The sequence below is a fragment of the Patella vulgata genome, chromosome 4 (assembly GCF_932274485.2).
Source record: "Patella vulgata chromosome 4, xgPatVulg1.2, whole genome shotgun sequence".
Taxonomy (NCBI): domain Eukaryota; kingdom Metazoa; phylum Mollusca; class Gastropoda; family Patellidae; genus Patella; species Patella vulgata.
The window spans coordinates 64,179,463-64,240,410 of record NC_065882.2 but is presented as its reverse complement, the minus strand read 5'-3'; the positions used below and the strand labels follow the sequence as shown (position 1 = coordinate 64,240,410).

The 60,948-nt window shown below is 36.1% G+C and overlaps 2 protein-coding genes across 3 annotated transcripts; one reads left to right on the top strand and one right to left on the bottom strand.

Moving 5' to 3' along the window:
• The first annotated feature begins 520 nt into the window (after positions 1-520).
• Positions 521-9,277, top strand: LOC126818755 (uncharacterized). Its single transcript, XM_050546304.2, has 7 exons — positions 521-706; positions 2,038-2,221; positions 2,643-2,839; positions 3,284-3,493; positions 3,759-4,037; positions 4,384-4,496; positions 4,858-9,277. The coding sequence occupies exons 1-7, from the start codon at positions 625-627 to the stop codon at positions 7,483-7,485; spliced, it is 3,693 nt and encodes a 1,230-aa protein (XP_050402261.1). The 5' UTR covers positions 521-624; the 3' UTR covers positions 7,486-9,277.
• Positions 9,278-10,410: 1,133 nt separating this feature from the next.
• On the bottom strand, positions 10,411-22,969 carry LOC126818759 (BSD domain-containing protein 1). Of its 2 annotated transcripts, none has more exons than XM_050546308.1 (9): positions 22,934-22,969; positions 20,810-20,876; positions 20,137-20,253; positions 19,813-19,968; positions 19,067-19,237; positions 18,274-18,412; positions 16,761-17,747; positions 12,715-12,848; positions 10,411-10,953 (listed from the first exon to the last, which is right to left on the bottom strand). In XM_050546308.1, exons 1-9 carry the CDS (start codon positions 22,942-22,944, stop codon positions 10,927-10,929), a joined length of 1,809 nt encoding a protein of 602 aa, XP_050402265.1. In that variant the 5' UTR covers positions 22,945-22,969; the 3' UTR covers positions 10,411-10,926. The 2 variants fall into 2 exon arrangements, with proteins under 2 accessions (XP_050402265.1, XP_050402266.1); XM_050546309.2 differs by having other exon boundaries at positions 12,715-12,827.
• Positions 22,970-60,948: the final 37,979 nt, after the last annotated feature.

Here is a 60,948-nt window from a genome sequence, read left to right as displayed (position 1 = left end):
TCCGCTGCGGTTTCCTCCCACAGTCCCACTGCTAAAGACCCCTATGCGCAAGCGTATTATTGAAATAAAATTAAACCATACGTAACATTACGTTAGTCCCGAAATGACCTAGTTTGTGTCGAGTGGACGTTAAATCCCATCTCTCTCTCTCTCTCTCTAGCTCTCTGTATATTATAATTACGAGCACATCTTTTTAAAAATGCTTGAAAATATTGAATTGGGTTAGATTTAGGAGTCGGAGATACAAATATTGTCATATTCAACAAATGGCGTCAACTCATGTTGTTTTGTTGATAAAGTAACGTGATTTTTAGCTGATTTTTTTTTTATTGTTTTCTGTAAATCCAGCCGCCGGCAATCAATCGGTGTTAATTTGCACACCTTTAATAACAGGTCAAGATGACCGTAATTTGTTTACATTACGACAGCGCCACCTACTACAGGTGCTTCGGTGTAGATTGTCCAGACTTACGCTTTAACTGAATGGTACAAAAGACTGGATAATCTGGACGACATCTAATTCAAAATGGAAGAAGACGAATGAAATCAACTCCGCCAATTTCAAACTAACAGACGGCATGATAAAATGAATCCCCAATAGATGTACACAAAGATCAGATCGCCATGAAACCAAAGAAATTTACTTGCTACGACCTTTTCGTAAACCTGATTTCGTTGATTACATTTTTATTAGACATCGGCACAGGTGAGTTTCGTTTTACTTAGTGAAATTTCTTTTGTTTATATGACCCTGTGCTGTTCATCAGCCTGTTGTGGAAGATTATAGTTTCATACATAATATATTTTAAAATTAAAAATAACTTGGGAGTAATATTAGTATCTGGCCAATTTTTGTTTATGCTACCTGACCAAAGTGATTACTTAGGCTACTATTTGGACAGATTGCATTTTTTTTTTTTTTTTTTTTTTTAAAAGCAATAAATTTGTAGACAAATTGGCTATATTATATAGTATAGTGCTGCCAACCTTAAAATGTACCTGTTGAGTTTTAAATTACTGGAAATACTTTTCTTTTTATCAGTCATGTGATTGGGAAGCCAAAGTTATGCTATATAACATTATAACTCAGCATGTATATAATTAGGCTATAATGATTATTAATTATAATTGTAATGTATTTTATAAAAGTTCAAAATTAAGGTAGCCTACACTATATAGTAGGCCTACTGCATTTATGGTCGGCATGCGTTTATGGTCAAGAGCTTGATTTAATTTTAATTAACCCTAACCTTAATTGTGACTTCGTTTCTTCAATTGTTGTTTTTATTGAAAAAGATAATAGTAGTCTGAGATTTAATAACAATGGTTTCACTTCACTGATTATTATCACAATATTGTGTCAAACCTTTACGTCTGTGTTTACACTGTGTACAATAAGGTTAATTGGTGACAGCTTAATTTCTAATGTGTCCACTCCATTATGGATGACATACATGTATAAATTGTATCATGTGTTGTCCACTCGCTATATTGAAAAGTAAGGAAGGAAAAAGGATATTTAGCACAGTCTCAATTAACAACCCTTTTATACAGATCTGGAAATAATAGTACAACTCTTTGTACCCAACAAAGAGACACACACTATTGAAACAAGGTTGGGGTCGGGTAATCGAATGATCTAACACATATGCTTCAGATCATAAGGTCTGTCATTGAATCAAGTGGATTAGTTTTAATTTCCTGCTTGTACATGTATGTGACAAAGAGTAGGGTCATCTGTCTAACCTTGTGGGTTTTCTTCAGGCCCTCAGCCTTCCTCCAACTGATAAAAACCTATACATATGTGTAAACAGGTTATTGAAATAAAATTAATGTTTAATGGCATAGTTTGCATCAAGTGGACAATTAATCCCTGTTTATCTTTCTCTGTTGAGCCAAGTAAATCGTTTATTCTCATTGACCTTGTGTTATTACATTATGCATTGTTATACATGTATGTGATCAGATCGAAAATCATGGACAATATCTTGTTAGAGCAGAAGCAAATAAATAATGTTTTATTTTTGTTATTTTCAGATGTCTTGGTAGTTGTTGAGTTCTATGAGGGTGGTCATATAGTATGGGGAAGTTTATCGATTGTATTCATCTGTTTGCCAGCTATTGTTATGCAGTTTTTTAGCATTAAGTGGTACCACAATGATGGAAAACTGACAATTTGTACATTTTTACCTCATTTATTACTAGTTGGACCAGTTTTCAGGTAAATATTTCTCATTCCAATATAAAAAAAAAGATCCATATTTCAAATATATTTCGAGATCCACACTATTTATTAAATTTAAGGGTGGCATATAGTGATTATACACATTAAAAAACACAACACCATTTCTATAGAAAACAGTCACTAGTTTATACACACATAGCACGTTTCAACACATATTCTCTTATCGTTTTCAAGCACAAATAAAATGTTACTCACCTAAAAAAGAACTACCAAGAACAGTCTGATTTTGACTAGAACACATCTGCAGACGATATACACAGAAAAAATAAATCTGTGGGCTTATGTTTGGTAGTTTATTGTTGGGTACAAAATTGACATGCTATTGAGAAACATCAGTATTTTCTCATTTGAGTGGAATTATAAGATTATTAGTCAGAGATTTTGATGATTTTTCCAGGTATTTGGGTGTTATTAAAGTTGGATTAAGAGCCAGACAGAAAGCTGGTGATGTTTGTAGAGACACCTCTATAGCCTTTTCACAACAAAATGACATCAGTATATTGAGACTGATTGAAGCCTTTATGGAATCGGCACCACAACTTGGACTTCAGCTATATATTGTTCTTACTACTCTGCATATTGATTGGCTAACTGGTGAGTACAGGTAGAATAATTTTTATAACAATAAAGCCATTGTCACTGTAGGTTAATTATAAATGCAACGCAAACTGGAAGCATCTTCCGGGTGGTAGTGGTATAGAGTGTCACGCTACGATCTCTAGCTGGACAGTCATCCGGCTTACGGTCATGGTTTTGATCCCTGGTGTGAGTGTATGTAGCTTGGAGATAGGGGCTCCTTCTCAACCTCGTGGGTTCACTCCGGGTACTCCGGTTTCCTCCCACAGGAAGACCCCTTCGCGTGGGCTAAGATAATGAAAATGAAAAAAATATGACAACTTATCTGCGATATCACCCTCTGTGGAAGAAGAAGAACGAAGCGTCTTAATTCGTTAACAAAGTAGTGGTAACACAATCTGAATTTTTTGTTGTCTCAATATTGTATAGTAATGTGTTATTTAATTTTCTTTTTTCAAAAAGGTGTTTCAATTGCTAGTTCTCTGATTTCTCTGTCCTGGGCTGTAACGGCATATACTGATGCTCTTCGACTGGCTTACCAGACTGGATATTCTAGAAGATGGTTTGGACTAATTATTCACTCGTTATGGCATACCTGTATGGCCTCAGCTAGAATAATGGCCCTTGTTTTATTTTCGGTTGTATTTAAAGGATGGATTTTTTTAGTGGCTGGTAAGTGTTAATATTGGCACAATTTAGGACTCCTTGATTCCTTTTTGATTCACCATATTGTTAACTGCAATTATCAAAAATGTGGATCATAAGAATATACACTCTTTTACTGATTTATATAAAAGTGTATTCATGTGACAGTGTGGTTTTAGCATTTAAAAAGTATAAAAGTTGGCTGAACATGTCCTAGGTTCAGATTGAGGTAGACTACAGCATAAATTGTTTTCAATTCAGCCATTAATATCACCCTTGTTTAATTTTTCAGGTACACATTGGTTGGTGATGACAATTATTATTTCGGTGCAAGGCACAGATTTTGGTGATGGGTGCTTTGAGACTTCCATGTTTCGATTAGTAGCTGGTTTCATCCACATATTTTGTTTTTTAAATGTTAAAGATGGTCGTACCAGGCGTAGGATCACAGCATTTTACTTTCTCATATTGCTGGAGAATTCTGCTCTCTGGACATTATGGTTCATTTATACCGATTTACCGGAGTTAGTTACTGTTACTGCTTGTATTGTTTTTGGTGCTTTTATATTAGGTGAGTTAACCTCTTGACCTACAAGTATATACTTGTCATTTTTAGTTTAACAACAAGTGTAATATACCTATAAGCTTAAAGATTGTTCGCGACAAAAAAGTATAAACAACCTCTACTACTTATGGGCAAATTTGAACAACTATATAGCCTCTTTCTTAAAGCGAATATGAATACAAAATAGTTCAGAAAAATTTATGGTGTATCGATACATGTATCTTCAATTTCTGACCAAATATCATTATGGTCTGTCAGATTTTACATTGGCAATTTCCTTCCAATAATTTACTTTTTTTTTTACATTTACCAGTTTTTCAAGAATAAGACTTTATTTGTATTTATTTTACAGGATTAGTATTTTTAATGATATATTATCGATTTCTCCATCCATCTGGTGAAGTTCATCTGTTTAATGCTAAACCTACAGTCTATGAACCTACTATCATGCCATCAACAACTCCGGTAAGTTGATTTTATGACTATTTTAGCAACACAAAAAAGAAAACTTCTGGGAATAAAACTTTAATTTTACAGTAATTGCAAGAGGGAACCTCACCAGAAAATAACACTGAAAATACTGGAAAAGCATACACTAACTCACAAAGCATAACACAAACTCACAAGGCATAAAGCAATGTTATCATCAGTGATACAAGAACAATGAAATCAAGTGTATCTTATAAAGCAACTGCCAGTAAGTGTCTACTCAAAATCTTGACGACAACTTAATAGGCAATAGATTTGTCTTATAATTTTTTATAATTTTCAGCACTCAAAAACCCTTTTTCCAGATGACTAATTTTGATACATTTTTATTTTGTAGAAACGAGAAAGAAGGGAAATATTCAACACGTCTGATTCTATTTTGGACTACAATCAATCATGTAACGCCGTCATTGATCTCAGTCGAAACTCTCCTGCAGATGCTAGAGGCCCATTTGTTCATTCTGCAGCCAACACGCCCTGTCCTCAAAATGCTACAGACCGTAATTTAATGGCTATTTGGGAATCAAGCTCCCGTTCAGCTACAGTTCCTGATGGTATTGTTGATGGTAACCAGATGATAAGAACACAGTCAAATACATCATGTGCCACTGATGATATTATCTATCAAAAACCGACTTCCCAGCATAAAGATGCAGATTATAGTATTGTATTTAATGAAGGCACCGATGGCTTAATGTTTCGAATCAGGTCTCAGAAGGATTTACGGGAGGGTGATTGTAGCCCATATTCCGTCACAAGTCTTTCTGTTCTGAACTCGAAGGCAGGGTCATTATCACCATTAGATGTTCATAAACTGTGGGAAGAGTCCAAGAGAAGAATGTTGGATTCGCCCCTTTCAAGTCCTTCATCGACCTCCACCATCAACAAATCTTTATTTGGAAATCCTGACGGAATCCGAAGGATGAGCAGGAGTAGTAGTTCCTCCACAACGTCCTCAAAATTTTTTGATGATAATAATATAACTGTACGAGAAGCCATGCCTCCTCAAGACGAACCAGCTTTATATCATTGCAGATCTTCTCCAGTTGTCATAAAGTCTGATCATTCTAGATATGTACCAGATACCTCAACAATATCCATACCCACAGGATCTGTGTTAAAACTTCTGAAACCACCGAACAATTCCACTCAGATTAGAAACAGTCATCCAGAATATCGTCCACAAGGTAAATATACTCATGGCTCCATTTATTCTATTCCTGAATCGGCATTGAATCCCAATACACAAAATTATTTGGATGAACACTTATACGAATATATTAATCGGAAACATGTTTCTTTTTCAAAAAACTTAGAAGTAGCACCTGAATATTCAAGGTTTGATTATCCAGTACTAAATGTCCAGCCTTCAATTATGAAAAGCAGAAGTAGCTACGAATCGAAGCACACAAGTCCATATGGATCCAGCAATTTAACTAGTGCAAGTCCATTAAGTCCTCATCCAAACAGTCCTGTGTCCAACATTTCAAGTTCAAACAGTTTAGAGGAACCTACATATGTCAACAGTAGTGTTTTGTCTGGTAATTCATGTTGTAGTCCTAACTTTCCGTTTATTGATGAGAGCTGTTCTGAAGCTGGCAGTACCGCTTCGTCCATCAAACCACCTTGTACTCCTAAAACCTGTTATATGTCGGCCGTCACTCAACTGGCTGACAATGAGGTGGCTGAAACCTTCAAAATCGGCACTGAGAAGAATGAAAACCAGAGTGAAATGAACCAATACCAGGATTATTCTGAAAATAATCTTGAGCACAATAATTTGGTAAGAAGTGAAGATGGGCCAGATTCAAGAATCCAAAAAGGATGTCCTCCACCATATGCTATTGCTTGTCAAAGAAGTAAAACACTTTCATCAAGCAGTGAGAGCAGTTGTCAAGAACCAAATACTGTAGCTGTAATGCTCAATAAGGGATTCAATCCATCATGCTTTCCCATTTCATCTTCAAGGCCAACAGATTTTGCCTGGAGATTGGATTATCTGAATATCGAACCATCGCCGTCTCTCAGTTTGAATTCTCAGACTCCACAAAATACCATAATGCAGAAACAACGAACAAAATACCCCAGCAAACTTAACGTCTCAGACCCTGGTTCCACCCCACTCAAGTTACAAAATTTTGATGAATCTCCATGTAAATTTGGTCGAAATATTGATCTATTTAAAAAAGGAGACTGGGCTTCTGATGAATTTGTTCAGTCTTCTCAACAAACTCGTTCCAGAAAACCCAGAGTTGATAATTTCAAGATAACAGTGCTTAAAGAATCACCCTCGTCACATAATCGTTTAGATATGTCAGACGGAGAAACTAAGGGAAATAACTATGTTGATCCTAAAGGACTCTCTCCACCCCTGAAATCCAGTTCTTTACATTCTTCTTTAGCAAGGAAGCGGTCGATTTCTCGTCGAAACAGCCAGCGAAAAAATGATGAAAACCGTGGACATTATGTTAAGGCACAACCTGCAGCATCAAAATTTTCAGGTATTAAGAGACATAGTGATTACGTTCAATATAGCAAGACGGCAAAAGACAGGCAAAATGGTCAACCACTTCGTCAACGCAAGCATAGCGGCAGTAACGGGAACAATGAGAATGTAAATGATGTGTACATGGATGCTAATCAAGATATTCGAGGATCTATTCGACAGCCATTTAAATCTTTAGAAAATAGCCCTGGATTTTCCCCCACAGATTTTAGAAAGCCAATTCATAAAACTCCAATTTCCAGGTTTAATGTTACTCCAAAGAAAACAAGTAGTCTAAATGTTATATCAGATTTTGTTGTGCATGAAAAACCAATCCAAAAATGGGCACACGCTAATTTGAATAAATTAACACCAGATGGAAAATCAAAAAATTCCCGTCAAAAATCTTCATATGCACATGCGCCAAATTCTTCACAAAATCTGTTGTCTAAATCTCGCTCTATGGAACATTTGTACTAAACAAGTTATTTTTTTTATTACTCAATTCATTTTTTATGGATTAATGTTTATCATTTTTATGTCCAGAATTTTATCTGTTTATTTATCATATATATTAAAAGAGATTGTAGAGTATTTTGTGGTATTTGACAGTTTCAATATTTTATTATTTTAATTTTATGTCATTATTGAGTACCTTTCAAAATTTTGTAGTATTAGAGAGTTTTAATGTATTTCTTTAACTTGTAGGTATTTTTTGGTTAATTTTTAAAATAAAAAATTCTTCTTTCATTTTTATTGTATCATTCATCAACTAATTTCATTGTCTTATTTGATATCAAATTGTAAATATTGTTTTTCAATTTTTAGTGCATGTTTTCTAATTGTTTTATATTATGCCTGTCATTTTTGTTAGTACATCACAAAATTGTAAGCAAAAATTATGAATATTGCAATTTTAGAAAAATTGGTCCCAAATGACTGCGCGTATATAATAATTTATTATTTAGTAAGCAAAAATTATGAATATTGCAATTTTAGAAAAATTGGTCCCAAATGACTGCGCGTATATAATAATTTATTATTTAGTTTGTTTTCATTTATAATTTAGTTTGTTTTCATTTATAATAGGGCTCTCGTTTTTTATCTATTCTGCGATGAAATTGACTGGCAGAATAATTTACCTGTCACTCAATTTATTTGCCATAAAGAATTTACCCTAAAACACAAATTACAGTTAAATGTATAGCTTTTATATCTAAACACTTATACTCAATTTCTAAACTAAGATAACAATAAAAAAAAATGAACATATTCTGGAAAAAAAAGTCTTACAAACCTGAAATTAATGATATGTTCAAACAATGAGCAAAATTTTAAAGTGAGAGCCTTAGCTAATTTATCTTGAAGTAATACTGTTTTACTGTGCTAGTCATTTTGAAAATGTATTTTTATGTTGAAGGTTGTGTCATGTATGTAGTCATTCCAACTAAAAGTATTAGAGAGATATAACTGAAATGTTATGATTTCATTAGCTATGTGAATGCATTATTATTTCTAGTACATGTACACTAGATTTTTTAATATGGTTTCTTTTTGTTACATTTTTTTTTATTGTATACCTTATTTTGGTATCCTTGTTATTAGCTGTATTCAACTGTATGAACGGAGCTTATAAATTGTGAAGCCACAATTGCACACTGTCCACCAAGAGCAGTTTTCTTCTGACACTGCAGTATAGACTAGTGAGGAATTCTTGTGTGACAATGAAAGTTTACCTCAAAGGGTATTGCATACAGGCGGCTTTTTTCCCCACATCCCGTGTAAGTCATCTGCAGAGGATGAAGATTGTTGACAAACTTTCAAATTCATCATATCTTTGTAAATATTGAATAGACTTGAACCATTTTGGTGCTGGTATTAACAGTACTCTCAGAGATTCAATTTTCTAAATTCTGTAGTTTGCAATGAATTTAAAATCCCTCAGATGATCAACCGCTTAAATAAATGTTGTCTGTGGTCCATTTTAACATAACCATGTGTTATTATACTGTTCAAAATCATCAGTGTTAATTACAAATTCTATTTTCAGTATTTATGGTAAATCTTCTAAAAAATGTTATATTTTTTTTTGCTGATCTCATTTTTATAAAGCTTTATAATTTTTTGGGTTTAATTTTACTTTTAGAATCCTGCCAATTTTATTTATTGCACATATAAAGAGAATGTGCTTGCTTGCATGCTTAAATGTTTGTAGGTTATATAGAAAATGTAGTTACCTAGACTAATATTAGATTTACAAAAGAAAATAAAATTGTAGAGGAACACAAATTAGTTGAAATTTACTACTTTTGCATATATCAATCACAGTTGTGTAGAGGCAATTCAAAGATTTGACATCCTAGATTAGATTAAAGGAGTCAAATACCCTTCTACACAGAATTATCCACTGAAATACAGGTATTAAAAAATCTGTAACCAGTACATAGTTAATTTTATGTAAAATTATATTTATAATTATGATTAAAATTATAGATATTTTAAAGACTGACCCAGATAATGGCAAATAAATGCCATTAGAAAACCCAATGGATTCACATTTTAAGAACATTCGCACCGGACTGAATTAACGATAAGATATAGTCTCCCCCACACAAACTTTATTGTTGACTCAATTTATATTAATTTTAGCCGCTAGTGTGTCCACAAGATTTTTCAAAGTGATCAGGGGCGTTAACTCTGGAATAGTTGAAAATGAATAGGATTCTTTGTCTCATGACCTGAAACACTATAAGTCAATCAGCTATTAACTTTAGCCTCAAGAGCTTCTACAAAATTTTTCAAAGAGGTCAAGGGCTATAATTCTGGCAGTAACTATTGAAAACAGTTGAAAATCAATAGGATTCTTTGTCTCATGACCTTAAACAGTGCGTATAAATTTAAAGTCAATCCGATGTTAACTTTAGCCCCTAGAGTGTCCACAAGATATTTCAAAGTGATCCATGGCCAACACTCTGGCATTAATTATTGAAAATCGCTGCAAATCAATAGGCTTCTTCATCTCATGACCTTAAATACTGTATAAATTTAAAGTCAATCGGATGTTAACTTGAGCCTCTAGAGCGTCCACAAGCAATTGTGGGCGCCAGACAGATGGGGGTGACAACGGACGGGGGCGACGACAATATACGACCAGGACCATTTCAATGTGGGCATATAAAAAATGTAGAAAGAAGTTTTAGTAGACTATAAACACAAATCGTTGAAATGGTGTCTTTGAAGAAAACCTGTCTGGAGGAAATGAGATTAAAAGTCTAGTATTTTAATTGTAAGTAAATTTTTCATTCCTATGCCTACCTGTATCCTCACCTACTTTAAGACAAAAGGAAGTATGTTACCATTTCTATACCCTAGCCAGGATACATTTATCAATAAAAAGAACAATGATTTGTTTACATGAACCCTTTCTCTTTAATTCAGATATATTACATCCGAAACATATACAGGTAAAATTCCATTTAATATACACATACATGTCATTATACACTTTACAAAGAATATTATAAGAAAATATGTGCTAGTATGAAAATAAAGAATTGGCTTGTCTAAATACTAGTATTTTTCTGTATACTTTAAGTGTCTGAAGTAAATAAAATAGTTCAAGTCATATGAAGACCAACCCATGTCTAACCAAATTCTAACTACCGGACATGTTAATGATTAAAATAAAGACTAAAAGAGTTCTATATTCTTACCAAGACATTTCTAGTAAAATTAATATAAATCTTAGATGACTCAAATTAAGAACCGGTCCCAGATTTAAATACAATAAGTCTAATATATAAACAATGAAAGACATAAGCAGAATATATTTAATCTGTACATATTATTTACATGTAAAATTACAATAGATGCTGAATGTACCACTTGAGTCAACTATTATTACATAGTATTGAAACCATTTTATTCCCAATTCTCCCAATCATCATCCTGAAACAAGAAATACAATTATACTTTGATTTAAAGGTCACCGGAAAAGCATCAATTTTTTTTTAAAATAATGCAAGTAATTATGTCAACATATCCTTTCCATAAGTATAACCCGAGCCCGAACGTCAATAATACCTGCAACAGGTAAATTTCAACATTAGTAATTTTCGCCGTTCTCCGTCGGTAGTCGGAACTTTCCGTTAATAAGCAATCCGTGACGTCATTTTAGTCCTTCTGCACATAGAAATATAGACAAGAATATGAGCAGAAGGACTAAAATGACGTCAAATTTACGGAAAGTTACGACTACCCACGGAGAATGGCGGAAATTGCTAACGTTGAAATTTACCTGTTGCAGGTAATATTGACATTCGGGTTCGTGTTATACTTATGGAAAGGATATGTTGACATAATTACTTGCATTATTTAAAAAAATTATGAACCTTTTCCGGTGACCTTTAATCACCCTGATCCACAGTGAATATTCGCTAGGCCACGACAATCACTGATAAGGATGACATTGATGCGACTTAATGAGCCACAAATATTAACTTTTTTCCTTCTATAAATTAAATTCTAAAAGAAATTTTTTATGCATTAGGAAAATAAATAAAGACGTTTGAAGTATTTGTAGGTAAAAATTATTTCCTATTTTAGTTTGAAGTATTTGTAGGTAAAAATTATTTCCTATTTTAGTTTAAATGGGTATTAAAATGAGTAAAAGACGCCATTCTGCTCGAATCAGTAACGTCTTATGTAAATAATGCAAACGCCATTGAGCCAATGATTGACGCCGTGTAATATGATGTCATGTGTTGAAGGCAGTCATCTTTTACAGAGATATTAGAAAACTTTTGTAATACTCTGTAAAACAGATTGTGATTTAATATGAACTGTAAACTTCTACTGAAAACAAAATAGCAAACTGCAATATTAGCATCTACAGATTTTAAATACAGTATATGTTAGAAACTGTTCAACACATTCCTACCATAATTTTAACGTATAAATCTTTGCTAACCATTTATAATGCAAGCATCAAATTAATGAAAACTGTGATGCACTGACTGCTTTTTCTATTTTCTGATCTTGTGGCAATCAGTTCTTCTTACGACCAGTCGGTCTCAAACTGACATCATTCACAAGGAGTCATGGTGCCTCAGTGAGTATGGCTAAATCTATTTTTTAAGGCCAGCACAATTGTTGTCAAGGTCGTTGAAATGTAAATAAGGTTAGGGCATGTGATGTTGCCAAGACTGTAGGTTAGGTTTAGTGTAAGCATTGGGGCTAGGTCCAGGTTTGGGGTTAGGGTTGGGAATAGCGATAGCCCTGTTTACATCTTGTGGTGACCTATGACGAAAAATTGAGCTGGCCTTATCATTTAGCACTAACCCAGTGAGTATGGTTCATTTCCTGCGTTGGCAGAGAAGATTTTCCTGCCTGGTTTCACCCCTATCAGTGGTGCAGGTATAGGGGCTTACAAGGAAAAAGTCTCACTCATGCTGGGTAGGAAGAAAAATGTAGATCTACGTAATAGTATGTCTCAATGATGCATGCCCACCTTTAACAGTCTGGTTGGCGCAGAATGTTACACATGGTTACATGTACGTATCAACTATAGCAAATTATATTTGGAATCTGTTGCACAAATTCTATTACATGTAAAATCTTTGGCTCCTGATTGTCTTGTCAACACCCTACAATTCATTCTTGAGAAGTTGTCACATGTAAAAATAATTAATATTTGTTTTATTTCATTACCTCCAAGTCCAGATTATCTCCCATCTTTTTAGCCAGTTCTTCGGCAGCTTTTAAGTCTTCTTCAGTGACATCCAAGTCAAAATCTTTATCCCAGTCTTCCTCATTACTCAGATCTGGAACCAATCGTAGGTAATCTAATTAAATAGATACAGTACATGCACCACCGATAGGATAGAATAAATAAAGCAGAGTAGTAAGTTTGTTAACAGCTCATTAGTTCATGCATTAACAACAAAACATCTGACATATATATAGGGCTACATGTAAGAAGACAGATGTAGAAAATAAAACCATTCTCAGATGTTAGTAAAGCACTATGATGTAAACATTAATAAAGCACTATGATCTAAATGTTAATAAAACGCTATGATCTTATTGATAAAAAAGCACTATGATCTAAATGTTAATAAAACACTATGATGTAATCGTTAATAAAGTACAATGATCTAAATGTTGATACAGCACTATGATATATAAAATAAAACATAAAATTATTGCACTAGAATCTGAGCAGGTCTAAAAAGAAATGAATTAAGGCTGGAATTCAAAAGGCAACATTTGACCACACTACTAGTGTGATATTACACCTAAATCCTAAGAAATATTCATTTGGACCAAATTCGGTTGGATTATTCATCAACTAGACATTCATTGTAATGCATAGGGATTGATGGATTTGAATGTAAGACGTGTCATCACAAGTCAGATGGTAATTGTAACCGCAAGAAGTGAATTTGCATGCTTTGATTATCAGAAGCGTAGCCAAATATAAAATTACATGTATTACATGTATTGCATGTATCACAGGATAGAGCATGTATTGTTATGGTTTATAGTAGTAAATCATTGCTCTCAATGAAAATGGTTAAAACTCTTGTGCTGTGATCTTTTTAACTGGATGCACAGCAAGTGAACTAAAATCTTTATAACTACTTGTCTGTGTTTCTTATGGGTTTGGTATTTGACACAAGATCAGGCATGTTGTATTATCACAATCTGATTAAAATACAGAGCTATATTTCATTTTTTTTTATACTTTCGATGGCCTTTTCTGTATTAAGATCTGACCAGTTGTCGTGGGAGGTCGCATCAGGGGTCATACGAGCAGCTTTTGACCTATGACGTCAGACATTTATTTGAATAACCAATCAGCGTTGATGTTTCTAGTGGAATACCCACAGTTCCGTGCATCGCACGCCAAGAACTTGCTGAAACAGACCGTTTAATTGGCTAATCCCTCACACATGGATGTCATTAGAAGCTGGCAACCGGCAAATTTTGCTGTTTACATTAGGCCAATTTCCGGCTACTTTTCAGCTAAAAAAATCAGCAATTTCATTTTAATAAAATGATTTGGCATTATATTAATTGAAACTAATTTAATTCCTAAACGCAAAGCACACAGATGTATCAACTAACCAGTTTTTTCCGTGATACTCAAAGATTTACGACCTTTCTCCCGCACGGAAGGCTATTTCTCACGGTAAATGTTCATAATTATGCCAATGCTAGTTTTACTTTCAAAAAGGGAGGTGACCCCCTTACTTCCGTTGTATAAATCGACCTCATGATTCTTATAAGTATATTGTAATCAAGGAGTAGTAATACTAATAGCAGAGTACATGAGCGTACCTAATAAAATAGAGACCTGTACTGACTGTACAAGGTCCGTTCCCTTACTGTCATTTTTCCTCATGGCTAGTAGTAATAGTAAACGTCTATACGATTTTGACAGTTCTCCCGTGAACAGAAAACGTTTCACGCTACGTCACGTACGTGACTTGAGCTTGAAATCGGAAGCCATTGGCATTGAGTGATTGACTGAAATTTAGCTGACTTTCAATCTGCGATTTTAGATTACTTCTTCGTTTAAATATATTACTAGCGGTTGTATTATAATGCTTTGATATCGATCTCAATATACGAAAATAGTCGGACTCAAAAGTTATAGAAATATAAGCGCTATTACTGTTTATGTGGGAGGCACTTACGGGAAAATAAAACTCTGATGTCACGTTTCCAGGGATTTTCATTCACGCGATTACACCAATAATTAGAAAACGGGATTTATCGGTTTTGCAGACAGAAATTTGCTAATTCCGAATAAATGCAGCCTGACTTTTATCTGGTATCATGAAGATTAAAAATATTTCATATATTTTTCAAATTGTTACGATTTTATAAGTTTTAGCAAAGCCTAAACTAATATTCACGGATTTCAGTTTTAAAATTGGTAGACGTGCAATTCTATAATAAGGCTTATCTTAAGACTTTACTCAGATATGACTGAAAAGCACTTATTTGGATTATTAAAGTTTTTTGGGATAGATTTTTAATGTATATTTTCACAAAATGTTTTAAAAAAAACTTTCTGTCATGTAAAATATTGACCCGAAATGCACCTAACGCCATAACACACTCCCCACCCTTCCGTTTGCCCGCAGATTCTGGTCTGAGGCCCTAAACATTTGCTGCCCCTTACTTTAGCAAAATTTCCTGTTACTTGAAAAGTTAGTGACATCCCTGCCCTCACATCAACCAAACGCTGGCTATATAACAATTCTTCCAGATCCTAGTGTAGTTTGACAAGTAAAACGAAATTTAGAACTATAAAAAATGAAACAAAATAGGATCTGCGTTTTAATCAGATTGGTGTGTTGATATTAGGCAACACAAATAAAATAACTTGTTTCTCGGGCACCGCCCGCACGCAAAATTGGTTGCGCGTGCAGTCTATTTATTAGTCTTGATGAAAAAAAAAAAATATGTAACGCCCGCCCGCACATCGACAAGCAAGTCGTAAAAAAAATATCCCGCATGTACCTACATCCGCCATACATGTATATCTATTCAAATGTATTAAAACTGATTCAGATGAACATGCTGTCTTTTTTATCCGAACAATGGCGAAGTTTGGCAGATTTGCCTTTTTTATTGATATCGAAAGAACCTCCATTTTGTATCACGTGATATTAATTACCTCCCCTGATAAACTAGAATTTGATTCGTGTTAAAAGTCATTGGCGACAATATTTCCATCATTCGATCGTAATCGGCTCATTATTGCCGGCTTCAGTCGGTCCTTGTTTGGAAAATCCTATTGATAAAATAATGAACCGTAGAACAGGTTAATTAATTATAGCTAAGAATACGATACGATGACGATAGTCGTCATAATGCATACCTTAGAATCTGGGTCATTATTAGCACATTTACGGTAGTTTCGATAATCCGGAAAATAATAATTGGATTACCGATTTGATGGTTTTACTGACCAGTTGTTAGTTAGATTTAAATAGTCATTCAATATAAACACCGGATAGAACACCGAATATCCTGAGAAACACACCGAATATCCCAAGAAACAGTATTTCCGGCAATCTCCAATACCGATGACACGGTGTGACATGCATTGGTTGGAATTCGGTAAATAATTATAAATAAACCGGCGATACTAGATTTAGTTTTAAATACTGTTTACCATGATTATTATTTTTGATACACCTGGTGAAAGAGGCTTAGTTTTTAAAAATATTGTTGTCTTTATGGAGGGCTATTACATAGTCGTATGGAATTTTATTTTAAACCAATTTCAATTATGTGAATTAAATATGGAAAATTATTTTCCTTTCAGTCAGTGTTCAGTCTCAGTGTTTTAGTAGACTTGATTTTGGGTTTATGTTTTAAGTATGTACAATAAAGTTGAATATAACGGAAAGCAAAAACGTAAACAAGTAATGACTTTCTCATTTAAAAAAAAAAAAAGAAAGACCGCCCTCCCGCCCCAACAATTTTCAGCAATAGCCAAATTTTATTTTGCACCATCAATGAGTAAAAAAAAAAAAAGAAACCGCCCTCCCTCCCTACAGTTTCAGCTGTCAGTTGCCCGAGAAACAAGACATTTATTTTGTGTGGCCTTATATAGGATATGGAATGTTTTTGTGGATACACTCTTTATCTTGAGCCCTGGTTATTATATTAAAATCAGTAAGAACAGACATAGACAATGTTTAAAAATATAGACTAAGAACTTATATTTAAAATACCTTTATTTCCACTGGATTCTGACGTTGGTGATTCTCTATCTGATCCAATGACGACCATATCACCCTTTTCTTTAGTCTTTAATTCACCAACCTTACAGGTAGCAGCATTTGCAACACTTTCCTCTGGAGCTACACTGACAGGCTCTGGTTTTACAACACCTTGCCCAATCTTGGTAGGAATTTCAACAACCGGTTCCTTACTTTCTTCTGGAGCTACATTAATAGGCTCTGGTTTTACTTGAACCACAACTTGCTCCACAGATGTTTCTGGAATCTTGGCAGGAATTTCAACAACCGATCCCTTACTTTCAGAGACAGTGTTAGCTGACTCAGATTTCTGTTTGACCAGGTCATTCTTCTGACCAATGGATTGGTCTACTTTCAATTTATCATTACTACTTTCAGTTTCATATGATTGGTCCAACAGTTTATCTTCAAATTTACTTTGATCCTGTTCTTCAGGTATATTAATTGAATCAGCTTTCTTGGAATAATCTAATAACTGTTCTTTGTCTTGGGCATTTTTAATATTTTCAGGGACATTGGAAGTTTTCGCTGTTGGCTTGCTTTCCTTAAATTCAGGAGACTCAGCACTATTTTGGGAAGGTTCGTTTTTAATCGCTTTTGTTATTGTGGAATCAAGATTTTCATATGGGAGATCATCACCCTTTGAAATGTGAAGTTGTGTTTCAACAGTGCTTTGAAGGGATGCCCTTTCTTTGTTTTCAACTGTTTTTGAAACTGCTGGATCAGTAACAAATTTTTGTTTCAAATTGTCCAATATTTTTTTGTCCTTTTGTATAGAATTAGCACTAGGGGTCTTACTACTCTCTTTATCACTAACAGAAGCCTTTATATCTTTTTCAGGGGACAATCTAGTAATAGTTTGTTCCTCAACAAGATATCTATGTTTTTTGGGACTACCAGAACCCTCTGGAATGTCCGGCAATTCCACGATTTCCATGTCTTCATCTCCACTCCAATCATCTTTAAAATAAACCAACATACATCAAATACATTAGCTATCTCTTAATGTCAATCATGAGAAAATCTAATGTAAAAATTTCAATCAATTTAGGGAGCCACGCTGACTTAGTGCGCAAGGCCCTGGCTCACTAACCAGGACTTCCCAGCATCGATCCTAGTGTTGGGGAGAGAGAGAGAGAGAGATGATGTTTAAAGCCCACTCAACACAAATTGGGTCATGTTGGGACTAACACAAGGTACAATTTTATTTCAATTATTCGCTTTACAAGTGGGAGGAAACAGGAGGCCCAATAACCCATGGGGTTGGACAGACGACTCTACTACTTGTCACATACAAGCTTGAGATCATGACTTCGACTCATGACTCAATGATCCAAAGCCACGTGTTAGACCCCCCTCCCCACCCCTCAGTGTTGGCTGATGATGAGTAGGTGGGAAATGCCTGCTGGACAGAGAGAAGACCTATAACCACCTCTGTTTCATCACCAGTTGGAGACTAATAAAGGAAAACATTTGACATCATTACCATTTATTGAGTTATTATCGGTCCTTGATCTTTCAGCACGTTTTATCAATGCCTGTTTTCTTGCCTCATCTAAAGCCATCTGATGTAGTTTATAAAAATATCTCTGCCAGAATTCAGCATGTGATACTTGGGCTGGTACCTGATCACAAGATAAAACTCTAGTAAAAACACAGTCAGTTCTCTAAAACCCACTCTTGAACAGTCACTAAACATAGCTGTTACAGCCATAATGGACTCCTTACAAATTTCTTAAGTTACATAATCTTTGGTAAGGTATTCAAAATGTTCTAAAGGGGTTACAGCATTTTGCAATTTTCCCAATGCAAGGACATGCCAACACAGGAGCTAAACGTAAAAATGTGAATGGAATAATAATTTTGCGGAAAACATTGTAAAATTTACTATCACAAATTCCTTATGCTCCAGTGAACAATTAATGAACAATTAAGGCAACTGCATGAATAATGTAAATCCTATTTTTGACATACTTGGGTAAAATCAAGGGCAATAACTCCACAAATAATTGACAAATCATGTTTAAACTTGACTTTATCCAAGTTTTATTGCAACTGGTTGAAAAGCTATTATTGAAGTATTTGGGCTAAGTCAAGGGCAATGACGGCGAAAAATTAAATTTGACCATATTTAATATCTCATGGAATTAAGGCAAAATATAAAGTTTCATTAAAATCGGATGAAGAATGCAGCCTCTATCTAGATGATCAGCTAGTTTTGTCTAAGTCGAAGGTAGACATGACTAGAATGTGGTTACATAAAAAACAAAGTATCTCACCAATTTTGTGTAAAGTGCTCTAACTTCCACTTTGGATACCAATAATTCGGACACATCACCTTTCCTTGATTCCATATCAAAATGTTGGCACCATTCTATAAAATGTTCTCGAGGACCAGTTGGTTCATTTAGATAAGTTCCTGGATCAACTTGTATGGCATGTAATCTCACCTGTTGGCAAAAATAGTATCTATCAGAGAATTCTGAATAATTTTTTTTCAGTGGAAACTTAAAAATAAAACATAGACAAATTGGGTGAAGTATTTTTTTCGAGTGCTAGGATTTGTTGAAATACAAAACTAGATGCCTGTAAACAGCCACACTGCTTAGTATTGCTTTATAAAAGTGACTTCTATTACAATGTATCTTTAACATGTTTCTGTCAAGGATATTAATTTGTTATGCCATGATAACCGAATCTAAATATCACCATTACAAAGTATCCAAGTTTTGAGAAAGTTTGTGCCAATTGATTATCTTTCATTTTAAAGCTTTAACTATCCTAATATGAAATGCAGGATTCAAAGAATATTATTCTGTTGGTGTACAGAGGTTATTATTATCTACTGATAATATAAATAATACAGTCTTTATGTTACTCTTTTTTTTACCTATTTTTTGTTAAAATTTTACTGATGCAACTACACTGTACCTATATATTTTGACCAATTTTTTGTTAAGATTTTACTGATGCAACTACACTGTACCTATATATCTCCTCTACTGATATTAAGAATATTACTGACCTTTGACCTATCATAGATTGCCGATTCTGAGGATACCACTAGAACTGGTTTCTGTCCATCATCATCTGGTGGTATTGTTAGAGCTTTACTCAACCCTTGAAACAATGAATTGATCCCTTCCTTCATACGACTTTTAGCAGTTGCTGCATTCTCTGCCTAAAAAAGCACATTAAACAATGACAATAATATAGAACAGATTAGGTCATTTTAAGATTAATTTTTTATGGTTACTCACTTATGCTATATGGGGAGGAAAGTTATGCATGTCCAGCATCAATTTACTCTATTAATTGAGAATCTATGAGTTGAGTACTGCACACAAACCTTCAATGTTTCTTTCACAGTTGTTGAAGTAGCAGAAACTGCATGTTGTGTATCAGCTTGCACTGTGCATGTGAACTCGCCTAAATCTCTCCGAACAAATTCCATTGCCGAGGCAGACTGAAATAAAAATTAGGCAATATTCAACTATCGGAAAAAGCTGAAAATCAATAGGATTCTTCGTCTTATGATCTTAAACACTGTGTATAAATTTAAAGTCAATCTGATATTAACTTTAGCCTCTAGAGCGTCCACAAGATTTTTCAAAGTATTCAAGGGCCATAACTCCAGCAGTAATTATCAAAAATAGTTGAAAATCAATAGGATTCTTTGTCTCATGACCTTAATTAATCAGTGCATATAAATTTAAAGCCAATCAGATATTTCAATGTGGGCATATAAAAATTGTTGCACAACTCTCTGAATTTACATAATCCCAGCAACATTCTGATCTGTGAATGAACAGACCAACAAACATTAACAAGGGTCAGGACAAAATATCCCTGTATGATTTGCAGGCCTATATAAATGCAAATATCTAATATAAAATGTACCAAAAATTCATAAAATGATACCCAAAATTGAGACAATAGAAAATCAAATTCACAATGACAAAAGGTTTCTTATTCTCTCATGCTGATCATTATACATGCACATAGAAATAATAGATGTTTACCGTATCTTTTGCTGCCTGGATCCAGCTACCCCACCAACTCTCTCCAGAACCTTCATCTTTCTTCTCACTAAAAAAAAATTTTACAAATTGGCTCAAATTCAAGTCCAGATATGGTGTAGTGTCTTTATACAAGCTACCATGGTGTAGAACTGGTGTAATACCATGCTAACTCAATCTCAGATCCCCTCTCTATTTTGAATACCGGTATATCTAAGTTATGGGCAGTGGTGTTCAGGTTGCGTTAAATATAGACCTATTTACTGATGAGACACTAAGTGCTTTATCTGTATTACCCACTTGCATCTGTCCATATTTTCAATACCCTTCAAATTGATAACCATGTCTAAATACATCAAAACATCAGGTGACATTCAGTAATGTCCATGAAAAGGGTTGAAAAACATCAGACCTGTCAACCACTCAGAGCTGCAATGCAGTAGGGTAGTGTAAAAAATAGAGGTGGAAACCATGATTTGGCAGTAGATTTCCAAAAGCACATACATTCACACTTCAAAAGGTAATTAATTTAGAAATGATACATTGAACTACATGTACAAGTAAGCCCAACAACACAAAAATTGTATTCAATTTTTTAAAAATTAGTTTAAAATGGTAATAGATATAAAATAAACACAAATAATGGTAACCAAATGAAATTTATGTAATTAATCAAATGATTATAATTCAAATATTGAATATGTAGCTTACAGAAAGAAAAAATGTCAAATATAATCATAATTACATGTACCATGCATTAGTTTTGTCAATATTGTTTTATTTAAGATAAATGGTGTGTTTATCAGATTTTATGGTATTTTTACAGAAGAAAGTCTACCCCCCAAAAATGTAAAAAAAGATTGTTTTTGGTAAGGACTAATTCAGAATCGGCAAGACATATTCCCATCTTGAAAATATAGTTCCAGGTTTTGTTCTATTCAAAATGTTGGAAATTGCTGCCGTTAACAGGTCACTATTTGTTTCTTTTATTCAATATACATTTTAAGAGTATTGGAACATGTGTACTGTCAATAATTATACTCTTAAAAAAAAGTAGGAGATATTCAGAAACAATACAAAACTGCAGAAATGCACTACTGTTTTTATTAAAGGTAACCAGTGTATGTTAATAACAGGCCAATTGCCTACACATGAACATAAACAGTTCATATGGGCGGCTTATCGGACGGCCCCATTTCACTCGACAACGCCAAAAGTGAAAATGGACGTTTTTGATTTTTGTCTTAATAATGAGTAATTGCTGAACCAATCCTCAGACATTAAGCAATTCGTTGTGGCATGCTTCTAATCAACCGTCCAATCACGATTTGGGGCAATCTGACCCACTTCACTTGCAGTGCCATGGCCAATTCTTGAAGTGTTGTCGGTTAGCGTTGACGTCGACGAACATGTCTCCCGATCAAATTAAACGTAACACACTAAAGCAAAGATACGCTAAACAGTAAATCTTATGCAAGAACCAATAGGAAAGCAAACATGGAGAGATAAACCAGCACGCGGCAGTTTTCATCAACTCTTGCGTGTTGCACATGCAGCTCAGTGGTTCTCTTAGAACCCTTTATTTTTATTTTCCATTTGCGAAACTGAGTCACTTTAATTTGTTTATTAATGTATGTGACTTTCTCAAAAATAAGATAATTTTATGTCTAATTAAACATACACATTAGGCTAGGCCTAGTTCCTAAAAAACAAACATCAGATTTACCACACAGTTTTTTGCAATTTGTGATGTTCTCGAATCTAACATTACACAAGCATGTATGTACCCAATTTGATCTAAAGTATTTTATTCACTATCCAAAATGATGAAATGAAAGTCGGTGATATGATTAATAATGGTATCGTGAACGTTGCACTGACAGCCACACGATATCAATATGACGATAACATCATAATAAGAAAACAACTTTTTTTATATTAGACAAATATCAACATATAGACTGTGACCTAATAATGCCTGCATGACAATCGCGTCCATAGTTTCTTCAATAGTACTGATTGATGATATTTTGAGCTGTCCTATATAATGGCTGTTAACATACGAATACATATGCAAAGTTGTAAAATAAATAAATATAAATAACAACATCGTAAATCTATCTATACCTTTCAGCCATTTTGTATACTCTCTAACACAATTTGTTTACAATCATAATAAACGTATAAAGGTTGATTTATTTCCAAAATAATAAACTTCATTTAACGAGAACCAATAACAATGATTGGTATGTAAAGTTAATAAAAAAAAATAGCAACAATTTCGATAACTACAATCGGGGAAATACTCTCTAAACTGTCATCTACTTTCAATTTAGTTTAATCTAGGCCTGCCCGACGGCGTGCGTGCTGATTGGTGAGACCGTAGATAAATGACTAAAAATTGGCATATTCTTAGCATTTTTATACGCCCACATAGAAATGTGGTCGTATATCACATTCCGTCGGTCCGTAGTTAGGGTGACCATCTTTATTGCGGGACATTATCTTTAAAAACAAAAAAACTGAGGCAGTATGCATCATAATGTTGATACTTCACTTTTCAACATAGCAACAATAGACAATCAAACTATTTATATTTATCACGAATGTTTTAGGATAAACATAGCAACAATATAAATAAATATAAATACAAAGCAACAAGTCATATAATATTCATACTATCAGCCTGCTTTGTATCTGTACCCCATGTATGAAATCAGTATCATCTTGCATTTCGAAAAAACAAACACAATTTCTTTTGTAGCTGTAAAAAAAACCTTTGTTTCAAACAAAATACATAAATTATTAATTTTTTTCGACTGAACCGTTTCGAGAAGTTGAATGAAATTTTTAAGTCACAGTCAAATGGCCGCCAAATTGTCATCCATGTACATTAATCGTTCATCGCTAAAATTAAATTATGCTTAAGGTAGTGAAACTTTTTCAGATTTTATCGCCAATGTTTAACCATGCTGAATGTTGTGAAACATTGAGATTTTATAATAACTGAGTATAAAGGATGTTATGCTGGTTAAAGATACATTTTTTAGAGCTAAATTTGCATATTGCAGATCGTTCCTTTGACCTCAAATGTTCTATAAAAAATTAATGTGATATGTATTTACATACCAGGCCCATAATCAACTCTCCATAACTTCGGACGGTTTTGATTTTTAACAGATTTATGATTTAATTCAAAAATGACCATCAAGACTAAGCTCTTCTGTAAACGACGATAACTCCTCTTCTCAGAATGAAGTAACTTGACAGAAACTTTAAACATATTCCCCTTTCATTATCTATTTTTTAAACTATATTGCGATAACTGTCGGCTCTTTATCTAAATCTTATGAAATATGCATCTTTAACTTTCCCTGATTGACCACCATGGTCATGCTATATTAATAATACAAGATACCTTTACACCATCATGTTATACATAATAGATAAATATTTGAATTTGAATAATTCAAAGACAATAAAGCGAAAGCGAATTCAAATGATAATCAATAAAATCAAGTATATAATATAGATTGAGAGAGATAGAGGGGGGGGGGGGAATGGGGTTTAACGTGCACTCTATACAAACTAGGTCATTTCCAGACTAATACATGGTTCAATTCTATTACAATAATTTGCATGCGCGTTTTAGTGGTCTTTATCAGTGGGTGGAAACCGGGGGGCCAGGAGAAAACCCACGAGGTTGGATAGGTGACTATACTCCTTGTCACGTACAACCGGGGAATCAAAACCACGCCAGTTGACTCAATAACAGACCTTTTGATACAGCGCGCACATGCTAACCATTCGATCATCCATCCCCACCTTCAAATAAAGGAACAAGCAATTCGATACATCCATCGTCCTCCAATAGCTTTCCATTGTACATAAAATGCATGGCGTTCGGTCACGGCAAATACCACAGTAGTCAGCTAATATTCTCGGTTGCTGTGATTCTTTATTATTCTTTTGGTAAGGGGGTGGGGTGGAGGTTGCCCGATTGGTTAAGTTTTGTCATTGAGTCAACTGGCGTGGTTTCGATTACCCACTTGTACGTCACAAGGAATAGATTCGCCGTCTAAACTCGCGGATTTTCTCCTGGTTTCCCCCATAGCTAACGACATTATGTGCAATCGAATTATAGTGTGTCTGTTTCTCTCCTTTCTCTCTCTCCCTGGACTGTTTTGAGTTTGAAATGGCCCACTGACAATAATTGGCTTTGGCTGTTTATTCTATAATAAAGGCCCAGCATACGAAAAAAGTACGTTTTCCAAGTTGCAATATGTAAGTGAATAGCTGGAGATTTTAGAAAATGTTTTGTCTTAGAACTGAGATTTCTACTGGTAGTTGAGATTTTACAATATTTTTTTTTAACATAAGATGTGGATTAAAAATATTTATTTAATTTTTATTTTTTTTGGAGTATGGAGGCGGTCCTGGTGTTGTCGGATAGTTGATTTTTGTCATGGCGGCGAGCAATATTTTCCATTTCTTATGTTTATAACATTAAAATATTTATTTCTTTGAGTTAAAGGTAAACGAAATGGGGTTTAACGTCCGACTGGGCTAATGAAGACAGGCATATGCCATATCGTGTCCTATAGATAAGGGAAATTCTGCCCGAGACCAGCGCTAATCCAGCTGCCAAGAATTCTTTTACGTCTCATCCGAATGAGTATACGTTGTCCTGCACCAGTGACAAGGGGGAACCACGCCGGTGGATTTCAGTATGATGCACGTGGAAAGGTCATTTATATCTACAACTTGGTACCAAAAAACCTTCTAAAGCAATTTGTGGTGGGTCTGTCAGTATTTTGACAAGACCAATACTCAAATAGACTATCACGAGACTAGATTCACGCATATTACTGTAATAGAAGTCTTCCATGTGAGCTATTGCGGGACATTTTGGCTGGTTTTCGGGGACGCGGGATTTGGAAACATTTTGCGGGACTGTCCCGTAGTCCGTAGTCCGCCGTCCCCAATTTCTTGTGAACACTTTACTACAGACTAAATTTATTATCTCATATTAGTCATATCTGATTGTTTTGAAATTGCATGGCTTATGTTGTTTACATTAGTGAGATGAAGAATCCTTTTTAATTACAATAACATCCGTCTATTTCTTCAGGAGTTATGGCCCTTTTTTCACTTTGTCGCACCTTGCAAACGCAAAAACTACAAAAGTTATCATCCGATTTGTATATTACATGCATCATTTAAATTCGTGAAACCATTTTCGTTGCCTGGCAACCTACCTTTCTTAAAGGAATTTTCAAACTATTTTTTAAATAATAGCCCATATAATTATATATATAGACCATACATTCGCGTGCCTATGTCAATACTAGTATATACTCTTCCAAAAAAAAGTATATAGGGGATTTTGAAATCCAAATACCATATGCAGGTTGTGATATGATAAATAGTCATGGATACTTGACATGCTTTGAGAGTATGTTCACAGATGAAGAACTTATCGCCCCAACAGAACCACTGAGCTGCACATGCGATACGCGATAGCGCCATACACATGGGAGGAGTTCATTGTCAAATTTGTCACTTCAAGGAAGGGTTGATGAAAACTGCCGTGTGCTGGTTTATCTGTCCATGTTTGCTTTCCTATCGATTCTTGCATAAGATTTACTGTTTAGCGTATCTTTGCTTTAGTGTGTTACGTTGAATTTGATCGGGAGACGACGTGTTCGTCGATGGCAACGTCAACCGACAACACTGCAAGAATTGTCCGTGGCACTGCAAGAGGAGTGGGCCAGATTGCCCCAAATCTTGATTGGACGGTTGATTAGGAGCATGCCACAACGAATTGCCGAATGTCTGAGGATTGGTGGAGCAATTACTCATTATTAAGACAAAAATCAAAAACATCCATTTTCACTGTTGACGGTGTATCTCTGGGGCCCGTCAGATAAGCCGCCCATCTGAACTGTTTATGTTCATGTGTAGGCAATTGGCCTTTTATTAACATACACTGGTTACCTCTAATAAAAACAACAGCGCATTTCCGCAGTTTTGTATTGTTTCTGAATATCCCCTACTTTTTTTTGAAGAGTATATTTATAGCTGAGCGACAACCTCTTAAAATTCCCTTATTGCTCTCTGAATGGCATATTGCGGGAAAATATTGAACTGCGGATTATCGACTCCTTACATAGTAATTGGGGATAAGCAGCATAATGTGGTGTTTCCGCATTTAGGTCATTTTCTTTAAATATCAACTGCCCGGGATCTTAAATTTACGCGGTGAATCTCGGGTTTTTGTCCATGAAATCAAACGAGCGGATTTTCCCACAGCTGCCCGTAAGCTGGTAAATAAGTATGTGAGCAACCGATCATATAACGTCTGTCATTGAGTCAAGTGGCCTGATTTCGATTCCCCCACTTGTATGTGGCAAGGCATAGGGTAGCCTGTCAGGGAGCCACGGTGGCTCAGTGGGTAAGATGTTTGCTCGCTAACCTGGAGGTTCCGTGCTCGATCCCAGCATTAGTCGAGAAAGTTCATCGGTGCAGTGGTGCAGGACCGAGGGCCTGGCAAGGGACAGCGTATAGTTGTTCGGATGGGATGAAAAACTGAGGTCTCGTGTACACATGGGCGTGCATGTAAAAGATAAATTGGCAGTTGGAATTCCATGTAAGAGTATGCCGTAGCGCCGTTGTCCGGGCAAAATTTCCCTCATAATACTGAATGATGTATGCCCGACTTCATTAACCCAGTTTGAGCAGAACAGTAGGGCGTTAAACCCTATTTCATTTTGAAAATTTAACTGCTGCAAATGCGTGTATCTGCTATTCCAGCCCGTGAATACAGCAACTTCAATTAGATCCAATCAATCATCGCGGGGTATGGGGGCCTCGCCCTGCCAGAGAAAATTTTGAAAATTTAACCGCCGCAAATGCGTTTTTCTGCTATTCTAGCCTGTGAGTTAAGCAACTCCAAAGTTGCCCAATGGTTTTGTAACGGAAATCCCACTCTACGCCGACCCAAATTCCAACCATTAAACCAGACTGTTGCAGCTGCATTCACAAATAATAATCGATATTGGCTCCAGACAAATTCGTGGTATTCAATTAAAAGAAAAGTTAAATTAATGTTTTATTGGGTTTCTGGCACTTCATTTTGCCAACTAGGTGAATTAATTACCTGTCTGCCCGAAAAGTCAGATTGCTTGAAAGTTAGTGTGGGGGGGGGGAGCTGCCCCCCCCCCCCCGCTTGTACACCTGTGCATCTACCCTCGTGGGTTTTTTTCCAGTAAAAGATCCCAACCCTCTTGCGAATTATTGAGATTTAATTGGAGTATATATTACGTTAGTCACGAAATGACCTAATTTTTGTCGAATGAACGCTACCCCCCCCCCCCCCCACACACACACACACACACACCCTTGATTGATAGGCTTTAGGCGGGGCTATAAAAGAATGGCTGAAATGGACCGTGATAGTGTAATTTCATTATTTGTGTTATTAAAATATAAAATAAGGGTCGATCTTTTAAAAACAAAGATATCATTTTTCAGAATTCAAGAGAGAGTTGAAGGATCACCGATTGAAGCGAGGCGAAAATTTTGGAGAATTTGCTGCTATTTTTTAAAACACCCCATACCACGCTGTATTCTATTTAACAGCACATAAGCTTAGCATGTGTCTAACATGTTTTGTAAAATTAACCCAATCTCTTGTAAATCAATATTGATTATTTTCAAATTGAATTCCATTCTGAAGGACCCGCCATTAGACATACAAATTGAACAATAGCCTTTGCTACATACGGCCTAATTTAGTCAATAATGCCTCTTTCTGTGGTGGTTGGTTTCAGAAAAAAATGTTTACTTTCAAATAGCCTATAAGTGCAAAATAAATCTCACAGTAATGTGTTTTCAGTTTATTTCTTTTATACAGAAATGATTGAGAAAAAAAAAATGAAATGAAACAGAGTTTAAAGGGAATGAAATAAAATGAAATGGAGTTTTATGGCACGTCAGCTCCAACCGGGCTATATTGCGCCAAACAATATGTTGATTATTTCGAGACAGGCTAAATTATATCACAGAAAAAATTACATGCATAAATAAAAACAATATCACAGAAAGTAACTAAAATTAAAATCTTTTATGCATATAAATATTTAAAATGCAAAAATGAAATGACATATACTAAAGAGAACACATTTATACCATCTTAGAAGTCAGGTTGCGCTTTTGGGAACATTTCCTGGGTTCAATTCTGTGTTTGAGAAGGAGCCTTATTGCCCAGGTAAAGTTGGAGATGTGGTCACAAATATACAATAAAAACATTTGGCAAGTTTTATGCAATGTGTCTATTCAGAGTAACATACCGACCTGGCGTTTCTTTTGCTGCTTAGTATATGATAAAATCCGGTCTCTTAAAAAGTCTAATACTTTATTAATAGGTTTAGGTGGAATCGAAGGTTTTTGTTGTGACGAGGAATCTTCTGTCGCAGCTGGAAATTCAGCAGGTGTTTGACAATGATAGCGGTCTTAGGCTTTACTGCATTTGCAAAAGACATTGCAAATTTTGGGGTTGCAGCCTCAACCAACTTAATTAACCTTGCTTCAGGGTAAGGTATGTTATTTTTCTGTTTTCACCTGCTGAACTGGTTTTTCTTTCTTCCATATTGGGCACTCTCTAGAATAAGCACAATGAGGCCATTTTGCAGTTAATGCAGTGATGGTCGAGTCGATAAGATGTACTTTCTTGCCCACAGCGAGCACACACACCTTTCCACTTATACACGTTTTTACTGTGTCCAATTAAAGCGTTGGCAATGAAAGCAACGCAATGGATTTGGCATGTAAGGGGTAACTGTCAAGAAAATCAACTTTGATCATCCAAGGAAAATCTGGTTTATCAAAGGTCAGGATATAGGTGTTAGTTTGAATAATAATATCATTACGTCTGATAGAAATACGTTTGGCGCAGGTATAACACCTTGTTAGGCGAGATTTTCAAACATCTGTTCCTCACAGCTGCCTTCTAAATCCCGAGACCGCATAACACCTGAATGATTAAGAGAGTTATGCGGTGCTGCTTTGTAAGAATCGTTGGCTAAAGTTTTTGATTTTAATAATGAAGTAGCATATATGATTCTTTAGTGCACATTCCACAAACAAAGTACCATTTCCCATTTTCTTGGCGCTTTTGGGCTCAGCAACTAAGCTAGCAAAAGACTTTATTAGCAATCAAAAAAGGAGAAGTTTTGCTAAGATATATATCGTTAATACTTTGTATGACGAAAAATCTAGGCACGGTTTTTGGTAATGGTTCTAAATCCTCGGTTGGTATACGTTTTGTAGCACAGCGTTGACTCAATTAAGCCACTGCGTTAGAGTATAGGCACGTAAGACACAAAGGTAGAACTGCAACAAAAATATTACAGAATAATGTAAAAGATGCGCCTACTCGTCAGCTAAACACGACCAAAGCCGATTGATCAGAGTGGGCCACTATGCCCTCCCGTCCAGATGAATTGTGGGCCGAAGCAATGTGTTGCAGAGAAAGGGCTCGCGAGCCAAATCCCCACTCAATTACCAGGATTTAATCACACTCCACCGAACGCATTGCAACGCACGGCAAACACGTTGCCCCATTATAAGAGGGATCCCTTTAGTCGCTATTTTCGGCACGCAGGACATACGAAGGGTATATTCTTGACACCCCTACACCCCGGGACGAGTGGCTATATTATTGAATATTCGGATAGAAATCCACATATTTTCATGTTTTGATTCTCTTCATTTTCTGATATTCTTAATAAATGTAAATGCAAAAACATAAGCAAAAGAAACAAGGCATTCATATTTAATGATCTTGCACTTTAGTTGCATTTGCGTAACATTACACTCAATCACCCGGTCTAACTATATTTCCGATGAATGTTTGGACTGGACCCGTACTCGGCGCATGAATCAACATCAGAGACACTAATTGACTGGTCTAAACCAAATTTTGCATGTGCATTTGTTTACATGTATACACCGTTTTGTTAGATATTTATAATCAACTGTAATTTGCTGATATTCGAAATGTCAAAGATTTCTACAGAATTAATATTCGAAATGTCAAAGATTTCTACAGAATTAATGCGTCCAAAGTAAGTAAGCTTTACCTTCATTTCATTTCATTACTTTTCATCATGAATCTTTTTATATTGATCTAAGATGTATTTTAAATTATACAAATATTTCATTCAAAGATCGTGATTAATATTCTTCTTAATTATAGTGTTAGCCCACTTCGTTTTGTTTTTTTTTTTGTTGTTTTTTTTTTCGCGTGAAGGTGGATATGTGCATCCCATCTATAGAACCAGTTAAAGGTTTTGCTTTTAGTTTAACACACATCGAACCGTAACTTCGTATATTATCCCCGTAGCGGTAATCTAGGGGTCACAATTCAATTTTGATCAAGGTTCAAACTATTATGTTTATTACACAACAATCGGGGATAAATTCCATTTTGCCAGTGACAACGCCGAAATACATTTTATTACACCAAGGTTGTGGACCCGTCAGATGCGTCTTTGTCCGATGTTTATAAAACTTACAATACGCATTCAGGGTAAAAAAAATCTTGGATGAGAACTATGGCAACCAAAACTGGTAAATTTTCACGTGTAAATTGTGCAGTTACTTGATTTTTGCCACAAAGGGCTGCATAATAAATTAGCCTTGCTTTTCTGAATAGTATGCTTAAGACCCGCTTTCCATGTATGCGTTTTCGCCAGCCGAAAAACACAGCGTTTGCGAGCGGGAATTTTTTTTTTGGGTAATTTCCATCACCTAAACGCACAGGCACTTGAAGGGATTAAAATAAAACTTCTTATTACTGCTTGACTATTTATTATAGTGCAGTATAATATATATAGTCAAGCAGTAGTAAGAAGTTTTATTTTAATCCCTTCAAGAGCCTGTGTCTAAACGGCCCATTACATTTGCATTAGATCGACTACTTCATTGGCGCAAACGCGTATATTGAAAGCGGGCCTAGATGTACTAAAGTGATGTACAGGCGTGTATATGAAATGCTGTATGACCCATAATGTATTTGGTTGCCGTGCCAACCATTTAGGACGGACAAAAAGTAACATTATATTTCGCTCCAGCTTCCTCTACAATCACGGGTAACAAGTAACACTCACATCGTCATCCTAATGGAACTAATTTGTGTGATGGCTTCGAATGTTTAACTTTTATTGCCGCAGTGTTGTCTCTCTTGGAACTGCGTTATTGTTTATGGCACAGTATAGGTAGCCATGATTCATCTACTTCACATCCATAAACCAGAAAATGGAAAACTTAAAAAGTAAATGAAATTTAAAATGTTTCTTGCACTGGAGTTACCTTTGTATCACAAAAAACCCAAGAAGTACATGTACAAAATAGACATCAAAATAAATGCGAACCCAAAAGTTTTCTCGTCTTAGGGAAAAGTGCAACCCCTATCATCTTAGTACAATTAGGCACACTTATTTACCATGATCAGAAGATGATCAGCATCTTCATTGGAAAAGATATTGCATTACACTATCCAGAACACTAGAAGAATTATTCGCCAGCAATGCAATTCAGTGTTATACCAGGACAACCAGTACAAGGATTTACACGGATGTTTTCCTCACAATGACCTACCTGGGATTGACATAATATTTATTCTATAGTCAGCAGTGCCCCAGTAGGTATCAATTATGGACGGATCCAAGGGGGGGGGGGGGGGGCAGCGGTCATATATGAAAGAGTTAATGGACGATTAAAAATCGGTGAAAGGTAAAATAAATTGTGATATGGGAAGTTCTAAAGCAGACTTGGCAGCTAAGTCTGTTTGATCATTCCCTTTAATGTCAACATGACTGGGGAGCCAGCAAAGGACAATGTCCTTGCTGATTAACTCGTGTGATAGTAACAGACGATAAATGTCCGCTACTAATGGGTGTACAAGCTGTTTGTTGTTTATTGCCTATGCAGCGTAAACAATAGCGAAGATGTTTTCTAAAAATAATCTAAAATACTAAAACAACAAATTACTAACAATTAAAATGGCGAAGCCAATTAATATCTTTCAACTTAACGTAAATGGGCTTCGGTCTCGTTTGATAGAACTCAAACAATATGTCTATCAAAACAACCCAGACATACTATGTATACAAGAGACACGGTTAACTCCCAAAAACAATGATATCAATTTGGACAGTTACACAATGGTGAGGCATGATCGACCGGGCCAATCAAAAGGGGGCGGTCTCGCCATCTATGTTAAAAACAACATCCCTTTTAGCAGATTATCAATAAATCAATCAAGTAAATTAGAATTAATGGCGACTGACATTGCTATAGGAAACAAACAAACTTTAAGCATAGTAAATGTCTACAACCCACCAGCTACTAAAACAAAAAACAAAGACTACGATAGGATTTTCAAACAAATTCCGGGAGACAACCTAATCATATGTGGGGACTTCAACTGCCATCATAAGGCATGGGGCTTACCAGCGAGCGACACTGATGGGAAGGAACTGTACGAGTACATAGAAGGCAGCAGCCTTCTACTACTCAATGAAAACAATAGCGAGCCAACTTTCATAGGGAAAAACTGTAAAAAAGGAACCCATATTGATCTGACACTAGCCTCAACAAAACTATTCCCTCATTGCAATTGGGGAGTAGGAGACGAAACATTAGGCAGCGATCACATAGCAATCCACACCGCCATAGCCTACACCGCCAACTCAGAAAACATCAAATGTCAGGCTAAATGGAAAATGGACAAGGCAAACTGGGAACTATACAAAAAATTATGCAATGGCTGGGACTTCGAGTCAATAAGACATGACAATATCGATACCTTTTCAAATAATCTAACTAAGGCAATAATTGGATCAGCAGAGCAAGCTATCCCCCGAACTAAAGAAACCAATAGGAAATCCCCCAAACCTTGGTGGTGAGAAAATCTTCAGACTCTAGTCAACACCCGAAAATCGGCACTACGAAAATACAAACGTAGGCCGAACGAGGAAACAAAAAATGACTACCATGAGGCTAGACTGTCCGCAGAATCAGAAATCAAACAAGCCAAAAAAGAAAACTGGCAAAAGTTTTGGGGCTCCCTAAATGATCGAACAAAAATTAAAACAGTATGGAACAAAATATCAGGAATCACCGGTAAAAAAGTGAGACAGAATATACCTCTATTAAACTATAAAACAGAAACAGCCCTACATAATACGCACAAAGGAAACCTGTTAGGCCAGACTTACGCGGATGGCTCAAGCAACAGCCAACACAACGAAACTTTTAAGGCCATTAAAAACAAATTTTTAAAAACCCAACCGCCAATAATACACCAAGATGCGGATAACGAAACAGATCTCAATAATCCCATTAATATAGATGAGCTGAAAAAAGCTTTACGGACTAAAACCGACAGTGCAGAAGGGCTAGACTGTGTAAAATACACAATGCTGAAAAATCTACCCGAGAAAGCACTGGCGTTAGTCCTTGATATCTTTAACCTCTCATGGTCGAAGGGAAAAACTCCACAAGAATGGAAAACTGCCTGAGTAATTCCCCTACATAAGCCCAATAAAGACAAAAACGAAACAACGTCGTATCGCCCAGTCAGTCTAACATCCACTTTATGTAAAACACTAGAAACAATAATTACAAACAGACTAAAATTCCACTGTGAAAGCAACAACATCTTCACAAAACAACAAAGTGGCTATCGTTCCGACAGGTCGACAGCAGACCATATCATTAGATTACAACATGACATATCAAAAGCTTTCACAGCTAAACAATATCTATGCGCGATTTTTGTTGATTTAACAAAGGCCTTTGACCTTGTATGGGTGGATGGTCTCTTGCACAAACTCCATAACGCGAAAATCAAAGGCAGAATGTACAAGTGGATAGAAGACTTTCTAAACGATAGGCACATTAGAGTACGTGTAGGTAATTGCTTAAGTGACAAATTCAAAATGGAAAACGGAACGCCGGAAGGATCCGTTATCAGCCCAATACTATTTAACATAATGATAAATGACCTTCCTAGCTACGGGGGGAAGGGCACTGAATCCGCACTATTTGCTGACGACAGCTCGTTCTGGAAAGCTTCAAATAACATAGGCATAATCAAAAAATCGCTTCAATATACCCTAAAACAAATCTCAAAGTGGGCAGACGATTGGGGTTTTAAAATCTCAGAAGGGAAAACAGTAGCAATGCTGTTTCACCCGACTGACACTAACAGGAAAATTGACTTAAATCTTAACGGCTCAAAAATTGAATTTAAATCAGAAGCCAAATTTTTAGGAATGATATTTGATTCAAAACTTTCTTGGAAAGCACATATAGATAGCGTAGTAAGTCGCACATCAAAAACTCAATTTAATGAAATACATCAGAGGAATGGAATGGGGCGAAAGCAGAAGTACTCTTATGCTAATATACAGAGCACTTATCCGCTCAGTAATCGACTACGGATGTCTAGCTTATGCAAATGCAAGTGATGCACAGCTCAATAAATTAAACATAATACAAGGAAAGGCATTAAGACTAGCCACAAGAGCCGCAATACGCCAATAGGAACCAAAACAGTTGCCCTTCTACAAGAGATGGGAGAACTCCCGCTTGATCTTAGACGAGAGGAACTGTCACTCAAGTACTGGGGCAAACTGCAAATGCTAAAAGAAAAATGTCCGACATATAAATGCCTCCAACAATTCAAACGTATAGGCTATAGGACAAATACGCGTCCTATGACATTCGGGCAAAGGTCAAACGATGTCTTAAATAAACACGGTTTAAAAGGGACAATAATAGAAACAAAAACTTATCCCGTCACCCCACCCTGGCAATTAAGCAATCCAATCATCAATACGCACCTAATTAACGTTACAAACAAACACGCTAATCCCATAGCGGCTAGAGTACTAACACTAGAGCTGATAGACACAAAATGGGCAGACTATATTAAAATCTATACAGATGGGTCGAAAAATAATACACAGGGATTAACAGGGTACGGCATTTTCATCCCCAAAGCAAAGCTAAACATCAGGAAAAGGATACCAGAACATTGCTCTGTGTACACCGCAGAATTGATGGCCATTAAAACTGCAATAGAATGGCTTGCCACCCAAAAACACCAAAAAGCCGTTATCCTATCAGACTCACTAAGTAGCATTAAATCCATCGAATCAGACTACTCCAAAAGCAGACAGGACATAATCCACCAAATTAGGGATATTATTCAAACAATCAAAAATAACGGAAGAGAGGTAGTCCTTGCATGGATCCCCTCCCACATCAATATCTTCGGCAATGAACAGGCTGACAAGCTAGCCAAGGAAGGGTTGGCATTAACTGATATAGAAAATTTAGAATACAGCAGTCAGGAATTCACAAGCATAGCCAAAGATAAAATTAAAAATGCATGGAAGACCCGTCTAAAACAAGAGAATACTCATCGCTATCAAATTGATAGCAATCTTGTAGACAAGGTTTACACCAATCATCCATCAATCAAAATATGCAAACTCATCACGAGGCTTAAAACGATAAACGTAATAAAAGACTTCACCTATACACCAATTAAATGCCCATGTGGACAAATCGCGACCACGTCTCACCTGCTAATTGACTGCAATCAATTGAACAAAGAACGTCAATCAGTAATTAAGAATCTAGCAGAGAGGGGAAACACCCTCTGTCTCAAATCACTCCTTTCTCCACAAGCCGACGATAGACACTGGACATCACAACTTGTCTGGGATTTTATTGAGAACATAGGGATGACCAAATATATAAAATAATGAATTTAATCAATTAACAGTAGGGTGGAGCGCAAAAATGTCCTCTAGAAGGAAGCGTAAACCGCCCTACACAACTAATATAACTCCGATATAATTAATAAATCAACTAATAAAACCAACCAATTAACAGTAGGATGGAGCGCAAAAATGTCCTCTAGAAGGAAGCGTAAACCGCCTTACACAACTAACATAACTCCGATAAAATTAATAAATCAACTAATAAAACCAATTAATTAACAGTAGGGTGGAGCGCAAAAATGTCCTCTAGAAGGAAGCGTAAACCTCCCTACATTTATAATAAAACCACTAATCTACCATTAATATAATTCATGAGTAATTTATTATTCTCATTATTACCATTAATATAATTCATGAGTAATTTATTATTCTTATTATTTATCTGCAATTCAGTTAACACTCTATTTTCTTTTACTCTCACTTACTATTTTTTATTATTAGTTTATAATGATTCCCCGCCCCCCCCCCCCCACACGAAGCCTTACTAGACAAAATAACCATAAAACCACAGTAAGATCAGATACTCTCTTTTCTCTAGCTTTCTTTTTCAGGTGCTGGATTCTTCCTTCAGAGAACCAACAATAAAAGGAATGAATAACAGAAATAAAGATGTAACAACGCCACCATACCGGACAACATACCCAAATGGAAGGAAGAATGGACCAGGACTCATACTCACCAACAAAGCCCCAAGGTAGAATTGCACCGCCCTGCCATTCTACCGGACAGAACGACCAGACCAACCCAAACGACCCAAAATATATATATATATATGTACATAATATGTCTATGTCTGTGAAAATGTCCGTCTTTGTCCATGTCTGTTCCGTCAAATCGCATGCTTGTGAATGTCTACTGGCACCTGTTTCGTCCTTTGCACATGTTATCCTACTATTGTTTATTGTCCTATGTACATATATATGAAAACCTAATTATCCTATTATTTCTCACTAATCACATTGTAAATTAATGCACCTTGTACACATAACACGTCATTGTCTGCGATATCACCTCGGTGGAAGCGGACGTAAAATACAACTAACTCATCATCAGTTAATATAACATATTTTTTCAATGAAGAGGATTGAATGAATTCCAAAGTCTGAAAGACGGCTTGTAGCTCAGCAGTAAATATAACATATTTTGTCAAGGAAGAGGATTGAATGAACTCCAAAGTTTGAAAAGATGGCTTGGAGCGCAGCAGTAAATATGGAAGCAGCATATGGTATCGTTGAGTAATAATTGTCATGGATTAATGATTAGTTGATTGATAATTGCCAAGGATATAGATAAAGCCTCCCCCAATTCACTCCGGAAAATTAATTCATGTGGTGAATATTTTATATTTTCTTTCGTCATATATATATATATTATATATTATATTATATACATCTATCTTCTATACTAATATTTGTGACTGTCGTTTGTCTGTCTGTTCGGGGTTGGCGGCTACACTAGGTCTGCCCCGAGTCTGAAATTTGGGGTATAGGGGTAGCTCGGACCGGGGAGTAACATAGGCCAGGTGGCGTTAGTCTACCAGTCTACCACTTCCGGTTTCGGGGTTATGACCCCCGAGCGAAGCCGGGCATTCTTCTAGTATAATATAATTAAACGATTTAAAAGAACGAACTCTCAGATTTATAAACCAAAAAATACTAGTATTTGGATGGAATAATCTATATTTAAGATCTTTCGGCCTTAAGGCTGTCGTTTTATACGTCATGTAAAATATACAAGCATGCCTAATTGGATATTACGGTTTCAAATCATATCACCATGGTCGGAAACGTGAGAACAACGAACGAATTGAATAGATCCGCAATTTGTTGCATTATACCGCCGCCAAGTGAACGTAAGCATCTCTTAACTTGTCTTACAAATGAAATTGAAATTTCTATAATTCTATCTGGGGTTCAGATTCTGATACCATTACGATATCTGAAAATAACACCATTTCTATTGTACGCGCGGCTTCTTTGATAATCAATAAACTAAATTTAATTACCCGATCAACAATCTTAATCTTGGAACAGTCCGACAGCTTTTTTTTTCAAACTACCTTTTCTGACTTGGGCAACTTCAAACAGATATAGCTCAGTCACCTTTTGCCCGACTCATAACAACTATGCATCATTTTAAAGGTATTGAGGTGGAGAATGTGAAAATAACGGACGGACGGACGCAACGGCAAGATACGACCACATTTCCACGTGGGCGTATAAAAATGATTAGTGTGCTGATAAAGCTCAAGGTCATTGCAAACCATTTGCTTAATATTATATATAGAGAGACATTCTTCTGGTGCCTTTAAGCAATTTAACATTTAATGTCTTTAATGAACAAGTTATCGATCAACACTGAAGCAATAGCAAATAGTTTTAGGGGTTTTTTCTAACTGTATTCGACGGTGTTTTGAGGTGTTATTTCCTCCTCATTTAAAGTGTCTTCAATGGCCGTACACCAAAACAGAGAAATTAACCCCATTCAGCCAATGAACTATTCAAGAAAATGGTAGATGTGAATGATTTAAACCAGTTGTTCAGTATAACAGGTGAATTGTATTTGCAAGGTTTGATTTGCCAATAAGTATATTCACAGATTAATGAAGCAAAACACACTCTCTGTGTACATGAGGCAATATCAGGAATAATACAGTTAGAAAACTCGAACTATAGCAAATAGACCAAAACACTGAAACTTGCAGTTGCGAAAGGGGTTTCAAGTTTTAGGCCAATTGTTGCTGTTATATCAAAGACATTTACTAACAATTTCCACATAACCATTTTCGCAACAGCTAATCACTGCAGATTAAGACACCCAGTTCAACTACTAAAAAGTGAAAAACGCACCCAATGATGGCAGTTTATAAATGCCAAAATGTATAATGGTCTTTTTTGCGCATAACGTCACGCCGCATTTACAAAAGCTGAAGTGTTGTATACTGATATATACTAGATCGCACCAATTTTACATTACAGGATCGATATGAGCACGGAACTGATAGTGTGCACAACTTCTCGGAGCAGAAAGTTGTAGCCTCCTCTAGTCTTTATCGTAGAGGTGTTATCCCAAGGCAGAAGCACATCTTATAATTAAAGAGAGCATTTCTTAATTTTTCTACATATTAAATTGTAGACTATTGTTCATAAAGAAGATCGTGGTTATCACCAAATAATGTCCCAGAAAGAGTTCGTAAACAGCAACGGAAATTAGAGATTTAATGAAATTGCCAAATATTAGTAGAATGTACGAAGATGATTTGGATATTTAAATCATGGAGAAAGAAGTTTAATATACTGTTTACATGGATAAGTATATTTTTGTAAAATGTTTGCCACTGTAGCTCTGGATATTACACAGGTAATTTCATTTTTCGTAACTGTTATTTTTGTGGAGATGTTATTTTTGATCACAATTAATCAGTTGACATATACCTAAGTTCAAAATGCCAAGGTAGAAATAGCATAAAGTATCAGCTAAATCCATAAACGTTCTTTAAAATTTACAAAATAAAACCGAACACATATATCATATGGTATAGAGTTTTAAAATATGTTTTCGTGATTCCGATTGTCCAAGTTAGCTTAAGTAACCTTAGGTCTAGCTGTGTTGCAACACCAGCTTGTACCGCCAAAATGTACACCTATATTATAACAGAAAGGGCGTTTGCTTATGTATCATCAGTTTTAAAGAACGGACGGAACGGCATATTCGTTTTAGAGAAGTCCTATTCTTCACCTTTTAACGAAAATTACATTTTATACGAATGTTTTAGAATATGTTCCCATTTTCTTTTTAATGTATATTTGAATAGGTTTTAATGTAAGTATTATTGTATCGGTGTAGAATTTTAGTCCGATTATTAAATGAATTGAAATATTATTATTTACCCTGGAATTGTTTTAGGAACCCTTCACTGGCATTTTTTGTTGCTTTTGGGAATATATTGCCGACAACAGTTTTGCTAAACACTCAACGGGCGGGCTTTCTTTTAAAACTCTACGAGCTTGTCTTTTACGAATGTGCGTTCTTTTGATTCACAAGGAGCCTCGATAAGCTTTGTAGCGCAGTATTAGTTTTAGTAACCTCTTAAAAGCAATTAACAATTGAGCCTAGATCTGCCTAGTAGGATACCGATCGCCTTATCCATTACAGGAATAACAAATATCTTTTTTTATACAGTGAAACATGTAGCAACTTTGTTTTGACCACGGTGGATTTTGTCCCCAAAAATGCATTTCTGGACCGCCTTCAGTCTCCAACCATCCCCTCCCAAATGAGCGAACTAGCTAGGAGGAATGTTCTACTTATCTATAAGATGATCATTTATATCAACATTATCACCCCCCCCCCCAACCCTGACAACCACTCAGAATCGCAATCTACACAAAAATATTTTCTACAAAAACTTAAGTCTCCTTAATTATCCGTTCGGATGGCGATATGTCCCTTTCAGCCACCGAACTATGGGGTTTTGAAACAAATAGAATCTCTGACAATGACATGCGTATTTAATGTATACATTATTATTTCATACTATATTATGATAAGCTGTTACTTCTATATGTTGGGAATTAGTCGGAAAATATTTCGATAATACGAAACCAAGTGTAAACGCACTAATTTCATTCAATGAAAACGTAATCGCACAAATTTCCGATAAATATGTTATATTTAAGTAAAATATTACAAGAGAGAGAGAGAGAGGGAGGGAGAGAGAGATGGGATTTAACGTCCACTCGACACAAACTAGGTCATTTCGGGACTAACATATGGTTTAATTTTATTTCAGTAATTCGCTTGCGCGTAGGGGTCTTTAGCTGTGGGAGGAAACCGGAGGACCCGGAGAAAACCCACAAGGTTGGACAGCCGACCCTACTCCTTGTCACGTACAACCGAGGATTCGAGATTACAAAAGAAATGGTGCGACTAAAAAATATAAAATGAAATATACCTTAAGTTACACGTATAATCATTGGCGTAATGAAATAGTAAAAGCCTATGGTAATTTTGTAATTATACATTTGAGAACCACTGCTATATAGGATATGGCTTCTCTTTGCGGCAACATATTTGTCAAGACTCGTCACTTTCACACCTTAACGGAAATTTTAGGAAATAAAAATTAACTAAAAATTGTATTTTTAACATCTAACAAAGATGCAGAATTGTAAATGTTGGGTTGGATCTCCTATATCACCATTTTCAAAGTTACGTATGCTTTATTTACAAATTTTCTTGTAGGAAATTAATTTTCTACCAATCAGACAGTGAGCTGCTTGGTCTGCGTTGAATTGAGCCAGGAGATTGATTGTCGACTTTAACTTTATTTAATAATTTTAAGACTGGCGCCCCGTTAAACCCTTTAAAATGGAAAGTTAATAACGTCTGATGAACATCAGTTCTGTCTTGCGTGTCTACTGTCCACGAATAATTAACATTTTAACCTCTAATTGTTACCAGAGAACGCGCTAACCTGACATTAAAAACCAATTTACCACCGAAGGCTTTGATCTGTGCTCAATCTTTAGTCACGTTTCTTCAAAGCTAGGTTACAATTATTATCGTTGGAAGATCCTTGGCCAGGGGTCGTTGAATATCATTTAAATAGAATTTCACGAAACTCTAGAGTTATCAAGTATAATCTCGGGCTTTACTCGCCCCCGGCTGGTAGACCAGACTTTCCGAGGAGAATAACTTACAATGGATGTTTAACAAGATATTTTTACATGTAATTAGATGACGTCCTTCTGTACACGATAACACGCAATCATCATCACATGAAATTGGCAAGAAAAGGTAATAATGTACTGTAAGGTGGCACTCGTGCGTTATGATGAATGGGGCATATCAAAACAACACAGCAATACACTGGTCGTGACAATGCCTGAGAAAGTCTAGACGATCATTTGTATACAAGGTCTGCCTATATATATTACTATTAGCGTTCGAACCCTGCATTGGCCGAGAAAGTTCATCCAGATTTTCCGGCGTGGTCCCCCCTTGTCAGTGGTGCAGGACAGAGGGCCGGACAAGGACAGCTGTCTAGTCCTTCGGAGGGTACGAAAAACTGAGGTCCCGTGTATACCTTGGAATCCACGTAAAAGATCCCTTGGCAGTTGGAATTCTGTTGTTTGTTCCTTTGTTGTTGGTTCTCTGAAGGAAGAGAGAGAAAACAGAGTATCTGGGCTTATTTAATTTGTTTCGTCTAATAAATAAGGCTTCCGGTGGAGGGGTGATAAGAATAGATAATAAAAATTAAGCAAATAAAAATAATAGATAAAAAAGACGAATAAATGAAATGAAATGAATTGAAATGGGGTCCTACTGTTATGCTCCAAACTGGGCTATTGAAGACGGACATCCGCCATACAGTGTGCTATGAGGGAAATTTTGCCCGGACAACGGCACTACGGCCTACTCTTATATCGAATTCCAACTGTCAAGGGATCGTTTACGTGCACGCCAATGTGTACACAGGACCTCGGTTTTTCGTCCCATTCGAACGACTAGAAAGTTGTCCTTGTCAGGCCCTCCGTCCTGCATCACTGACGAACCACGCCGGAAAATCTGGATGAACTTTCTCGGCAAATGCAGGGGTCGAATACCCGACCTCCCAGCTAGCGAGCCAGCGTCTTACCCGTGATCAAAAAAATAAATAAATAAATAATAAAAATAAAAAATAAATAAATAAAATAAAAAGGCGGTGTAGAAATTTTATCATAGTATTAATAATATGTATATATATATATATATATATATATATATATATATACTCTTCAAAAAAAAGTAGGGGATATTCAGAAACAATACAAAACTGCGGAAATGCACTGTTGTTTATATTAGAGGTAACCAGTGTATGTTAATAACATACCAATTGCCTGGTAGTGTTAGAACTAGTGAGTATTGTTAGCAGACGAAATGCCCTGAAGACGTGAAAACAAAGATGGCGGCTGAAATACCTTCTTATATACTATAATATATACTATTCAAAAAAAGTAGGGGATATTTGATTTTTAAGTGTTATTAAAGTCACCTAATGAAACTGACGAAGAAACAAATGACAAAATGAAATGAAGTTCACATTCATCGATTTATTCCAAATGATCGTTAGACTAAGTAAGGCACAGACTGACCATTATAAGGGTAAAATGATACCCGGGGTCAAACAGCAAAGTTACCACAGCATCACAACCAAGTCAGTAACGGGTAAATCCTCCTCTGTTTGCCAAACAAGCATTGATCCGACGTGGCATACTCCTAATGAGACGTCTAAGGTCATTTTGGTCCAGATTGTCCCATTCCTGTTGCAACGCAGCAGCAAGTTCTTGGACATTGGCAGGACGTTGTTGACGTTGACGTAACCTCTGTCCAAGCATGTCCCAGACATGCTCGATGGGAGAGAGGTCGGGACTCAGTGCTGGCCGAGGTAATGTGGTGATGTTCTGTTGTTGGAGGTAACCTGTAACGATCCTGGCCCTGTGACATCTTGCGTTGTCATCCTGGAAGATGAAACGGCGGCCATGACGTCGTGCGAACGGCACAACATGGACTGCCAAGATGTTGTCCCGGTAGTACTGGCCTGTAACACGCCCAGCAACAACATGTAAAGCCGTTCTTCCAGCAACAGTGATGCCTCCCCACACCATAACAGAACCACCCCCAAATCGATCATGTCTGATGACGTTAACGTCTTGGAAGCGCTCGTTTCGACGACGCCACACCCTCCTACGTCTGTCCAAAAAATCAACAGTGAACCTTGACTCATCTGAAAACATCACATTGCTCCAGCGTCGATTATCCCAGTGTTGACGATCCCTACACCAACGACGTCTTGCCTGAATGTGATGATCTCTCAAACAAGGGATCACGCGAGGACGTCGGGCGCGAAGGTGACCCCTATGCAGTCGATTCCGAATCGTCTGGCCACTCACTCTCACACCAGTGTCTGTTTGAAGACGAGCGCTGATCTGATTTGCTGTGATGACACGATTTCTCAAGGCCAAGGTACGGATAAATCGATCCTGGGCTTGAGTTGTCGCCCTTGGTCGACCTGAGCGTGGTCTGTCCTGTACAGATTGTGTATCACGGTATCTGGACCATAGCCTGCTTATGACAGACTGAGAAACATTCATCGTCCGCGCCACAACCGCCTGTGTTGTGCCGATCTGTAGCATGCCAAGGGCACGTAACCTTTCATTTTGGGTAAGCCGACGCATATCAAAATTTGTTTTCTGGTCACTAAAACAATTAAACTGATGTTTCCACCCTGGAATTCAATGCCACAATGACTGTAACATTCAAAGTCAGAGTCGTGCAAATCTTGGGTTGGACCCCCATGATGATCCCAAGCATCACCTCCATGCGGTAGCTATTGGTGCGTTTGGGCGTCACATGTAACTGGAAATGTTTCTTCTGTTAGGTTCTATAGTGACTTTTTTCGTAGTCATTTGCATATTTTAGTATTATGCCCCCAAAATCAAATATCCCCTACTTTTTTTGAATAGTATATAGCCAAGCAGTAGTAAGAAGTTTTATTTTAATCCCTTCAAGTGCCCGTGTCTTACACTAATAATGCCTATTTTTCAGAAATCTTCTATCCACCTACATGTATATACATTCAGCCTTTGATTTTTGCGTTGTGGAGGGTTATCAACTCCTATATTTTTGTCCTTATATATCATATGTGCCGACGTATTTGTTAAGTTTACCGAAATCAATGCCCTGCGCAACTAATATATTTGGGCGACGTTTCGAAGAGTATTCGCCCGATGTGGACGGAGGTGTCAAAGTTACACCTTTGTCGGATTCCGAGATTATATTATTAACTGACTTGTTCTAAATATGTTGCTGTCACAATAATCTTGACAGATTATCCAAAATCTGGATGGATTATATACACTATTCTGGTTCACTGATTATTTTCATATTTTTCAATTTAGGAAGCCTCTTAAATCCTGTCTCGAATTTGCCTTTCTTATGATGGCTTTTTGTATTTGATTACACGCTATATCGGCGTTAGTGGTCATCATGCCAATCTCCTATATATTTTTTAGGTGTACTGTCAACCAAGATAGGCGTCTTAGTCATCTTAACGCATGGGTCAACCGATTTGTTTCGTTATAAATATCCCCGTCTTTTCAGTTATTATCAAGGTTTTTTTTGTTTGTGTTAACAAGAAATGAAGTATCTGGTTTAACGAAAAGCGAAGTCTTTAAAGTAGAGCCACTTCCAGAAAGGTAATTACATATAATAAAGCCAATTTCCCTATACTCTGTCGTAAGACGTAGCATAAATGACAGAAGTCGTCAAAGTTGATGTTACTTGCTATGACTAAAGGGATAATTTCACGTCATTAATAATTATCAATCTGGAAATCAGCTCCCATACTGCTTGTGGCAGAATAAAGGGAATTTGTGTTTTTCAGATCTGGATGTATTCGTGGATAATTATCTGATAAAAACTCTTTGATTTAGATCAAAATAAAATATTGAATTAGGATGATCTGATTATACAATAAATTTCAAAAGATTCAAGTGTTGAAATGAGAACTTAAAATCGGGTATATCTCAACACTGTTTCCTGCTATAAATATCCGAGCCTAAATGTCCAGAAGATTTCCATCCTGCAAAACAAATCAGCTCATAAAATTCAGTTTTTCAACCAGAAACACTATCCCTCAACTCTATTTTAAATAGAACATAATTACAAGCTCGTGAGGATTGTATCAATGAATTTAATGACTGTCATCATTGACTACAATAACATTTGCTCACAAATGAGCAGCGCAAAATTAATGAAATCAGTCTATAGATTAATGTCTCCTCTCAGGACAAATATTACAACGACAATTAGATATCATTGCATATTATATATGCAGGTACATGTTTAAAGATAGAGAAAGAAAGTGTCTATAATTGCATTGTTGGTTGTCATGGCAATAGTACACTAACTATAACATGTTTGGCATCTAACATCGAAACAAGGATAAAGAAAAATAAAGGACAACATATTGTGATGATTTCAATATTGTAATGTCATAGCTATTGATTTGTTGGTTCCCGTCGACCTTCTAACGTACCTTAACTACAACAGAAACACCTTGTGCGGGCATTGCAATGTCGGCAACAAGGGGTAATCTAAGACCCCAAACATAAATAGGTTTTTGTAGACATAATTTTATTCAAATACGACCAAACTAGATTTTCATAAAAAGACCGAAGGATAATCAATCAAAGTAAAACAAAATATTTGAGGTATTAACAGTGAAGATATGAATTATAAGGTATGTTTTGAAACCAACAAAATCTGCAAATAGCTTGATTGTCTTTTCCATGTAGAATCCGCACAAGGGTTAACACTATTTATCTTTCTTTAGGATTCTCGTAATACATTGTACTAAACTTCTCCATCTATTCGGATCAGCGGTTGGGTATGATTCAAAAATGGTTCGGGGGTGAGCCGATCATTTTGTAAATCAAAATGTAACTATATTGTAAGAAAATTGTTTCGCATCGCTCCGTTCGATGGTTCGTTTATACATAAAAACATAAAATGTACAGGTCAAGCAGACAAAAGCATGTTACTCTGGACCTGATTTTGTGGAATAAGTATTTTTCTCGGCGGTTTCTTATGGAACAGGAGATTATTTCTGCCTACTACACTGTTCAGGGGAATGGGTCAAATCTGACCCAAAAATAATTGGATACAGACATGAAGGACCCAAAATATTTTTTGTGGTCGCCTTGATCCAATAAATTCGGATCGTAATGACCTAAATTATTGGACCGATTTGTGTCGCATACATGGATTATTTGGGTTGCCCTTCGTAAAGAGATAAAATATTGTGTCGATTTGACCAGTATTAACTGGGTGGCGCGTACTAGGTCGAAATCAACGTGGATTTTTGGGGTCGACCTTTGATTCCAGAAAAAAAAACTGACGTTTCATGAAAAGAAAGACATTAACCAATCTCTAGATCGAATCAATACACAACTTTATACATCTGAATATAATTTATTTTTAACAGTGGTAAAAGATAAATAGAAAAAGCTTCTCAATCGGGAAAACTCTTAGAACAGGACAGCTTCCTCTTGGTGGGTTTAAAGGTGGTCTGACTATGGTAGGCTCGGTGATAATGACTTGGAACACTGATGGCAGTGATGCTGGTAGGTCACAGTCAGATGCAGGGGTGGCGGTGATAGTGGCGATCTGGGTTCATCCTCACGTTTAGGAGCAGGCTACTTTTAATGGATGCGGTATGCCATAAGACTTTTTTAAATTGAAAACATCGGTGGCACTTCCGGGTGGTCAGACAATTGTGACTTATGGCAAAGATTCTCTGAATTTTATGTTTAACCATAATGTTGCACATTTCAAGTAGGTAAATTACCTAATTAACTAATTAGATGTCGAATATCTCATAAACTATACATCGTAGAGCCTAGAAAAGGATTTAATGTGAACCTTTTAGAGGGTGTCCATGCTACCTGGTGGACGACAAATCTTTGACGTGATTTGGTGCATTCTGTCACCCGGATGAGAAAGCCGCCTTTATTACTATTTAGTGCTGTGCCACGGCAGCAAAATTATGGACTAAGGAAGACTACCCTGCGCCTTTGTACTTCACTATTTAGACTTCACGTTGCGTTCTATTAATAATAAACTAAGGGAAACAGTGTTAATATGTCTTTATATAGCAGAATACACATATAAGTCCACCCATCAGCAATAATACTAGTCTGAGCGACTGAATAAGACCAACTTCAGGATCTCCCTCTCATCTGAGAAGGTCTAATGGTGTCTGCGACCCGGGGTCCACCCAGCTCGTTTAATGGCTGGCCCTCGCGATTGATTTATCACCCTGGGTTTAAACAAAAGGTACTAACTAATATTGGAGGTTGGACAGGCGACCCTACTCCTTGTTGCGTACAACCGGGGAATCTAAACCACGCCAGTTGGCTCACTGAAAGACCTTATGATACAACGCGCACGCGCTAACCATTCGGCCATCCAACCCCCGGATAATGTTGGAACTGAGTGGGCAGGAAATACTTCTCGGTGTATGTATGACCGAATATTGTTTACCAGGCAAGTGAGGTCTTTCACCGATTTTATTTGCAGACACCTAGCGACAGCAGAACTATCATTAAAATTTGATCGTGTTACACATAATTATATTTCATATACGTTTGTGTCATTTTGGAAGGCATTATTTGAGAATTACTACTAATAATACATTATTATGGTCTGTCATGTTTCCTCTTTAACTACTGTCTGAATCGTCCTAAATTTTAATGAGATTTCTTCGATTATGAACAAACTACTTAATTATGGTTATTATAAACTTGCCTGTGTGTTTGAAATCACTCCCGGTTAGATAAAATCCATTGTACAATTAAATATTCCAAAGAATAAAAAAAAGTTATCTCTTGAACTCACAAACTTTTGACATCGAGAAATACCCAAGGGGGTTTTGATGAAACTTAAGATGTATGTTTATAACCCAAAGCTCTCGGTTCCTGTCGATATTTTCGCATATCAGACCGTTTTTAGCTCGTATACCCTCACGATGTCACAAAAAACGTTTAAATATATCACTGTTACAACATAGAGGTCACAATTTTTGTCGGATGTTGATGAAACTTAAAATATGGTTATATTCCAGACCATAACTTTCTGGATTATGGTCCTTGATTGTTCTTTGCCCATCTCTTGCAAATATGAGCGTATCTTGCATGACAACCGCTTGTTTTCCCCTTTTATAGATATGCCAATATTGATACCATTTTAATTAAAACTAGAACTGCGAAAAGTAAGTACGTCAAGTCACGCCTTGTCACGTCAACAACCATGTTGCGCCATGAACTATTGAGTTTAGTAACATCCAATACATTATTAATGTGGAAAAACCTATCGAGACTCATTGAACGGCTAGATCAAAAGTCGAAAAGTCGAAAAAATTTCAAAGTAAAACCGAAAGTAAACAAAGTCGAAATTAAAAAATCGGCTCCCTAAGAATTGTTGCCATTTGGAGTAGGTTCAAAACAAAAATCGGAATTAAAGTGGCAGCTGAATATCGATTTTTTTTTTTGGGGGGGGGGGTGTTTGGCAGCTGCATGTCGATTATTTTTTAAAATATCCAATATGCCAACCAAACGGTTGAAAATGTTATGAAAATGACAGACAATATCTGGGACTAACACAAAATTAGCCTATTAATTTTAATTTCCGGAAGCCGTCACAAAAACTTTTAATGGGCCATTTTGGAGGCATCAATATGTTCCTTATTCTTACCGTGTTTCAACTTGATACCTCAAACACTAACGAAGATATGCTAGAATTGTATATTTTCCAAGAAAGTCAAACCATAATCAATTCTAAATCTATTTCTTAATAGGCTGTTAAACCACTCTGCCGACCGTATTTGGAAATTGTATAACTAAGTCTACACACAAGAGAGAGTTGTCTCAATTGTTAAGGTCCGTGATTAAACAGATAAGGAACATGATGCCTGACGAGTCTTTTCAAACGAGCACATGTGACAATAACCCCATAAAATCAAACATTGGATTTTAACATATTCCTGAAGCAATGGCCCGAGAAATCCCTCTCCGGCCATTGCTGGATTGGCTTCTGATACTTGAGCTTTTTCGTATCCTTTGTGAAACAGATTGGAGCTTTTGGGGGAGTGTGTCTATTCTTCACGTTCAATCAAATCTATCCCAAGTACAGCAACATGACAGCCCTTCGTTTGATATGGGGGTCTTCCCTAAAACTTTGGACAGTGATTTAATGTATTAAAAACGGTGAACATGTTGTTCGTCTCCACGTGTTTGTTCATATTGGTCATTACCCATTGTTTACATTGTACGCGTTTTCGATAGCCTCGTTTGTCACACAATTAGTTTTTCTGCAATATTCTGCTATGCAATGGTTAGTGGAGCATAACACATTTCGTGAGTAATGACGTAGCGTAATGTAAACATATGTGAAGCTCTGTTGACCAATCACATTTTGGAACAGAAATTTGCGGTTATTACAGCAGTGTCTGAGTTTGATACGAAACACTTTCTCAACTGACACGAGTGAATTATAGAATTTAGGATTATGCAATTCTCGCTTTAAATGTCGAAAAAATGCTGAAGAAACCTTTCGCAAATCTTTAGTACTAAAATTAATCGAGCGTCTTTCCGAATTTAGAAAAACCGTCAGTCAGAGCCCCAATTAGTCGGGTGTCCGGGGTAGGGGTGGGGGGTCGCCACCCGAGCTGTTAATTCATGAGACCAAGTTTTTCTAGACTAATTGTTTGCATAGATTCTTAATCTGGGTGGTGATCAGGCGTTTGAGGGGGGCGTTTTCGAGATATGCCGGGAAAATGTTATTGTGTTGACATAAATGATGATCATGTTATATATTAATAAAACATAAATTTCTAGGACTGCCCATCTCTAAATAAGAGTTTATGATGCCCGTGGACAACTGTTCTTGATTTGTGGCGAGGTGGATGGGGTAGCTACAAGAATGTAGCTAAAAACGTTGAGATATACTGATGTGGTTGTTTTTAGCAACTATTGGGAGCCTTTAGTTTTACCTGGCAAACTTAATTTCTTTATTAATGCATGTAACATCGTTTATCGGCAAATATTGCCAATAAATTAATTCAAGCGTTGTTTTTAGCAAAATTAATACAGATCAGGTTAGTACTTTGATATCTCTGTTGTACTCAAGGCCCCGCCTTTATGAGGTAAAGACGTCAAATTTATAATGTCGGGAAAAGCAATCTATTATCGCTTCGTTTTAAAAGAGGGGATTTGTACCCGTGTCAGGTAGGATTATAAGCTTAATTGTAGTTGGATGTAGCAATTGTTGTTTTGTAGACAAAATTGTCAATTTTGCTTATTTGAAGTCTGGTGTGTTTAGCGTTGAGTGAAGAGGTTTTTTTTATCTAGTGTATGTGTGTGTGGGGGGGGGGGGGGGGTGCAGGTGTGCGTTTGATTTATAGGATGATTTTTTTAGAAATCGATTAAACATATCAGAATTGACCTTAAAAGTGGCTGCTCGTTAGCTTTTTCGTTTAGTACCAATTTCGTCATTTATAATTATATAATGATACTTTTCAAGAGGTCTGGAAATGTAAATGATATCCTTCAAATACCCATTCACATTGTAAATCTTCATCCCAGACATGCATTGCACGGTCATCTAGTTCGATCATTGATTTTGCCGCTTTTGCAATAATTGCTGCGTTTAATGTGCAGCAAAAGACCACTACGGCAAAGTGGTAATAAAGAAAGGTCTGTTATATTTTCACCCAGAAAATCTTTCTTCTAGCGTCATCTACTGATGTAAACCGCGATATTTTCTACCTTTGCCCATTTCATTATCGACCATAATGTGTATTTTTGTATCATCGTTTACGAGGAGAATGGCTGGCTGTGACATCTATTTCGCCCGAGCAAGAACACAAAATACAATTTGTTTCAGCGCCGCCATTATTTTGCAATGCGAAGTGGAGTATGTAAGCTATTTTGGTGTCCCGGTGGTTTGTTTTCAGTTCTAGGATATTCTCGACATTTTCAATACTAATCTTGATATAATTTGTGACCCCCCAAGGCATACTGAGTCGCAATGAGGAAATTTTGAAAATTGAGTTATTGTTATTTTCACATTCTCCGACTCATTACCTTCAATTTGATGTATAGTTTGTTTGGATCGGGCGAAAATTGACTGAGTTGTGACTGCTTAAAGCCACCCAACTCACCAAAGTAAGTTTTGAGAAAAATCATGTTAAAGATTTGGTATGTTTCAAAACAAAATCCCATAGCAACCAAGTCATTTATTTTTGCTGTTTTGTCGTTGAATATTGTTTTCTAGAGGTTTTCAGGGGTGCTGAAGACGAAAATTGTAGTAACAATTTGATCCGCCAATTTCCGCCATTTTTTTTTCAAAATGGACGCCAAAATGACAAATTTTCGAGTTTTCATAAGTTATGTGTTTATTAATGTCATTGAATGGGTTTTTGGGGGTGTTACATCGAACAATTGCAGTATAAGAGTAAATCCGATAATACCCGCCATTTTGTTTTTCATAATGGCGACCAAAATGATAATCGTAGTAGTAAAATTGATCCGTCAATATCAACCATTTTGTTTTATCAAAATGGCGACCAAAATGACAATTCTGTTTTTTTTTTATCACCGTATATTTGTAACCGTGTCATTTTATATGTTTTATTAGGCATAAAGGTTGTAGCATCAGGGGTCGACTGGACTGTATCCTCCATCTTGTTTTTCAAAATGGCCACCAAAAGGGCAATTATTGAAGTTCTTATACTTGGTACTCGTGTAATATATCATTTTAGAGGTTTTCGGGGGTGCTGAATACGAAAAACATGGGTCGATGCAACGAATATTTATCATTTTACACATTCGATGATTTTATTGTCACCCATCAGTTATGGTCACACCTTGCAGGCTAGGGTATACCAATGAAACGACGGTATTCAACACCTTATGCTATCAAGTATAAGAAAAGAGAACAGTTTTCAAAAGACAACAGTATGCTAAAAACTCTCATAAATTTAATAAAATAATTATAATAACAAATTGTATTATAATGCATCACAAATTACTAGTATTTTTTTTAAATAAAATATAATAACAAATGGAATAATAATAGCACTCGAAATAGGATGATTTGTAAAAGAAAAGTAACTCAAGCACTGGAAATGTGGCCATTTAGATGAGCCAGATCATTTTGCTACGATACGGTGGGGTGCGGAATCATTTAGCTATTTTGTGTTTTATATGATTACTGATTTAATGTTCCGCTGGTGGTGGAACAATATCACTGTTCGTGGTTTGACCGCGATTGCCGAGTTCTAATTAAAAGAGTTGGTACTAGGCCTTATGATCAAAGATACATTATTAACATGGTTTGACTATACACCTTAATTGAAACTAGTTCCATTGTATATACTATGGTATGGCACGGTTACGATGCCAGTGTATAGAAAGCTGTAAACAAACGCTATTTACAGTGGATATAATTGCATTACGAGAATTTAATTTATTAATTCATCGGGCATGGATGACTGTTTAACGTTCGAGAATGGAAAAGGACGAGCTCTCAGTTGCAAATGCATTGAATGCACTGACATCTGCAGTTTTTTTTTTTAGAAAATATCACACAGCAACCATGCAATTAAATCTTTCGTTATTTTGTCGTTTAATATTAATATTTTCTTCTTTAGGTTTTCAAGGGTGCCGATAACGAAAATAGTAGTAAATGCGCTCTTTTCATAGTAAAACATCCACAACACATGCGGCATATTTACATTTCCTATGATCGCGTTATAATTTAGAACAGTGTATACATTAGTAGTCTAAGTATGTATATTATAACTTTGGTGAGATTAACTTCAGTTCAGTTAATCTCATCAATTATTTAGCACCTTGGTGCCAGTGGTCAGAAGATTAAAGTTGTTGATTGGGTAATCAAGTTTAGTAGCCTATCTTAATCATCAAAGAAGCCGCCACAGCAGCCTGCCTGAATTAAGATTTTGCGTGTACAATAAGTCTATTGTTATTTTAAGCCTGAGGTACCGTAACGGTATCAAAATATGAGTCCATAATAGAATAGAAATCTCAATTTCATTGGCATGAAATGCTTACGTTCATTTTGGAAGCGGTGTAATTAAACAATGACAGATTATTTTTCCCACTCGATAATCGTCGCGTTTCGACTCATTGGTCTTTCACATTTTCCCGACCCATGGTGATAATATAATTTAAAAAAATAATAATATCCAATATGCATTCTTAACTTTGCATGCCGTATGAAGCGACAGTAAACGGAATTCACCTATCAATAAAATTCTCTTCGGAAAGAAAATTATTGGCTATTTTGTTTATTTCCATTGAAGGACTATAAATTATTTTCTAACAGACCAAACGAGACATTAAATCATCGCCGCTTTGATTAGTTATTCGGAGTAAATAATGAATTGTCGGTGGCCTTATCATTGTTAATTATCAATCAACTAATCATTAATCCGTGAGAAGTGATTACAGATTAGTATTACTCAATGATACGAACGGCTTGTTGATTGATTTACAAATATCTATTTCCGCTGAGAATATTCAGAAAAAGACAGATTTAAGAATACGGTACTCTTACAAAACGTCCAAATAAAGGCGTTTTAAAATGTTTTATTGCTATTTTGATCTTTTGAGTCGATAGATAGTATATTTATAGACTCATTTTTGTGAAAATCTCAATTTCGATCAAAATCAATATTTTCGCTTATTTTGTCTCTTGTGCAAAATTAATTTTACCGCATTCCGACTCAATAACATGCGGTGGGTCACATTTTTGATCCAATCAAGATTAGTACTGAAAGTGTCGAGAATATCTTCGTCTACATGCTTTCAGTGACAATGACTATTTCTCTTTCCTTTTCAAGATAATTCCAAATTTAACAATTTTTAAAGAACTGGGACAGACAATGATGTTTGTGATGACGTAATTGCTGGTTTAGAAAAAAAATGTCTGTACCATTTACGACGAAAGGCAACTTACATCAGTAGATGACACTAGAAGAAAGATTTTCTGGAGGAATTTTAATCGTGGTGAAAAATAACAAACCTTTCTTACTTTATTACCATCTTGCCTCAGTAGTCTTGTCTTTTGCTGCACATTAAACGCACAAATTATGTGGCAACAATATGGAGACAGGCTGCAAAAACAATAATCGAACAAGATGTCCCTACGATGCATGGCTGGAATGAATATTTACAATGTGAATTGTTATCTAAAGCATATCCAAAGAATATATGCGAGCCGTTGATCAACCATCAAGAAGATATTTATCACGCAAATATTATTAACTTTGATTTTGAATCTTCTGATGAAGACTATAAGAATAATCTAATATCTGAACATGTCTCTGATTTACTGTGTTTTTAATTCTCGTTTCCAAATCTCTTGAAAAGTACCATTATAATTTAATATCTTGAATGACGAAATTGGTACTGAACGAAAAAGCTAATGAGAAGACACTTTTCAGGTCAGTTTTGAACCAAGTGGTTTCTGTCCCCCAAAAATACATTTTGTCCCACCCATAAACATTTCCTGTTTGTCAAAAACAACCCTATTTATATTTAATAAATACATGTATTTCTACAGAGGCCAACAAAATCTGGGTTGGCAGAATGTTTGTACCGAAGGTACCGAAACACTTAAGATACGTTATATAAGATTTAGATAAAGAGCTGACCACTCTTGCTATATTAGCTCAAAAATACATAAAGTAAAAATAAAATATTCAAAATTTCATTCAAATTACTTCATTCTGAGCTAAGTTATCACTGTTTGTAATTTTGATAAGATGTGTGCATTGTGGTAACCAGAGCACTGGTATATTCCAGACTTAGCCTCGCTTGCCCAAGTTAAAATCCGATGCCATCGATAGTTGATTATGGTCTTGTTTTGTTAATAAATGTCTAATTAATAGTTTATATAACATTTCAGGCCTAAAAAAAGACCTGCAATAGGCAGATTTAGCTGTGGAAGGTATGTTTAATTACAAATTGTTGAGTCACTGTACCTCTGTGAGTAAGACACTAGCTCATTTACCTGGAGTTCCCGTGTGTGATCCCCCACCCTCCTAGCCCATTATATTCTCCCGGTAGGTGCAGTAGGACGTTAAATACCATTGCATTTCATTTCATTACACAGCGATATCATAGTAGCATGCCTGTCAAAGAAACAAATAGAGAAATTATCACACCAGCCATGCTGTAAATTCTGGTTTGCCACCTGGGAGACTCAAGTGTTATGAAAGAGAGAAAAATGGGTTTTAACGAAATTAGGTCATTTCGGGACCAATACATGGTTCAATATCATTTCTATGATTCACTTGCGCGTAGGGGTCTTTATTAGTGGAAGGAAACCGGAGGACCCGGAGAAAACCCATGAGGTTGGGCAGGCGACCCTTCTCCTTGGCACTTACAAGCGGGGAATCGAAACCACACCACTTCACTCAATGACAGACCTAATTGCTTCACGCGCACGCGTTAAACTACTAGGACACCAAACCCACCCACAATTGTTATGATTGTTGGACTGTCTGTATCAGAAATCTAAAATCTATGATATCAGTTAAATATGCAAGAGCTAAATGTGCTTATTGCGGGGCTTTCTTTGGGCCTTTTTATAAATTATTAATTAAACATTAATTAACATGACAAGACCATAATCAGCACACGATGACATCGGATGACTCCGATTTTAAGTAAATTAGAAGGGGTCGGCCATTTAATGATTTAGTTTAAAAATGGATAATCGAGACATTATTTATTTATTAACGGTAGCAATGACAACTGGGGCTACACTGTTCTTTTAACGCCGCTAACTCGGTTCAGACGGAAGTAATTTGACTAAAATTTTCAACATATTTCCGCTTCATTATATTTTTCAACTAATGTAGCGAGAACTGACAGCTCTTTATCTAATCTTACATAATTCCCCTTTCTTAGAATGGATAAAAGTGAGGATAACCGATTATAGTATGGAATTGATTTTAGGTCACGAAATGAGTTTCACACAGGACTCCAAACACTACAGAATTACAGTGACGAGAAGAGATTTTATTTTATTTTTTTTTTTTGGGGGGGGGGGGGGTGGGGGGTATCCAATCAAAGAACGAATTCAAAATTATTTTTTTTTAAATCTGAAATTACCGCTCATAAATGCATTATATATGTAATATGAATAAAGAGTTTATCTCGGCTACTTCTTGCATATTCAAAATACCTTCAGTTCTCACGTTCTCACTAGGCCCCTATAATCAAGTGGTTGGTCCCGGGCATCAGTAAACACTTGCACGCCACTGCAAAGTTATGAATAAACTTGTATTTCTTTAAATATTTTTGAACCTACATGTATTTGTACTTAAAAATCCTCACTAATACTGGTAAATGACATATAAAATTGCCTTTGCTATCGGTAATGTTTTTAGATTGTACGCAAATTGGATTTATAATGGGTGTCAAGTCAGGAATTAGATTCTTAATCCTGATTCACGACTCTCGGTCCAGTAAAGTCATGCCATTTATAGAAAGTGAATAAACACACAAATTTATCGAGGATGCTACTGGAAAAAGATTTACTGTGAAATAGAGAATCTCCTACGATGCTTTTTTGATATCAAAAATATCAACACAAGTCGATAAAGTAAAAAATACGAGGCTCTTCCGAGTTTTTTTTTCACTTTATCGACGAGTGTTTTTTTTTTCACCTTATCGACGAGTGTTCATATTTTTCATATCAAAAAAGACGAGTAGGAGATTTTATTTATCACTCAATCCCTTCTTACATGCACAAATAAATAAATATAATTCTTTGCTATAGATTTCACTTTTACTGTACCTGATTACATTACGGCGTAGTGATACATCATTTTTTGACAGCAATTCAACCATTGCAAAGTCATTTATATTGACCCAGGGTTTCCATCAAGGCCTATTAAATAAAAATAGTTCCCTTTTAATAAGAAAGAAGTTACTTTTAATAAAAAATGAACTGTTCTTTGAAAAGAATCAAATTCATGTAAAGCGATATCTCCTACTGTAGAATGTATTATTGGGTGATAAACTGGAATATATATATAAAATATATCAAATACTAGTTTTTGTAAAGCTAGTCATTTGATTGGAAACTTTAGACTTTAAACGAGTTGGGACTGTGAGTCAGTAAAGGAACAGCTTGAAATTAATAACGGAGTAGGTCTTCAGTAAATTTAACAAACTTACCCAACGGTATTATTTCGTTCATATTTGAGTGGTACACCCACAATTGAGACAAGGGCATCGCTACTGCTACAATATACGTCCACATTCCTGCTTTGATTGATATGGTACTTTTTAAAATAAAGAGCAAGAACTATGAATAGTATGAAATGGTTGCAGTGACTGTAATATGACAAGAGGCAAAGAAGGCTAGGCGTTGGGTTAGTTTTGCCAGATGTACAGACTAAATATTAACAAAAAAGTGGGTGTGATACCGTCCCAGGGGGCCGGGACATGCACCACAATAAATAGTAGCTGTCTTTACTGTATAAGGAACAAATATGTACAGTTCCAAGATGATCCATTCAGAATTGCAGCCCGTAGACGATAAACACAACCTGGGGGTTGGATATGGAACAATATAAATAGGTACACTTTATTGAAATGATTGATATGCTGAATTTGAACAAAATCTGTTGATAATGGCAACCTGTAGAGTATTTACAGACAAAAAATTAACAAAAAAGTGGGTGTGGTAGCACACCCTTGAGGGTGGGGACATACACCCAAATAAATAGTTGCTATACGGTATAAGGAATAAATATGCCAAGTTTCAAGATGATGCATTAAGAATTCCAGTCTGTAGACAAAAAAAACCCCCACAAAAATTGAGCGTGGCTCTGCCCCTGTGGGTCGGACATGGACCAATATAAATAGGCACAACCCTATGATTGATCATACTGAACTGGATCCAAATCTGTTAATAATTGCAACCTGAAGATTATTTACAGACAAAATATTAACAAAAAGCGGATCATGCACCACATTCAATATGTGTTGTCCTTAGGGTATAAGGAATAAGTATACCAAGTTCCAAGATAATTCATTCAGAATTGTGGCCTTCAGACGCTTAGCACAAAATTGGGCGTGGCACTGCCCCTGGGAGTCGGGGCATGCACAAAAATCAATAGTTGCCGTCCTTGAGCTATAAGGAATACATATATCAAGTTCCAGGAGGACCCATTACAAATTGTGGCCTGTAGGCAACACACAGACACACAAAGAAAAAATGGGTGGGGCTCAGCCCCTAGGGCAAATTTTCAAAAGGATCTGTTAAGAATAATTATAGCCTGTAGGCAACACAAAGACACACAAACAAAAATTGGATGTTGCTCTGTCCCAGGGGGTCGGCCATGCACTAAAAATAATTGAGGTCCTCCTTTGGATATAAGGAATAAGTATGAACAGTTTTCAATACGATCCATTAAGAATTGCGGCCTGTAGGCACACCAAAAGAAAATGGGCGTTGCTCTTCCTCCTGGGGTTAAGCATGCACCAAAAACAAGTTTCAAAACAATCCATTAAGAATTGCGCCCTGTAGGCGACACACACACGCACCCTCACACACACTCACGCGCGTACATTCAATAGTCCAGCCTATTAATTATATCTAGTAATTATTTCAGCCTAGTTATAGCAATTCTTGGTTTCCTTTCCTTTCTTTGGCATGGCAATTGTTGTTGACTCTGGTCTAGTGTCGAAGAAGAGTGATTGCATTTTCATTTTCTGACAGGTGTTGATGACTATTCATGATTTTGAGGCGGAAAGGTCAGGAAGCAAACGGACGTGAATAAAATAAATCTCCCATGAAAATGACATCCGAGCCTACAGATTCTTTTGAATGGGCGTAGAAATAAAATCGAAACTGTCAACCCCGTTAACATTTTTATCAGAGGACTGGGCTCTCTTTGTCAATGAAGTCAATGGAAAGAGAATTAAGTCTTAATCCATTTTATCCGGACATGGCCTGGTCATAATTCCTTTTAAACAACAAGAATGGTTTACAGACGGTTGCTCGTTTGAAATATAGATTTGTATGTTGGCGAAAAATCGGCAGTCAAAGGTAACTCGAACAGTACCGAGACAGGGCAATCTCCTGAGATTAACCGCTTGCCTTTTTTGTTGATGTTTTGACGTATGTCAGTTAAAATTGTACAAAAGAAACTTCGTTAGGGGCAAAATACAGCGGAGGTAATTTGCACTCTTACCTCGGTGGAATACGAATAACTTGTGAAGTGAAGTGTCTGAAATTGTTATTGACGTTAGTTCGGCGTAATAATCTACCAACTAATAGAGGGGTTTTATGATAAAGTAGCTTACATTGATCAAAATTCCCAAGAAATAGTGGTATATGCGCGCAGTTTCCAATGGTTGGGATAAATTCGGTCGCAGTTGAGATAAATAATAAGCCCAAAGACCCATTTTTGAGCCATCCAATAAAAATCATACCAACCAGCGATTAGTACGGTCTTCAGCTCAGTATTTCTCATCGAAGAATTGGGCTTTCATAATAGGTCGGATTACAATGAATGCAAGGTAAAACCACAGACATTAGTAGACTACTTAAATATGCGTGGGTGGCATTGATATCTGTTTTGAGAATTACATGGTGTACACAGGATCTACCAGCAGTAGGCTAATAAAATAATTA

What these genes read in the sequence shown, in the direction of transcription:
- LOC126818755 (XM_050546304.2), top strand. Translation starts at nt 625, where the DNA reads ATGAAACCAAAGAAATTTACTTGCTACGACCTTTTCGTAAACCTGATT. An exon ending in GCATATTGATTGGCTAACTG is followed by an intron (nt 2,840 to 3,283) that starts GTGAGTACAGGT and finishes TTTTTCAAAAAG; the next exon opens with GTGTTTCAATTGCTAGTTCT. An exon ending in TTTTGGTGCTTTTATATTAG is followed by an intron (nt 4,038 to 4,383) that starts GTGAGTTAACCT and finishes TTTATTTTACAG; the next exon opens with GATTAGTATTTTTAATGATA.
- LOC126818759 (XM_050546308.1), bottom strand. An exon ending in CGATAATAACTCAATAAATG is followed by an intron (nt 17,748 to 18,273) that starts GTAATGATGTCA and finishes TTTATTTTAAAG; the next exon opens with ATGATTGGAGTGGAGATGAA. An exon ending in AGAATCCAGTGGAAATAAAG is followed by an intron (nt 12,849 to 16,760) that starts GTATTTTAAATA and finishes CTATTTAATTAG; the next exon opens with ATTACCTACGATTGGTTCCA.